This window comes from Furipterus horrens, unplaced genomic scaffold (assembly GCF_987537825.1).
Source record: "Furipterus horrens unplaced genomic scaffold, mFurHor1.1.pri manual_scaffold_1, whole genome shotgun sequence".
Taxonomy (NCBI): domain Eukaryota; kingdom Metazoa; phylum Chordata; class Mammalia; order Chiroptera; family Furipteridae; genus Furipterus; species Furipterus horrens.
The window spans coordinates 127,891,051-127,963,139 of record NW_028327171.1 but is presented as its reverse complement, the minus strand read 5'-3'; positions in this window follow the sequence as shown (position 1 = coordinate 127,963,139).

Sequence of the window (72,089 nt, the reverse complement as noted above, 5' to 3'; positions counted from 1 at the left end):
TCTTGATAGTGTGGTTTTTATCAAGAATAGAGTCTTCCTCTCATTTCTTAGGATGTGTTTTTTCTTAGGAGTCTCTTTGGTTCTACTTCTTGTTCTCTAAGTATGCCTTTAAACCTTAAATAAACAAATCCCTGGCCTCATTCAAATAAGACCTGGTTTTGCTCAAGAGAATAGTGGGTTTTCTTTTCCAAGTTAATAAAATAAAGTTTAAACTGTGTTTTATCCACAAAGACTAGGTTAATTCTGCTAAAGGCTTTCTTCATCTCCTGATGAGACCTGAGGGAGACCATGGCATATTGAATAACAGTACTAATTAAAATTTACTTGTAAAAAAAGTTTTTATTTTTTTAACATAATCATTTTTTTTTCTTTTATAAAAATAATTAACTTAAATCACTTAACTCCCCTTTTTGTTTTCTATTTACTGTTATATCTGAGCATTGGCAATATCTTGTTTTCAATGCTAAGCTAAATGCAAATCTAAATTATCACGTAAAGCCTCTTGCCAAGTTCTAATTTCTATTATTCTCAACCCCAACAAAGCCCCATATTGGCAGTATCCTTAGTTTCTCTAAGTCTCTGAGGCCAAGTTGAAGAATATGTAGAAGACAGCTATAAGTAATCTATTTCATTTCATTTTATCCCTTTGTGGGAATTAGTTGAGGGTAACACTTTTTCCTTTCATAGTTATTATCTACTCTGCCTCCTGGTGGTTGAATAAGACTAGATTTTTTTTTTTTTTTTTTTTTTTGCTGTCCTTTGGAAATATTGCTCATGGCTCCTGTGGGCCATGAAGCAAAAAGTTGACAAAAAATACTGTCTCAAATCTTTTCAAACACTCCCCACGCTTGCTGTGCTGCCAAGTCATTAAACAAGACAAGCTCCTCTCCCATATGGGCTGTTAACTTTTATTTGTTCAGTGATGCTCTTAAACATAGCTGGCCTGAACTCCAGTTTCCTACTGGAATGAGAAGATAGTACCCAACATCTGCTTTGATCACATCAGGGTCTGTTAGTCAGCTGGCCCATCTCTGATGAGCCTTGAGATAGAGCTTGGTGCTCAGGGTCTCATTCATTAATTTATGACTTCATTTTTCTAATTCAACAAATTTATTTCGATCACTTAGTATTCAAAAATTCTAGGTTCTAGGGCTATGTTAGTAAATATAGCTGACTAAAATAAAAAAGAAAAGAAATCTTTATCTTTCTGGAGTTTACTATATAGTGGCGGTGAGGTGAAGAGTAAGTATACTCTATAAATTACTGTATATTGTCTATTAGAATATTATAAGTGCTTTAGAAAAAAGAAAAGGATGAGAAAGATCATAAAGTTCAAGTGGAGAGGTTTGTAATTTAAATATACTGGCAAGAGTGGTTTCTATTGAAAAGTGACACATGAGTCAAGGTATAAAGGAGATGAGGGAGTAAACCAAAAACCCATTTTGGTGAATGAATGTTCCAGGCTGGGGCAAAAGTCCTGTTGTTGGAAAAAATCACAACACACTTATTAAACTATTTGTATATTCTTGGCAAAGATGACTAGAGGTACAAAGATGAATCAGGTATGTTTCTTGCCTTCAATGAGCTTATAGTCTAATATAGAAAACAGACCCACAATAAGCAATTTCAATATGCTATAATTACTGATCAAACATAAAGCTAATGGTGCTGTACAATGCTAAGGATGGTATAGGATCCTTACAGGATGCTGTAAGAATGCCATAGGAGAGCAAAAGAGTCTTGGGGAGGTAACACCACTAGTCATTTCTCTTTTTCAGCATTTGTTAAATAAGACTGGATAAAGTCCTAGATTTTGGGACTACAGCAGTGAAAGGGAGAGAGAATGCCTCTATGGGAGCCACGCTCTATTGGGGAAGACAGGTAATGAATGTGTAAATATATAAATAAGGTAATTTCAGGGAACAATGGGTGTTGTGAAGAAACAATAACAACAGCAACAACAAACCACATGGTAATGGGAGGAGTAACTGGGTATGAGAGAAGAGCTATGTTACACTGAAAAATTAAGGGAGGTAGCTAAGAAGGTGACATTTGAGCTGAGACCCAAACAATAATAAGGAGGCAATCATATAATAATATGGGGGCAGTGTTCCAGGCAGAAAAAATGATGGAAGCAAAATTCATAAGGCAAACTGAGTGGGGTGAGTTTCAGATTCAGAAAGAAAGTCAGTATAGCTGGAAGGATGAGAACAAAGGTGAAAGGGTATGCCAGGGGTTGGCACGCTTTCTGTAAAGGACCAGATAATAATAGTTTAGGTTTTGTAGGCCACCTTGTCTTTTTAGCAATGACTCAACTCTGCCATTGCATCCAAAGCAGACACAGAGCTTGAAGTTGGGTGTGATTGAGTTCCAATAAAACATAATTTACAAAAACAGACTGGATTAGATCCCAGGGCCATAGTTTTCAGACCTCTGGAACAGGCCGTCAGGTTTCAGGTCATAGACAATGACCAGATCATACAGAACCTTGTAGGGGCTTTGCCTGGGAAGGGGCTTCTATTTCATTCCACGTGTAATGAGGTTTTCAGAGTGCTTCTAGCAGTGTAGTGATTTGACCAGATTATGTTGTAAAAGGCCAGATTAAAGCATTCAGGGAATGGATTATAGGGGCATGAGTACAACCAGGAATAAAAGGTTGTATAATGGTTCTTGCCCTCAACAAGCTTACCAAGCTTATCATTGAGGTGGAGAGACGTGGCAGAAAGAGAGAACTATCAAATTTCAGTGTATTAAATGCTCTGAGAATCACTGGTGAAAACAAGTTCTTTTATATAAGTTTATAATATTGCTGGTGTGTATTATAAATCTTCAAATAGTCAATATAATATGTGTTTTTGTGTGTGTGTTTGTGTGTGTGTAATTTGCCAATCAATAGAACCACCACAGTGGGAAATGCCATGTACGGTTAAAACTGGAGATACAAGATGAAATGTAGACAGTTTTGAATACCAGACCCAGTTTAAAGTTGTGATAATATATTTTTCTTCTTTCTACTGCCCTATTTATGTATTATCTCTTAATCTGGGTAGAGGTCCATAGTGGCACTTAGTCATTCATTTGTTCATGTATTCACTTACTCATTATGTCATAAACTATATGCATGGCACTGACCATGTTACTGATCAAACAAACAAGCAAACAAACAAACAAAAATAACACACCATCCCCTCCAAGAGTTTCTGTTGGTTGGAGTGCTGCCTTGGAGTCCACCCATGACTGGTTTCAAGGATTCCTGCAGGGGGCGCCAAGCCAGTCTAGCAGAGGCTAAACCCTTGTGCCTAATGCAATAGACTTTAGTGCTTAAGAAAGAGTTTAGGGTTGCATTGTCCAATATGAGAGCTGCTGACCAAATGTGGCTAATGAGCCCTTGAAATGTGGCTGGTGTGAACTGAGCTGTGCTATAAATGTAACATATACACTGGATTTTAAAGACAATAAAAATTAATGAAAATATTAATAATTTAAGAATTTTTATTACACGTCAAAATGATAGTATTTTGGATATATTAAATTAAATGTATTATTAAAATTAATTATAACTTTTTTTAAATGTTTTTTTATTGATTATATTGTTACAACAGTTCCAATTTTCTCCCCCTAATTATAACTTTTTAATTTTAACTTTTTAAAATGCAGCTGTAAGAAAATTTTAAATTACACATGTGACTAACATGTTTCTATTAGGCAATACTGGTCTAGATTTATCACTTTCGGTGTCTGGTTTCATGACTCCTTACCTACTAGTCTTTATCAGACTGCTTCTCTGGACCAAGGCAAGAGTGTCCTCAGCCTCATGTCCCAGCACCACTCAATCATTGCAGGAATTCACCTAGTAAGAAAGCCCTAGGTTTCATCTGGTTGAGATTCTCCCATATCACCAAGGAAGACTATTGAGAAAAAGTTGGGTTTATTGAGATCAACAGCAAATTGTCTTACCATATTTTTAATAACCCATTCACTACTTCTCATGCAAGGGATTTAGATATTGTTTGGACTTTTTTTGTGATTCTTGAGCAAGTACATGAATTTATGTGAGTCTTCATTCTTGTAACAAATAGTTCAAGTTTTACCTACTCCATGAAGTTTGTTCTCTCTCTATTGTCCCTTCATATCACTCATTTACCATTCAACACATGTTAAGCACAGCTGTTGTTTACTTTTTGTGAAATAATTCTGATCTCATCTGTAAGAAGACTGTCCCATCTTGGATTTTTTTATACCTCAACCCACAGCACAAACCTTGCAGTTCAAGACTCTCAGTGATTGTCTTCTTTCTGCTACTGTTACTTCATTACGTGGGACAACTGTGCTTTGCATTATGTATGAAAAATCCTCAAAGAAATTCTACTTTGAAACAAATTTCTGAATTGAAAACTCATATTGGTGGTTTTTGTTTCTCTCCTCAGTAGCAGTTGTATGTTTGGCTTTCTCTGCCCTCATTCATATTAAACAGCACAAACCATTATTCTGCTGTTGAGAGTCAGTATTCAGTGTTACCCAGGCAGCAAAGTAGTCTCTCAGTCAACCTCCCTGCAGTGTGCCCAAAGCACTGAAATGTTTTTTCCAGTCTGATGATTTTGAATTTTCCCTTGACCAATATTCCTGCCTCTATTAAGAGTGATCAAGCCATACTACTCAATTTTAAAGCAGTTGGAGACATCCGTATCTCCTAAGACAAAGCATTCTAATTAGTGATTGCCACCCCTGCTAGGTGTCTACACTAATTGGAAGTTCACTGTGAACAGAACAGAAATAGAAAACTCACCAGAATCATTGTATGGCTCAACCTTGTTTTTAGTTTTTCTAAATATCCTCTAAATAAAAGGGAAATAAAAACCTAAATTAGGAAGGATAAATGAGCAACAAACAGGCACATTATCTGACCAGGAGAAAATAAAGGGAAGGTGGAAACAATGTACTGAAAACCCATGCAGAAGAGACAAAAAGATGACAGATACCTCTGGAGGAGGTTTTTATGGGGAAGAACCTGTAATTCTAGAAGTTAAAGCTGCCCTACAGTATTCGGAGGAAAAAGATCACCAGGTGGAGGTAAGATACTGATAGACTTATTTCAAGCCACAGAGAGACTGAATCTGTCAAAATCTTAAGAATACATCAACACATATTAAAAGCACTGGCTTCCAGACTGGAAACATTCCATATACATCCCAATCTTCATGTAAGGAGATGTCAAGGAGTGCAGTAACTATAGGACCATTGTTCTAATTTCCCACACAAGTAAAGTGATACTCAAGGTGAGGCAACAAAGGCTTTTCTCTCGTATGAAGCAAGAACTGCTGGATGTTCAAGCTGGATTCAGAAGAGGAAGAGGCAATTAAGATCTAATTGCTAACATTTGTTGGATACTGGAGTGCTCCAAAGAATTTCAGAAGAAAGTTAGCCTTTGTTTTATAGATTACAGTAAATGCTTTGACAGCATCAATCATGAAAAACTCTGGGTTGCTCTGAAAGAAATGGTCATACCTCAGCACTTGACTGTCCTGGTGCATAACCTGTACTGTGGACAGGAAGCACTGTCAGGACAGAAAGAACATGGAGAGACAGAAAAGTTCCCTATAGGCAAAAGTGGTCAGACAAGGGTGCATTTTATCTCCCTGTTTGTCTGGTCTATATGCAGAACATAACATACAAAAACTGGGCTAGACTCAGAGGAAGAAGAAATAAGAATTAGTGGAAGAAATATCATTAACTTAAGACATGCAGATGGCAACATCTTGCTGACAGAAAGTAGCAAAGATTTGAAACAACTTCTGATGAAAGCGAAATAAGAAAGTACTAATGCAGGACTGTATTTGAACATCAAGAAGACAAAAAACGTAACTACAGAAGAAATATGCAACTTTAAGGTGGACAATAAAGAAGTCAAAATTGTTAAAGATTTTGCTTACCTTGGTTCAGACTTCAATTAGGATGGAGACTGCAGCCAAGAAATCAAGAAAAAGCTGAGACTTAGAAGGGCAATGTTGAAAGAATTAGGAACAATCACCAATAGCAAGAATGTGTCACTACAGATCAAGGCTAAGATCATCGACACACTTATATTCCCAATTATCATGTATAGATATGAAAGTTGAACAGAAAAAATCTGATAGGAAAAAATGATTCATTTGAAATATGAAGATAAAAATAACAAAACTGAAGCTGACCTACTTAGGCATGTCAAGCAAAGACACAGTTCTTGGGAAATACAATGATGCTGGGGAAAATAGAAGGCAGTAGGAAAAGAAGAAGACCAAACATACAATGGATTGGCTCCATGAATAAGCCCACAAGCATGAGTCTATAGGAGCTGAGCAGGGCTGCTGAGGACAAGACATTTTGCATGTCACTCATTCACTGGGTTAGAGCCAACTCAATGGCACAAAACAACAAGTACTCATTACTTGACTAACAAAATTGAGAATGTCATCAAGTTATAGGCTTGGGAAATTAAAGATGTGATGCCCCTATTGTGTGTATTCTCATCCTGACTCCCATACTTTTACTATACGTTAGAGACATCCATTTATTGGTTTTGGAACACAGTGTAATTCCATGGTAAAGCATGGGTTTTAGAGTCAAATATGCCTTAAGTTTCAACTGTATCACACACTATCCATGTAGAGGACCAGCCATAGCATAGGGGCTCTATCAAAAGGGTACCCTGCTCTTGGGGTTTAATGCCCTGTGATTGCTAACGTGAGATTCTTAATCATTTTATCTTTAGATTTGTGTTATGTAAGTGATGTCCAATGGTTCATGGGAGCATTCCTGGGCTCACTGGTCTTCTCATTTCCAGCCACATTTCCAGCTCTCCAGGGTACCACAGCTCTTGCCCAGTGACTTCTGCTGCCTGCTGCCCCTTTTCTCTGGGCTTAAAAGCAGGCATGGCAGAGAACTTCAGTTGCAAGCATGCACCTGGCATGCCAACTGATGGCTTTGTATACCAATGACATGAGGGTCTACACCTGCTCCTAATAAGTGGGACATTAAATAACAAATAAAATAAACACCATGACAGGTAAGAGAGAGACCACAGAAAAAGGAAAAATCTTCATGAATAAGAGATCAATATTTTTATTTTGTACTGGACCCCCTAGATTTTGTAGTGGCTCTTTCTCTGTGACTGTAGGAAAGTTCTTCAGCCATCTGATCCTCTGTGTATCAGTCAGGGTCAGGGTTTAATTAGAAAAGCACTAGGGAGTGTGTCTGTGTGTGTATATTTATAAATATATATGCATATATATACAGGTATACATATATGTATGTGAGTCATACATGCATAGATAACAACCTATAGAGATTGTCTGACTGGTTTCCACAGTAGTGATACACCTTTATCAGCAGGGGAGGGTGTGGTTACCAGAATGCTGAAGTTACAGAAGCTGCAACTTTAAGAAAGAGTGGAAGTGGACCATTGAATAGATGTCGCCTCTTTAGGGGAGGGAGCACAGCTATTGCCATGGCTTGTCCCAGTAGGGCAAGGGAGAAGGCAATCACATTCACTGACCTCTTTCTTTTCCTGTCCTCTCATCTTTTGTTGGTGTCTTTATCTGGCAGAAATGCACTAGAAGACACACTGTAGAGACCACCATTTTTGTTGATGTGGCCCATAGAGATCAGCCTCCCGGGGCCACACCAGGCAGGGTGGCATGGGAGGGCAGGGTGGCATGGGAGGGCAGTAGGGGGGCAAATGGAGAATGCCTAGCTTGGCTTTATATGGTTGCTTTGAGGATTACATGAAATAAAATATGTAACATATAATTGAAAAGTATCATTGAATAGAGTTAGAAGTATTTATTATTAGTATTCACATTATTTATCTCTCTGCAGAAGCTGGAACAAGTTTTAATTCAGGCAGTGGGGTTAAAAGTGAGGACAGTCTTACTGAGGTCTTGATTCTGTCACACCACTATGTTCAAAAGTGGTTATGTCAGATTAAGGGGCAAAACAAAATTCCAGTGACATCGCCTCAAAATGGGTAATACAGAGATCAAACGAATGGATACTTGGGTTATAATCCTGGTCCTGTAGAACACCTGAGCAAGTTACTTACCTCCTCTAACTCTTCCCTTGCTCCTCTTGAAAAAGGATGACTAAAAAGAGGCTAATTGTGAAGATTGGTGAGATATCAAGAGACTGCTTTTATACACATCCTCCTCTTACTGGGACAAACCTGGAGATCTGAGTCGTGAGTCTCTGGAACAGAGGAACATTGCTTGTCATCTTCTACTTTCCTTCTGGAGCTTCTTTTCAATTGATGTTGAAAACACAAAATTTTAGTTCTGGGCCCTGCAACGACAGTGACCCCATCACTTCTCTCCATGCTTGAATGTTCTGTGGTACCAGTCCTTGTAATGAGTGGAGAAAAAATTCTAACTTGTTTCTCCTGAAGCATGTATATCAAAATTGAGACTAAGAAAAGGAGTTGAAATGTAAAACATCTGGTTGAGTTCTAGTTACAGAGGGGTGGCTTTAAAATACTCTGATGTGTGGCTTTAAAAAGGAGGCAGAGGAGCAGAAGAACATAAAAGTACAGAAATATAAATCAAAGCAAGTAACATTTAATTTTCTTCCTGACTAAATGGTGAAGGCAAGAAATTAGGAATGCATTAAGTTTTCATCTGGGTCACTTTTTTTTGGCCTCCTGGGAATTTTCACTCCGTAGTATACACACCCATGAAAGGAGTTGTTGGGTAAGGAGGGAGAAGCAAAGAAGCAAATCATTCTCATTGGCACAAATTCACTCTCTGACTTCTTTGTCAGTGTCCCATGGCAAGGGAGGGAGTCCATGGTATGGAACTCTCAGAGAGCTATTTGTAACTCTCCAGCCTAATCAATCTCTGAGTACTTCATCTATAAGTTTGAGAAGAATAGGCAGTTAACTGAAAGCCTCATTTCTAAGCAGATCATTAAAAATGTGTCTATGTAAACAGGAAGAGAGAGGACCAGCTTTTGGAAATGCTGGTCCAGAGATTTCATTGTGCTAGTTAAATTTCCTCAACATTTCTTCATTATTCTTAAGATAAATTCCAAGCTCCTTTGCGTAACACAAAAAAGACCTCCATGATTAGACTTGTTTTTAAGACTCCAGCTATACCACACACATATTTGCCAGGTACTAAGTTTTTTTATAAATGCTAGCTCATTTAATTTTCCTAACAACCCTATGTAACAAAAGTTATTATTGTCCCTATTTTAAAGATGAGAAAACTGAGCCACGGAGAGGGTAAATGACTCTCCCAAGGTCTCATAGCTAGCAAGGGGCAGAACTAGGATTCAGCCTTTACATCTGCTTTTAGAGTCTATGCCCGTCACCCCTGCTGCTATATACTTCCCTGTATGAACCAGATGTTTCTCACCTTTGGGATTATGCACAGACTATTTTTTCATCTTGTTCCTTCTTTTACCTGGATATCTCTGTTCATTTATTTATTTTTAATATTTACTTTTAGAGTAGATATAGATCCACAGCAACATTGAGTGGATACACTGAAAGTCTCCATTTGCTCCCTTCCATATGCATAGCCTCCTCCATTATCAGAATCCCCCAGAAGAGGAGTACATTTGTTATAACTGATGAACCTATAGTGATAGATTATTATCACTCAAAGTCCACAGTTCACATTAGGGTTCACTTTTGCTGTTGTATATTCTATGGATTTGGACAAATGTATAACAACATGTACCAATCATTAAGGTATCATACAGCATAGTTTCACTGCCTTAAAAGTCCTTTGTGCTTCTTCTGCTTATCCTTCCCTCCCTATTAGCATATGGCAAAAATTATCTTTTTACTGTCTCCAGTTTTGCCTTTTCCAGAAGGTCATATATTGGAAATCATATAGTATGCGGTCTTTTCAGTTTATTTTCTTTCACTTAGTAATATGCATTTAAGGTTTCTCCACATATTTTTGTGGTTCAATAGCTCATTTCTTTTTAGCACCAAATGATATTCCATTTTCTGGATGTAGCATAGTTTATTTATCTATTCACCTACTGAAGGATATCTTGGTTGCTTCCAAATTTTGGCAATTATGACTAATGCTGCTATAAATATTTGTGTTCATGTTTTTGTGTGGACATAAGTTTTCAACTCATTTGGGAAAATGCCAAACAAAGAACAGGATTGCTAGATCATATGGTAAAAATATGTTTAATTCTGTAGAAACTGTCAAATTGTCTTACAAAGTGGCTGTGCCATTTTGCATTCTTGTCAGCAATGAGTGACACTTTCTGCTGCTCCACAGCCTTGTCAGACTTCGGTTTTTTCAGTGTTCCAGAATTGGGCCATTCTAACAGGTGTGTAGTGGTATCTAATTGTTGTTTTAATTTGCATTTCCCTGTTGACATAGATGTGGAGCATATTTTCATGTACTTGTTTGCCATCTGTATCTCTCTTGAGACGTGTTAGAGTCTTTGGCTTATTTTTTAAATCACGTTGTTTTCTTACTGTTGAGTTTTAAGGAGTTTCTTCTATATTTTGGATAACAGTCCCTTATGTGTCCTTTGTAAATATTCTTTTCCCAGTCTGTGGATTGCCTTGTGTTTATATTTCAAGATTTACTTCAAGTAGCAAACAGGGTTTTCTATAAACTAAGACCCTGTCTGATTTAGCTCTCATGACACATTATGCCAGTTTGAAATTCCTGATTAAATTGTTGTGTTCACCCTGCCCCAAATGAGTGTGTGCTTCTTGAGGTCAGGGAAAATACCTAACTTTGTCTCATTTGCATCAGACCCATGTAGACACTTAAATAAAGGATTGTGTAAATGATCTTTCATTTTCTGACTCTGATTCTTACCTATTCAAGAAATTACTTATTCCTGAGGTTTTCTTTATAGTTGGGAGAAACAAAGTACTTCTTTTAGAGCAGTTATTGTGAGAGTCAAATTAAATAATAATTGTAAACCCATAGCCCTGTGCTATTAAGTAACAGATGCACCTCTTTGAGACAGTCTGGTGTCCTTGCAATGCAGTCTCCCCCCTTACTTTTTCAGGCTCATTTTACCATAGGGACTCTGGGTCTCCACCGAAGATCTCCCCTGTACCCTTATCATGATTGTTTCAAGGTCCACGTGATCCACAAAGCTTTTCTTAACTAAGTAGCTTGCTTTGGACTCTATTTTCTAACATACACTTTCAAGTGTCACCACCTCTGAAATAATCCCACCACTCCTCACCCCCTTTAAAAATTTGATTATCGATTTATTTCTCTTATATCCCCAGTGAGATTGTACACCCTTAAGTGGTCAAGGGTATGATTTCTAGTTCCTTAACTATAGTCACAACTGCAGCTCACCAGATAATAAATACTTCTAGAGCTAAACTTAATGGTAGCGAGTTCCTTTCCCAGGTACTTTGCTGCCTCCTAGTGCTGTGGCCAGAATCCAGGCTGAGAGACATTTCCTCTGAGCTCCAGCTCATTCAGCGCCCTCTCGGTTGGTGAACACTATTGCAGACAAGGGACTCAAGACAGCTAACTGCTTCTGGAGACAGGCTCTTGAGGAGTTGCCACTTGACTGCAGCAGAGAGCTCCACAGTCCTGGATCCTCGATTAGGACCCTTATGGCAGACCCTTTTTGCTTTATCCCTTTGCTATTTGTGAGACTTGTGTGAAGACTATTTAACAGACTTTTTTCCCTACCTCAAATACCTCCCTCTTTTCCTTTCTGTGAATCCCTGACCTGACTGTTTGGATACTTTTATTCATTCTTTGATCTTAAGGCTATAGTGCAGCACATGTATGTTCAAACACACCTAAGAAGAATAAAACATGATTTTTCATGCCAGTTATCCAGATTGTAAGTGAATTTCTGATCCTGCTAAGAGAAGTTTGAAAGTCACCTGCTCTTTGAGAAGGTAAAATAGGGTCACTTCAATGGGACATAAAGCACAAGAAAGAGAGAGCCTGTGCTCTTTATAGATTTGCCAGGTGTTGTTTGACTAAGTACCCACAGAATAACATGGCAGAATGGAATGAACACAGGTTTTGGAACAAACACTAAGTTCAAATCCCAGCTTCTTTCATCTTGAGCTCTGTGATGTGCATCTTAGATCTTCCATTTTGTTGCCAGTGCAGTGGGGGCAGCAACACATAGTGTACAGTGTTGTAAAGGCGGAATGAGAGAACATATGTAAAGCAATTAATAATTAATAACACATTAAGGGGCTCTTGTTTTTGAAATGCAGAGTGTAGCTTTTATGGAAGTAGAATGCATTGATTCCCATTACAAAGTTTGTTCCTGAATTTTTCAGCTGCCTCATTTGTCCCAGAACTTAATCCTTAAGAAGGAAAAGATGATGTCTTTAATCTTCTATGGGTTGGCCCAGTGCCTGGCACTTAGGTGTTTAGCCATGTTTATTAATTGAATGAAATGCCTACAGCTTAAAGGTGCTGAAACTTTTTGATTTTCCTTATACATTTTTATAATTCTCAGCATTTATCTTTAATATTTTATAGTTGGAAAAAAATTGCCCCCTACATGTACACACCAGTTAAATAGACTTTCTTTCACATATGACCTTTGTTTTGATTTTCTCATTCAAAGCATGTTCCAATCATCCTCTCTTCCTGCTGCTTAGACCTCTAATCAGCTTCCGTCAAAGCTCCCAGATGCAGCTTTCATTGCATGTAATGTTCTTTAATTTCACTTGTCTTATCTATAATCACATCAATCCACTTAGTTGTTAATAGGCTGTTTGGTGGCTTTACAGTCAGAATTACTGCACATCACATTTCATTTCTACAAGGACATTCTTTATTCGGGTCTGCTCTGTGCATCATTTGTCTTTTCCTTTTGCCAGGCTGAGCCAGCTTCTCCAAAGTACCTCCCAAATCAGCTGTTCATTTCCTCCCACTGGTTGTCACTGATAATTTCCAGGTTAAACCTTATAAGTGGAAATTGGATCCACAGTTGGAGTTGAAATGCAGTTCCTTGGAGTTATTACCACACTCTGTTCCCTGGGTAGATGGAAAAGTTAAAGATGATAGATTTCTGGTGCCTAGGAATCATAAGGCCATCCATCTGGTGGTAGGTAGGGTGGGGATCGCTTCCCTCTGGGGAAAGCAATATTTGTAACGTTTCATTCTGGGACTATGTCAGTGGGATTCAAGAGAAGTGAGTGGTTTTCAGTAGTTTTCTGTCATTTTATGAGAGATGAGTTAAATAAAGTGATGATATGGTCTGGACAACAAATGAGTTATAAATGATTCATCAGCCATCTAGGCTATCAGCTCCCCCAAATGTAGGAAATATTTTTACTAGAGTAAAGATTTTTTTTTTAGATTCAAAATTAGAAGGACAGATCAAATACTAGGCTTGTTCATTTAAAAATATTTATTTGAAGATTCCATGGTATCAAAGTCTATATCATAACTTTTATTAATTCAGTCTTACTTAATTCACAGGTGTTTATCAAAATACCTGTCACATCTCCAGGATTGGGAATATGGATCCCTAGGAAAACGTCCTTCTCATGGACAGGGATGCTAATAACAAGAAAACAGATAAAACAGATAGTTTCTAATGTGCTAGAGAGACAAAAAATGGAAATGTAAGACCATCTTGGATTGCAAGTTCAAGAAAAACTTCATATAGGAGGGTTGATAACTGAATTCACAATTGCTGAAGGATATTTGGGTAACTTGATGGATTCTGAATCAAGTTCAAGTCTGTCCAGAGCCCTGTTTTTTTGTTTGTTTGCTTGTTGTTCTTATCTTGTGCTTGCTTTTTTACCCACTCCAACCCATAGTAACCATGCTGAGATCAGGAACCCCAAGGGACTTTCTCCTTAAAAATGTCAGCAACATCTGTTGAAGCCCCAGTAAAAGGTACCAGGACTTGCTCAGATGTAGGGGTATTGACAGTTGAGCTCTGAGCTGCAACAGGTCCTGGCCTCTTGTGTGGCCAGCCACCAGGGCTGTGTCACTTTTGGCAGGAGTCACCCCCTTTCAAACCAAAGCTCCTCATTTGTGGAATCAATTGAGTGAGATGCTCTATGTAGCTCCATATATAGAAAGACAAATACCTGGAAATTTAAACAAATAGTCCATGTGGGAAGAGAAAGGAAACAAACGTTGGTATGAGTTCATGAAAGATCAAAACGAGGCTCTCAGTGCCACCTCAGCACCCCCAGCTTCATTACAGTGGATCTGATCTGGTCGGTATATACATGTAGGGACAGTCTCTTATACAGAACATGCTATCAGATAAGTGTCTTGAGAATATGTGATGAGATACTGGAACATTTAATTAAATTTCTTTTCTGATTTATCATTTGCTATCACTCATAGAAGAAAGCAATAGAGATAGAAATAAGGACTCAAAGAGGCAGCTGCTAAAGTAAAAATAGGATGTGAGGGACAAGGAACACAGTCGGTGTCCCTGGGCTGCTGCCCCTAGCCAGTGAATCAACAAACATGATTAACCTTGGATCAGGCCTGAGAAATATGGCAAAAGAAAAAGAGAAGTGCAATGACAAATTAAGCCATTTTCATATTGTGTTCTGAAATTGGTCCTGGGTGGAGAACAGAGGCTCTCAGCTAATCTGCACCTGACCCAGAATAAAGTATATAGTGTATACACTACAGTATCCTACATACTATATGAATTCTATAGAACATAGAATACGGTGTGCATACACAGAGTAACAGTGTGTTTCTTTGTGCAGAGGAGCTTTGGACTGTTTGAAGTGACTCCCATATCATCCATCTCCTTTTCTTGGGAGTCTTTTCTTATTCCTCCTGATTTGATATAATCTTTTCCACTTTTAAATCCTCATAAATACTGCTTGATTTCTGCTAATCTTCTTGCATTTGTGTGTATTAATAATAAACTTTATCTTTAAAACTGTTACAAATAAAAAGTAATGATAATTCCCAATCTTGGTAAAGGTGAAGGAAGAGAAAGTCCCAAACATTGTTGGTAGGAATTTTCAAAGAATAATTTGACAGAATATACCAGAACCTTAAAAATGCAAATGTATGTTGGATACAAAACAGAAAGCAGCAAATAAACCAATCAAAACAAACAAAAATTCAGAGACAGACAACAGTGTATTGGTTACCAAGGAAAAGGGTGTTGAGGGGCAGGTGGCAGAGGGTAAGGAGGGGATAAATGGTGGTAGAAGAAGACCTGGCATTGGTTAGTGAACACACAATGCAATATGCAGATGGTGTATTATAGAATTGTACATTTAAAAATTATATTATCTCATTAACCGGTGTCACTCCAATAAGTTTACTAATTTTTTTTTTTAAAGCAAATAGTATTTGGCAAAGCAATTTCCCTTTCTCTACATTTTTTTCCTAAGGAAATATTAAGAAATATATGTGTAGTATTGTTTATTGCAGCATTTTTTGTGTGTGAAAGTAAAAAATGTAAAAGCCTAAATGTCCAATAATATAGTTTTAGTTCAGCAAATTTTGGAATATTTGTATAATAGAACACAATACAATCAAAATAATTTTATAAAAGAATGTGTATTTACATGAGAAAATATTCAAAATATAAAAAAGACATAAACCAATTTTTCTATATTTCAGAGGAAAATAAATATGCTTAGAAAATATTAGAAAAACTATACCAAAATATTAACTGATTTCATAAGATTGGGATAGATATAAATATTTTAAAATTTCCAAAATATTTTGTGCATGCATTATGTCTCTAATTTTTCAAAGTGTCAGAAAAATTAATGCTAACATTTACAATGGAAAAAGAAGAGAGGATAAAACCATTTAGAGTTGAAGACAAAAAATGTAAGAGTGTCAACAGAGTGTATAAACAAGGTTTTTTTTGTTTTGTAATTTTTAAGAATTGTGCTGAGTATTAGAGAAAAACAGTATTTATTGGATCTCTACTGAGATCTAAAAATTAAAATATATTCTGAGAAAAATACATAAGACTGACAAAAGTAGGGGTTATTTCTGAGGACTTTTTTTCTCTAGAGCTGGTCTCTCAGCAATGAAATTTCTTTAACAATATAGATAGTGGGGAAGGCTTCCTTCAGAGTGTTGATGGGCAGCATCCTTCCTGTCTCCTCTGCTGCTCACTGGTGCAGTGAGCAAGTTGGTTGGTTTTTCCACAACTAAAACTTGGCTTGTCTGCAACATTGTAGAGTAGAATAAAAGCAGAACTATAATAGAAACAAAGCATATAATAAGGTGTCCTAATTGTGACTTGGACTATGGAAGAGGCAAACTGAAAGTAAAGGTGGTGATTAACATAGACATCTCTCCATGTGCATGGCTTCAGAAAGCTGCAGATCCAGAGGAAGTATGCCCATAAAATTTTCATCTCTCCTCCTAGTTAACAAGTCAACAAGCAGCCTCTAGCTTGTATATTTAGTGATTAGCAATGGGTATTCACTTTATTTTTTTACTTAGGAGTGGGTTAAGAGGTTGTGAGTAGAAACTTATCAATTATGTAGAGATAATTTCCTGGTATATAGTGAATTCAAAATAACCATTATTAAATACTTATACATGAATTTTTGGGAATATTTGGGTAGAAACATGTAGCAGTAGTTGAATATGTTGGGAACTCAATAAAAAAATTAGACATGAAAATGTAGGTTTAGATGCAATATACTTAGAGGCAACAGGCAAAGTTGCTAGAAGAAATGGGTTCTTGATGCTAAGCAATTTATCTAAGGCAAGATAAGGCTAAGGCAATGTCACTTAAGGTTTCTGAGATAGCATGCGTCTGGGATCTAGAGTATTAAGCCAATAGCAACCAAAGATTTTTGAAGGAAAAGTTGTACATTCAAACTGTTGTCAGGTAGGAAGACCATTGCTGGCAGTAAGAACGGACACGCATACTTCGTATTTACACAATCTTAACACTGGTCCAGGAGAAGAAGGGTGTGGGGCCCAGTGGTGGGTCAGGGCAAGGTTCCCTAAAGTGATGTTCATAACTCTCCCATCTATTCTGTTATGCTCACTGCATCTCCCAAGGGAGCAAACTGCAGTCCTCAGATAACAAAGCATTACTGAGAATGTTGTATTTTCACTAGGTTACAGAAATAAGGTAATTACAGGATGCAGAAATCCTGCAAGGATTCTAGAAGAAAAAGAATATCTGATCATGTGCTAATACAGGTCTTCTATGATACCTTAAATAAATGGGTTCAGTTTTGAAAAGCATTTGTTTGAATCATATTGAACTACTTATCTTTACTGACGCTTTGGTGAAGGACCTCACACTTCAGGTGATGAAACGAATTCACCAGCAGCCCCTTCTCTGACTCTATTTTCTCTGTGAACAATGTCTGTGGTCTCACCCCCAAACTCTAGCAGTGGATCCTAAGGAAGCCCTGAAGAGATCTACAGCAATCTCTTTTCTTCTACCTCAGGGTTTCCTTCCTGCCTAGACCAGCTCTGTGTGCTTCTCTGGGCCTTGGATAGCCTCACCAGACCCATAGGATCTGCCTCCCTATGACCTCTTAAGCCCTTGACTCTAAACACATGTCTGACCTCTCAAATTAGATTCCTGATTCAGGTGGCTGCTGAATATGTTAATTCTCTTGCTGTTCATACGAAAGTGGAACAAGGAGAAAGAGAATTCTGTTTATTTTTTTCAAGGATATAAAAAATGGATCTCTTTCTCCCAAGTAAAACACACACACACACACTTTTTAGCTGTAAATATGTCATTCCTTTAGCAACTATTTCTCACTTTTGAGACTATTCCTCTTCACTTCCAATTATAGGGAAGGAAGTTTCCAGTTTGCTTTTAGAAAAGATACAAGTATTCTTCTCTAGCATCTATTCATTACTTGAGATATATATTTTTTCCAATTAGAAGAAAGGAACTTATATTTTAGAGAAAAAAAAATTATCCTTCTCAAAATGCATTTGCTGCCAAAATATGCTAGCTGGAGGATGTTAGAAATTTTACTAGATTTATCTTTATAAACTATGTAAGCTACTCCTATTATAGACAGTCTCTGATACAAACATTCTGGAACTTTCCAAAATGACATAGAACTAAGACTTCTTGATTATAGACTTAAACTTATTTCATCACACATGCATTGTAGACAGAATGTTAAAAGATGTTTAATTAAGAGCATAAAACTTATTTAACCTACCAATTGAATAACTTCAACTGTCAGAAGATAAAGTGCTAGAATTAAGATGAGCAATATACACCAATCCTTGGGGCTTAGTTTATTGGACTGAGACTCAGCACCTGGTTGGCTTCAGAAATTAGTCATTAATGAGCTTGACCAACATTACAGTACAATTTTTTAAGAGTGAGTCAGCTAAAAGTTGGAGAATAGTCTGAGACTCAGAGAAAATAAATAAGTTACTTACCTTCCACTCTTAGCCACCTTATCTATTTTGAGAGACGAAATCTCTAAATAGCTATAATTTTACAAGGAACATTTGTTATCCTTAGAATGTATCCTTTTGATTCCAATATATTCTAAAAGCATATTATCTTCACCACTCTGCTTTAGTAAATATTTATCCCCCAATCATCTCAAGTCCATTGGACTCTATCATCTGCATGTTTCAATTATTTAAAATCAGGATAACATCTCCTGGGCAGCTAATGAAGTCTTACTAGATGTAGATTATTGAAGCATATTGCTATTTATTCACCTAATAAATCAAGCATGTTGGAGAGAATAGTTACAATTCAAGCACTAGGAATGAGGAATAGTGATAATATAGATCATTTCTGAATCACTCTAGCCCATTTTACAGCCTGCAAAATACACTGAATTCCATAAAAGTGACAAATGACACAACATTGTAATAAATAGATATAGTTTGTGAATTGTATATTGGAGCTTAGATTCATATTGAAGCTCTCTCTCAAAAGGGCAGATGATGAATTAAGTATTTAAATCATATTCTGTAAAAAGGGAATTATATATTTTTTATTTATCTTGATTTATTATATGACATCATAAGCTTAAGATATGGAACCTTTCCAAATTGAGTTGATTTAATATTAAGGAAAACATGTTGCAAAGCAAAATTTTGTGTGTTTGGAAATCTTTATTTCCTTGCTATATTTTTATAAGAGTTTTAAATGTGGATGCTTGATTATATTAATTTTTTTAGTTGAATTTTCAGCAATATTCAGTAACATTAATGGGGTTTATTAAAAATGAATGTGCTATATTATAATGAATATTACTGTTTGACATTCTAATTAAAATGTTTGTATATTAAGAATACAGAAAAATTCCAATGAAATATTAAATATAAATTAACAGAGCCACTCCACTCTGAAGAGTAAATTTAGACTTTAAAATGATAGACCAAGGAGAGTATGCCTTGAATTTATCTGAACTTCCAAAAATGTATGCAAAAGATTTACCAATCTATTACTAGGTAATAATTATTAGAGGAATAAGCAAATGCAAACATTATTATAATAATCTCTGCTGTTTATTCTTTACTTTATCGATATGCCACAAAATGATTAAGAAGAGGAGCCATCTCAACTCTTACTTCATTACTTCCTGAAGAGATTACAGTTGACCCTCAAACAACATAGGAATTAGTGATGCCAACCTCCGTGCAATTAAATATCAGCATATAATTTTGTGCTCCCCCAAAACCTCATTTATCCCTTGGTGCCCACAGGGGATTGGTTTCTTTGCCTGCCATGATTCCAAAATCTGTGAATGATAAAAGTCCTTTATGTAAAATGGCATAGAATAATGCAGACAAATATCTTTGTTTTTCTAGTCACAGGTCACTGGCTTCGATTTTTGTTTTTTAAATTTGTTTTTTGGCACATTTTAAAAGACCAGAATGTAAATAAGCAAGTCTGGTATAAGCCAGCATGATAGTCAGTGAAAGTGAAGAAACGTACTGTTTCTTGGGTATCCTCAACTCTCCTTGGTGCCCAATTGACATTATACTTTCTTTCTGCCCTCGGATTGTAAGCTTCTTCTTTGCTGTATTCTTGAAGCCTTCCTCAGTCAATTTGCTAACTAGTAGGACAGAGCTCTCAGTGGATCCACAGTTGTGATGAAATGAGAAGTGTGTCTGAAATGTGAAATCCTGAACTTTGCCACTAAGTTCTCCTACAACTTCAATATACCTCTCTGTGCTCCATTTTTTTTCAAATGTATAAACTGGGTCCCATGCTGCCATACTAGGAGGATGAAGTGCGGTAATATATGTAAAGAAAAACCACACAGTTTTGAAGTGATACTCTATGTTGTATGCAGGAGCGAGAACAAAGGACTCGAGGAACGAAGAAAATATTTTGGGTGATCTTTATTACCTGCGCAGGGGCTCACTCTCATGGATATAGGAGAGAGTGGCAACCTCGCGCTCACAGGCTGGGGCTTATATGCGAAAGCAAGCAAGCAACTTATCCAGAAGTGGGATCTTTGCGGTTAGCTATAGGCTCCTTCAAACTATGCGTCGCACACTGATTAGTTGCTGCGCAAATTTTCAAAAAATACAACGTGGCTCTCCCTCCCCACTCTCAAGTCCTTGCCTCCGTTGCACGACCTTAACTCTCTCTCTCCTTCGCGACCCCTGCGGTCAAGACATCCTGCTAGTCATTCCTGCTATAACCAACCTCCTCCTCCAGGGCCCTGCGAGACTCAGTAATTTTCCACTGTTATGTGGTATCTAGCTTAAGGACATTCTGTTTTGGCTATTGTATTTTTACATGCAGGCAGAATCTAACACTCTAGAGTGAGGTGTTATTAACACTTTCTACATCTATCTCCCCAGTGAAAAGTGTACATTTCCTCGCTTGATCTCCATAGACAGACACTACACATTGGGCCCCTTCTTAAACTAAGCTAGGTCATCTAATTAACTGTACTTGTTTAATCCTCATGACAAACAAGAAGGTAACTATATTCTCTTTATTTAATTGATAAAGGAAATTTTCCACAAAGAGGTTAAAGAGGATTTCCAAGATCACTAAAACAGTGGTAGAGAAGTAGGACTGAAGGTAGGTACAGTCTAATAGCAAAATACTGACTCTTCTCGTTACACAATATTGATTCTCATTAATGACTATTCCTTATTTAGAAAATGTATATTAGATGATATAATGGTTTAGCTTATGGCAGGCTCTCATATAATTTTTAAATGAATAAATCAATGATTAAAGACATAGATTTTGCTCCTGATGTCCTAGGTTTTCTCTTGTCACCATGCACACAATAAGCAAGAGGGAGGTGGATAGAAAAAAAGAGGGGGGAATAAAAATAGGGGAGACATGAAACAGATAAATGAATAATGATAATCGTGGAAAGAAAAAGAAAAGGGAAGGAGGAAGGGAGAAAGAATTTCTCAGAAATTATTTCTGTTCTGTCCTATGATGAAGTTATACAAATATTTTACTCATTTTAGGTTTTGATGAACTGTTTTTGTTTTTAGCACAAAGAAGGAGAAAGATTTAAATATCTACACTCTCAAGATAATCTTTATTTGCTTCCAGCCATTAATCAGTTATTCGATTTTAATCATGTAGAGTGGGATGGACTGAATATTCTCTCATTGCCTTAAAGGAATATTGCATGTGTCTGAAATGAGTTACATTAGAGACATATGCAAGTGCATCTCAAGTGTAAATCTCCTCTGAGCTAATAAGACCTCCTCTTATATTTTCGAACAAGAGGGCCTGTGAGCTCTGACTATGGAAGGGCTCATTTGTGCAAGGGCTCCTAGCTGTATTCCTGTCCTGCCAAGGCAGGGACTCTGTGCTGCCTGCTAAACACAGTGGATCAAATAATAACATCAGGTCTTGTGTTTTCTTTCATACAACAGATATCAGCCTTCCACTGTAGTCCTCAAATGCCTACGGCAGTGCAGGGCAAGAAATACACCTTCAGTAAATATTGGTTGGATTGAATTCAATTGAATAAGTAGGAAGGACTTGGGTAATAGCTCTGTGTTACCACACTGCCCACTTGATCTAGTCTTTCATTTCATCTCCAGTACTTAACACATGCCTACTGACTCATGGTGATATGTATTCTCTTTGGATGGGGCTTTTTGATATAAATTTTAGTTAAGTTTAGCACCAATGACTATTAGGAAGCTAACAGGATAAACACATCTCCCCTCTGTACTTATCAGGTGACTTAGTGAGAAGAGCCAGGGCTCCCTTGGAGGAGTGAAAATAGCATGGAAATCAGGGGGAAGGCACAAAGAGCAGCACACACCTGGCCCAGGTGTGGAGCTCGACCCAAGGAAGTACCATGTGAGAAATGCCTGGCCCAGACATCAGAAGACCTGTATTCCATCTCATACTTGCCACCAGTAATCTATGTAACTCCTTGGTGTGTTGTCAGTTCTCTTTATGCTATAGATGCCTTATATTTAAAGCGAATATTGGTTAGGTGTCAGCTATGGTCAGGCACTGTGCTAAGAACACACGATCCACTCAACTCACTTGGTAGTTACTATCATTCATTCATGTAAAGAGTATTTATGAAGCACTATCACTGTGCCAGATACTATTCTGTCTGCTAGGAATACAATAATGAACAAAAATGAACAAAATAAAAAAATCCAAACCACAATGGAAATGGAAGTAAAATAATTTAGAGTCATGTATGATATGTTTAGTAGTAATGAGTGCTGAGGAAAAAGCAGGGGAGTAAGACAGAAAGTTTTATGGGTTTTGTCTCAGTTCTCAGCAGTGGAGAATTTTCTTTCTTTCCTTACTTCCTTCCTTTCTTCCTTCTTTCCTTCCTTCTTTCCTTCCTTCCTTCCTTTCTCCTTTTACTTTTCCTTCTACATAGCATTATTGGGAGATAATTCCCTGAGAAGATGATGTCGACAGCAAGTTCTGAGGGCAGCTATGGAGCAACCTATATCGGTGCCCGGAGAAAAAACATTTGGGGCAAAGGGACAAGTGAGGGCAATGGGGCTGAGACAGAGTGAGTATGAAAGGACTCTGTGCTACACAATGAATATGACACTATCATAGTAAAAGGAAAGATCATATTTTTGAAAGTAAGTTTTTATGTAGGAATAATTCGTCGGCAGCCGTCCGTCTCGAGAGATGATGGTGTAGCTTCTTAAGAGTCTATCTGCACCGCCGAGAATGGCTGTGCAGTCCGACTCGGGAGTGACACGGTATCTGTCTCCTCCCGTGTTGAATCGACATCTTGCGATGACGCTGGAGTGTCCTCTCCAGTGGAGCTGAAGCTACAGAGCCTGGGCAGGGTGATATGGAGGGTCTGCTGTTGCCCATGCAGCAGACCCCCCCTCTCTTCGCAGCTGAAGGGTCCAAGGGAAAGACGGAGTCAATACAGCTTGGCTTCAGGTGCGCCGCAGGAGTTGCCGGTGTTGACTACAACGTCGAACCGCCTTAGGGACTCCGGCTCCGGACTTTCTGTCGGGGTTTACTCCCTTAGCCTTTCCCCTGAAGAGGTATGCCGCAAGGCAGCGGAGGTTTTTTGGAGTCAGAGTTTTCCTTCTCTGATGTAGGAATAATTATATATATATATATATATATATATATATATATATAAACCCTGGCTGGTTTGGCTCAGTGGATTGAGTGTCGGCCTGCGAGCTAAGTGTCGCTGGTTCGATCTTCCAGTCAGGGTACATCAGAGAAGGAAAACCCTGATTCCAAAAAACCTCCGCTGCCTTGCGGCATACCTCTTCAGGGGAAAGGCTAAGGGAGTAAACCCCGACAGAAAATCCGGAGCCGGAGTCCCTAAGGCGGTTTGACGTTGTAGTCAACACCGGCAACTCCTGCGGCGCACCTGAAGCCAAGCTGTATTGACTCCGTCTTTCCCTTGGACCCTTCAGCTGCGAAGAGAGGGGGGGTCTGCTGCATGGGCAACAGAAGACCCTCCATATCACCCTGCCCAGGCTCTGTAGCTTCAGCTCCACTGGAGAGGACACTCCAGCGTCATCTCAAGATGTCGATTCAACACGGGAGGAGACAGATACCGTGTCACTCCCGAGTCGGACTGCACAGCCATTCTCGGCGGTGCAGATAGACTCTTAAGAAGCTACACCGGACTTCCGGCCAAGATGGAGGCTTAGACGGACGCGCTAGGTCTCCCTCTACAACTGGAGAGGAATACAACTACTTCAAAACAAAGGATAACTAGAAATTCCAGAAAATAAAACTACACAGAAGCCCAACATATGAAGTTATAAACCAGCGGCGCCCCTTGGGCAGGTAAAAGCGAAAGGGGGCGGAGCTGTTTGCGGTCGCACCTGGGACAGCGGCGGGGAGAACAACCCCGGCTGCAGTCGAACCCCCGGCAGCTCGCGACCCCAATGCTGGGGAAAGCAGCCACCACATCGCCTTGAACAGTGAGGCCCAGGGGGGCGGGAGGACGGATCCCGGTCTCCTAGCGGAATAACTGTGTGAATCCATCTTGGACCCCCGTCCCCAAAGAAAGCACCACAGGGCTGCGAAATAGGTCGCGGACAGGCACCGGTCGCTGGATTGTGACGACAAAGCACCACGGCACAGCAAGAAAGGCTGCCGAACGGCGGCCGGTCGCTGGGTCATTACGAGTACACAGGCACTGCCCCCTACAGCCGGCCCAAGAAAAGAAAACGCATCTGTCAAAATGAGGCAGACAACTATAGAAATCCCGGTGGCACAGCTCACCAGGCAACAGATGGAGAACCCGACAGATGAACAGATAAGAAACCTGTCAGAGGCTCAGTTCTGGGCCATTGTTATCAGGTGGCTTACAGAATTCACAAAAGATCTGGAAAAAGATGAGAAAGAAGCGAAAAACACTCATAACGAAAGGAACAAAACCACATACGAGACAGATGGTGAGGAAAAAAATCCAGAGTTCATTTCAACAAACTGGAATATGGAGAAGGAACAAGCAGTCAACCAATGCAGCGAGAGGAAATGGGAAGCAACGATGAGAGGATCAGAAACCTCTGGGACAGCTATAAAAGGCCCAACATAAAAATCATTGGTTTGCCAGAGAGCGAGGAAGATGAACTAGAACTTGAAAAATTGAGTAAAAATATAATAAAGGAGAACTTCCCAGACTTGGGGAAAGAAATAGACTTACAGGTCCAGGAAGCACAGAGAATTCCAAAAAAACTGGACCCAGGGAGAACCACTCCAAGACACATTATAATCAAAATGTAAAAAATTAAAGATAAAGAGAGAATCTTAAAAGCAGCAAGAGAGAAGAAAAGAATTATGTACAAAGGGGTCCCAATTAGACTATCAGCTGACTTCTCAAGGGAGACCCTGCAGGCAAGAAGGGACTGGCAAGAAATATTCAAAGTAATGAAAATCCAAAACCTACAACCACGAATACTCTATCCAGCGAAATTGTCATTCAGAATAGAAGGACAGAGAAAGTGTTTCCAGGACAAAATAAAACTGAAAGAGTTCATTAGATCCAAACCACTGTTATATGAGATGTTAAAGGGACTGGTTTAGAAAAAGGAGGATCAAGACAATGAAATCTAAAATGAAAACTGCATCACAAGAAACAACAGAAGCTAGGGAATTGAAACAAAGGCAAACTAAACAGGCAACGAGAGTGGAAAAAGAACTATAGGTACGGGGAACATATTGGGGGGAGGTCAACAGGGAGGGGGAATGGGGAGAGGGAGGGAGATGATATAGGAATTAAGGATCATGGTAGGAGGGAATGGAATAGACAGAGAGAGGTTGAGAAGAACTGTATGCACAACTAATGGACATGATCTAAAAGGGGGGGACAACTGGAGGGAGGGGGGCCACCGGGTGGAGGGGAGCAGAGGGAAGGGAAATTGGCACAAATGTAATATTATAATCAATAAAACACATTAAAAAAAAAAAAGAAGCTACACCATCGTCTCTCGAGACGGACGGCTGCCGACGACAACGATATATATATATATATATATATATAAACATCGTAAAGAGAGCACAGAGTTTCTATATACTCCTCACTCAGTTTCCCTTATTGTTAATATCCTGCCTTACCATGACACATTTGTCAAAACTAAGAAACCAGCTCTATTCTGAGCCCACTGTTTTTTTCCACTGATGTTCTTTGTTCCAAGATCCAATCTAGAATATGTTATTACCTTGAGGAGATTTAGTGTTTTAAACTCAGGTGTTCAATAGACTAACTTTTACTTTCTTGGATCAGATGACATTAGAAGGGCAGTGAGCAAACACTGGTTAAGCTATTGAGTCTCTCTTAGGAGTCAAACATGGTGGAAAGAACCCTGGGAAGGTGGCTTGAAGCCCTGGGTTTTCATTTCAGCTTTGCCATTAACTTTGTGTCTTTGGACAACCCTCTCTCTCTGTATCTGAGGCTGGTATCTCTTGTATACAATTTAGAAATGTATTTTAATATCTCTGCAATGCCTCAAATTCAGCCCTGCCATTATCATGGCATCAGTGCCTTTGCATGCACAGCAGTGCTATTTGCAATAGCCAAGTGCTGGATACAGCTTAAGTGCCCACCTGTAGATGAGTGGATCAAAAAACTGTGGTACATTTACACAATGGAGTACTACATAGCAGAAAGAAAGAAGAAACTCCTACCTTTCGAGACAGCATGGACAGAACTGGAGAATATTATACTTAGTGAAATAAGCCACGTGGTGAAAGACAAATACCATATGATCTCACCTAATACAAGAACCAAATGAACAAAACAAACAAATGAGCAAGTAGAAGCAGAGGCATGGAAGCAGAAGCATGGAAACAAGGAACAGACTGACAGTGACCAGAGGGAAGGGAAATGGGGAGAAAGGAGGAAGTAAGGGGAAAGGTCTAGTCAAGGAACTAGTATAAATGAGCCATGGAGATGGACAACAGGGTGGGGATTGACTGGGGCGGTGGGACAGAGGAAGACAATGGGGAGAAAATGGGACAACTGTAATAGAACAACAATAAAAACAAATAAAGCTATAAGAAAAACATCAAAAATTATTTGACTGATTTCCCCAATGCTAAGCAGTCATTTGTAGCAAAACTGGATTAGGTTATAAAAGAGCTCCAGAGCTGCCTCTGCCTCTGACCACACAACGCCATTCTTCCCACACATCCCATCTCCCAGCACCCACATGTTTTCACTCAGATGAGTTAATGACTAAGATCATCAATATTAAAGAAGCTATTCTCATTATTTTACTCGTAGTTCTCAACTCTGCAGATATAATAAAAATAAGGATCAGAAGATGGGGAGATTATTCTGGATTATCTGGATTGACCTGATGTAATCATAAAGGTCCTCTTAAAAGGAAGAAAAGAAGTCAGAGGGGAGAGAAGATGCTCTGCTGCTGACTTTGAATTAGCAGGAAGAGGCCATGAGCCAAGGAATGGAGGCCCTGAGATGCTGAAACATAAAGAAGCATTCTCTACTGGACTCTCCAGAAGGAATGCAGCCTCCATACTGTAAAATAATAAATTTATATTTTGTAAGCCACAGAATTTGTGGTAATTTGTTACACCAGCAATAGGAAACTAATATACCCATGAAGTTTTAAAACATATCCAAGACTGCATAGTTACTAGGTTCTGCATTTTGGATTTGAACCCAGACAACTTATATCTAGAACCTGCATTTATAGTCATTAGGCCATACTGCTTCATTGACATAATAAAAAAGGCTGTCTTCATAGGTTTCTTGTGAAGCTTGAGGAACTGCATGGAGAATACAATGTTCAATACATACCTATATTATAGAATATTATTATTATAATAAACACAATCTGCAATATTTGTTCACTCACTACTTCTCGATCCTGCCACATTCACCACCCATTCCAGAATATCCTCAAACCTGAGTCCAATATCTCCCAAACCAGGACAATAAAAATGACAATGACTTATTACTTTTTTTATTCACATTGTTTAGTTCTGTTTCCTTTTAACTGTCATGTTATTATATTGTATTCTAGATATAATTGTTTCTACTTCCTTTTTCCTACAAAGGGGAAAACAAAAACAAATGTTCACTCACAGTGTCTCAACCATGAACCTGTATTATCACCAGAGAATGTTAAAAAAAAAAGTTTTAGACCAAAAACTTCTGTAGGAAAAACAAAGTAGTCAATTATGTCATTTTTCCTTCCATGCACAATATATAACAAGAAAAACCCACACATGGCTGAAACCCCATAAAAAATATCTTTGATATAAAAAAAATCACATTGACAAAAATGACCTTATGCAGTCCTATAGCAGCTTACAATATTCAAGATTGCTTGGGTAACATGATCATATTTATGAGTCCCACACCCTGGGAGTGAGATAAAGAAGGCATCAGTGACCCTTGCTGTGTGTGTGGGGGTGTTCTTCTGTCTGATTTCATCTTTTCTTTCATCTGCTTCTTGCATTTTGCCTGTTATGTATTTCTCACTGTATCACTGAGTCTACATCTTTCCTTCCACCCCATACTTTTTCTTGCTTCTATAGCAGGCCAGAACAAAGCTGTAATATTTAGTGTCATTTGATGTATAGAGTTTTTGTATTTTTAATATGAAGCTCTAAGTAGTAGAGGTGTTATATGTTTCTTAAAACTCAAAGCAAGCAAAAAAGCCAAACTATGTTGCTTTTTTAAATGCGACATTGAATTGCTTTTCTCATATTATGTGTTAATCGCCCTGAGTATGAAAAGTGCTCCAAAGACAACAGGCTATGTGGAATAGAGTAATTCAGGCACAGAGTTTAGATGTGCAGACTTTAACACTGCCCAGGAAAGTCTCTTAGGGTTACTGAAGATGCAATGACTGATTTTGGTTACTAATGCTTCTATTCTACTTTTTACCTGTAAGAAGACAAGACATGGTAGGAGATAAATCCTGTGAGAGTGAGAAAGGTGCCCATTTTTTCTATTTGCTCTACGTTTAGGCTTAAATTGTTGCAAATTCATTTCGTGAGGAATTCTGGGGTACATACTCCAACTTTGCTTTCCACAGCCTCAGCATTTTCAGCCCCATCAGAGATGCTCGGAACAAGCAAACGTGCTTTTAACTTAGCTCTAAAATATGTCCTGATATGTGGGAACTATTTTTAAGATAACAGCAAGGACCTGACATTCTGGGATTTGCCGGAACACAAATTGCTTCACGTCTCTTCTGACCTTGTCCCACAATGAGGCCCCATCAAGTTGTTATTGTCCCCTGGGAAAATATATTTTGCATTGTACTGTGCATTACTGCTCTCCCTAAAGATGCTGGCTATTTTAGGCTGTGTAATGGAGAAGAGAAAATGGGTGGCAAAACAAAGGAGTGAAATAGCAAGGGTTATACATGGTAACAAAAACCAAATGCAAAAACATTCTGCAAATTAAACATGAGCAAAAAGAGCCAGAGAACTAGAACTGAAGTGATAAATCTCTCACACACACTTGTATCTATAAATCTATTTATTATCTATTTATCGTCTACCAATCATCTGTTAACTATCTGATTACATATCAATCTCTCATGTAGGAAGCAGGAGGGAGAATGCTATATTTTAACTAAAGCAGATCAAAACAGAAAAATTAATCTTTATATTTCTTTTGTCAAAGAAGGTGAATATGCAAAGAATGTCTCATTGGGGACGAGAGGTTTGTCTTCTCTCTCTCGTTAATGCCAAGTGCTAAGTTTTGAAAAAAGCATTATAAAAACTATGCAAAATATTTGTGAGATTAGGTTTATCACCACAGACTTTCCTAGGTACTAACAAACCCTTTTATCACACCCTGAAAAGCAAAATATGTGGAGCAAAAGCCAGGAAATTTAGGATATAGCCTGAGTATTAGATCTCATTCAAAGGAAATAGGAAAGAAAGCTTCTTCAACTTCAGTATTACTCGTAAATCCAACCAGCATACCTCCAGGTGTTTAACCATTCAACTAGATGTTTGGGTATTGCTTAAAGGAGATCCACCATACAGCACTGTGGGGAGGAACCCTGGCAAGAGGTCAAAGAAGGGAGAATGATGAGAAAACTTGAAATCACGATGTGAAGAATAAATGAAAGAATTAGATATATTTAGGCTGGAATAGGAAAGACTCCTGGGTGATGGGATATAGAAAATATGTGTGAGGATGTGCCAAACATGAGGAGTTAAATTTGTTCCATTCTATCCTAGACTCCAAGTTCTGAAACATTTCACCAGCACTCATCTTGTGGAAAATATTTTCAACCATAAGTAAAGGTGACTCCTAGTTGGATACTACTTAGATAAGAGTCTTTGGGTAATTTGTAACCTCAACCTTACTTGTAACCTCACCCCATTTCCCTCCCAGTGGAGTGTCAGGTGAATTACACAACTAGGATTTACGGAGAAAACCAGAGGGCTGTAGATTACGTCTCTACATAAAAATGACCTTTCTATTGATGAAAGTCCTGATAATGAATTGAATGACTTTGGTAGGTAGTGAGCTCGCTGTTATTTAGGGTATTCAAGTGAAGTTTGGTGACTTCTGGCAGAAATGAGGCTTTGTTAATATTTTTGAGTTTCCAGTATTTTTAAATTCTTTTGGATAAAAGACATCATGTTTTGTTAAAAAGATCCTTTGAGTTAGTAAGCGTTCAAGATAAATAATAAAGTAGATGATTGTTCTATGCAATGTATTGTGATGGGGGTGGGGAGAATCTCCATATCCAGCTAGAGATGGGTCAGAGTGAGCACAGGGACACTCAAAGCCACAGTAGACATGTGACTCAACAAATAGACTGAATATAAGTTACACTCAAAAGTTCTGTCCTGAGAATGAATACTAAAGCTGGAATAATTTTTAATTAAAAAAATGACAGGTAAATTTTTAAAACAAAGACCAAACAAACAAATAAAAATAAACAAAGAAAAAAAACCTTATTTGTTTTTGTTTTGCCCAAGAGGGAATTAGTTTTATTTAAAGTCAGGCAGTGTGGAAGTACTTTCCACACCCCATGTTTTTTTTTTTTTTTTTTTTTTTGGTAGGGTTTTTTTTTTTCTTTCAGTTTTTACAACTCTCCTCTGAGGTGGGTTATTCACTGAGGATGTAACAAAAGCAGGCTCAAACCTCAGTCTACAAGACTGAAGAATATTTCCTTTGCCCATTTCCTGCTGGCTCCTAACTCTTCATACTTCCATCAACCACAGCAAGTGGCACATTGTATTGTAATTCTATAGCATTGTCTTTGATTCTGACTCATCTCCTTCTTATCTGAGGATAGCATTCATCTGTACCTATCTGTCCCTGGTACCAGCATACAGTTGATGTTGCAAATATTTGTGGAATAAATGGGAGATGGGGAGAGGCAGCACCCTGGCGCCTGTGTTAGAAGGTAGAAGTGAAAGGAAGACCAGAAAAATGACTTTAGTGACAATGGCATTTATCTTATCAAATAATATAAACACATCTCTTAGGCTCAGTGTGATAGCCAACAGGTTAATCACTAGCCACATATGTTTGTTAAAATTTAACTTAATTCTAACTAGATAAAACTGAAAGTTTTATATCTTTAGTCAGACTATCCACAGGTGGCTAGTAGCTACTTAATTGGACAGTGCAGATCGAGGACATTTCTATCATCACAGAAAGTTCTATAGGACAACACTTAAAAAACAAACAAACAAAAACAAAAAAATAACAGAAAAGCAGTATAATATTTCAGGATAAATAAGAAAAATTTTTAAAAGAAAAAGAGTCAGATTTGCATGGAATAAAGTACAACAGGGGAAAAAGAACAGGGATGAGCAAGTAGTACCACAGGAAAAAGGGAGTCCTTGCAGATAAAAAACAAATCAAAGCAAAACAAAAAATCTTACTTTAGAAAAAACATTACTTTCATGTGCACCAATTCTAATATTTCCTCAAACCCTACAGCCTAAAAGCCATCTATCCTACACCTGTTGTTTGCTCCTGGTCCTGCTTGTCCAGGTTCAATCTCACAGCTCATCTGTATCATCACACCCTCCTCATTTTTCTTTAAGTCGCTGGCATTGTATGTCCAAGCAGGCCTCTGCTCTGCATGCATCTGGCCCTTCACTGCCTCATGCCTGGGCCTGCGCCTGCACAGCTGAATATGGCTGCTGACTGGTTGTGCATTACATCTGTGGTGAGTGAACTTCCATCCTTAACTTAAGGCCACGATACTGACAAGCAATCATACAATATTTCTGTTGTTCTTCATTCTCTTTCCTGGGTGACACTTTAAACCTAGTCCTCTCTTCAGCACTCTCTCCTGATCTTCTCACACAGCTAGTGGCCTGGCTTCTGATTTTGCTGAGAAAATGCAATCAGAAGAGAGCTCCCTCAGCCTGTCACCATCACACCTACTGATTGCACCTAGTCCATATACACTGTCCTCTCCCTGCTGGGAATGGTCATGTGAGGCCAGCCCTCTACCTGCACACTGCATCTGTTTCCCTTCTGTTGCACACTTTCATAGCTAAGTCATCATCTTATTTCTCCTCTCTGCCATTAACTTCTCCTATCTATTGAATTATTATGAACATATAAACATTCTGCAATTTCTTCAAGTTAAAAATCCTCTCTTCATCCTTTATCAGCTTCCTTTATAGAAAATACTGAAAAAACTTGCTTATATTTTCTCTACTACTCCTCTCATTCTCTCATAATACCAAATTAATTAGGGTTTCTCCACCCAAAAGTGCCTTGTCAAGGATACCAATAACCCCTGTAGTTAAATTTAATGACATTTTTTAACCTTTATCTTACTTGATCTGTCAGCAAAATTTGGTTTAGTAGATCAATTCCTTCTTCTCTTTGAAAAAAGATTTTTTTTTGGTACCATTTTATTTTCAGGGTACCTACTCTACTGGTCTTTATTGATTGTTCTGTTTCAGTCTCAGTTATTGATTTCTGCTTTCTCTCAGATCCCATTCTCATGACTTTCATTATCATCTATAAGCCAGTGACTCCCAATTCCTATCTCCATCCTGTATTGCTCCCCAGTGCTCAGGCTCACACATTCTGCTGCCTTCTCTCCCTTCCACTCCACATGTGCTCCATAGCCATTTACCCCCATATGTACCCTTACTGTATCTTTACTTCTTTCAATCTATGGCAACTTCTCAAAAAGCTGGAGTAATCCTTGTAACTTATCTGTCTTTCACATCCCACAGGCAACCCATCTGCAAATCCTACTGGCTCTATGCTCAAAATATTTCCATAGTCAGAACACCTCTCAACACTTTACCCTTTCCACCTAGGTCCATACAGCATCATCTCTCACACACATTATCACAACCTCTTTCTTCCAGCTCCCCATGTCCATACTTTGTCTCTATGAGCATGATTAAAACAAGGTATGAATATTTATAAAACAAGATCAGATCATGACTCATGAAATTTCTCCACTCATCTCACTCCAGGAAAGCCAAAATTCTTTTATTTTTAATTTTATTTATTTATTTTTAGAGGGAGGGGGAGGGAGGGAGAAGGAGAGGGAGAGGAACATTAATGTGTGAGAGAGACATCTATCGGTTGCCTCTCACATGCCTCTGAATCAGGGACAGGCCAGCAACCCAGGCATGTGCCCTGACCAGGAATCGAACCAATGACCTTTCAGTCTGTGGGAAGACATTCACCCAACTAAGCCATGCTGGTCAGGGTGAAAACCAAAATTCTTACAGTGGCTTACAAGACCTTACAAAATTTTCACTATCCCCTAAATACTCAAACTTCTTTTATTTTACTATTCTCATCTTGTACTCTTCTTCCTTATACTTTGTCCACTGCAGAAAAACTGGCACCCCCGTTGTCCCTTAAATGTGCCAGGCATGCTCTCAACTCAAGACCCATGGACTTTTTCATGCCTCTGTCTAAAACATACAAAGAAGGGGATCAACACTATTCAAGAGTAGGAAATCTTTCTCATTACAGAAAAAAAAAAACTATCATTTGTAAATAATTTGATTTCATAAAGATGATAGGAATGGATATAATAAAATTGTGGTTCTGTGGTAAAATATTTTGAATTGATTTACCTGGATAGAATTTAAGATATTTAGATGAATATGCTATCAGCCTGAAACAAACTCAGTGTGATGTGGTCCATGTTTATTAGGGAATTCGTCTCTAGGAGAGAAAATAGATTGTAAAATAGAAGATAAAAGTAACACGTATTATTTTGTAGTCATAACAAAAATTAATTCCTCACAACCTTAGGAAGTTTATAGTAGCATGAAAAAGATTTTAAAAATCTTATTAGAACATGAAAGGTTTAGAAACCTGAGAAAAATTATTAGAAGCAGATCTCTGCACCCCATTCAATCTGTCCAACTCCAGAGACACATGTTAAATTAGAGCTATAACATAAGCTTTCATAGAAAGGAGTAAACCACAACAAATTATAAGTGTCTCCTAATTTTAGAATTTAATGCAAGAGAAGAAGGAAGAAAACTAATATTTGTTTAGAGGACACAATGTGCCAGGCATTGTGATTGGCTTTTAAAATGTAACAGCCTGAAACAAACAAAAACACATAGATACAGACAACAGTATGATTGTCAGCAGAGGGAAGAAGAGCACCAAAGGGAAAAGGGGGTCGAATATGGTGACAGAAAAGAATTTTCTTTGGGTAGTGGGCACACAATGCAATATATAGATGATGTATTATAGAATTATACATTTGAAACCTACATAATCTAATTAACTGACGTCACCCCAATAAAAATAAATAAATAAAATCTGATAGTTTTCCAAACCACTCCATGTGGTGGATAATGTTATTCGTTCTTACAGATGAAGAAACTGTAGTTTTGTGTTCAAGCTGAGGTTAATATCATGTTCTCTTAGACACAAAGCCTGTACTCCTCCCACTCTGGAAGATTTACAGACAAACTGAAAACATAAAAGTGGAAACTATGAAATTCAAACAACAAATAAATAAATGTTTATGTTAGAAATTAAAGATATATGAGAAAAAATAAATAAATGAAAGATTAGGCCAATCCAATAAAGTCATGGCCTGGAAGCATTTTAGAGTGTGAAAGAAGAGAAGGAGACCCTAGCAGGGTTACATAAAAAAATGGGGATTGGGAAAGATGACCCTGAAAGAACAACTCTGGTTTCTGAAGGAGTTATTCATAGGCCATTTTGGGAAACAAGAACAGTGCAGGAAAAAGAGCAAGGGCATGGTCAAAAGCTATCAAAGAGAGAAGCAAAAAAAAAAAAAAAAAAACCAAAAAAAAAAAAAAAAAAACAAAAGTAGGCTTTTCAGCACTACTATGTGCTATATTCTTCACTTGCATTATTTTATTTGTTCTTTACCATGAATTTGTAAGTGTTATATTCATGACATTGATGGAAGATTCATGTCTTGCTCAAAGTTACATTGTTCATACATGCATAACAGCTGACTATATGATTTCAAGCCTGGCCAGCTGGCTGACTGATGTCCCTACTCCTACTGGACCAGACTGCCTTTACATGACAGACTCAAAGATGAAGGCAGGAAGAAGGGAAGAAAATGTTAAAGGATATCAGAGGAGCATAGTAACATACTAACAGAAGAGCTGCTGGTTGAGATATTAAAAGCAACACTAAAATTATTTGTTATATAGATGAACTGGGATAAACAATCAACAATCTACTGGTTACACCTAGTGTACCTAGTGTGATGTTCTTAGGGGGAGAGGTATCAGTGCTCGGATGGTTGTGATAGCAGCACATCAAAGTCCTCACAGGAGAAAAGTGACACGCTCAATGGGCTTTAGTGAAGAGAGTTTTAATGAGTGGATGGTTTATAGGAGTGAGGAAAGGGTTAAACAATAATGGAATTCCTAGGCACTGGCAATAGTGCTAATCTCCTGATTTTTCAAGGGATTGAGGTATTAAAGAATGTTTGTATCTCTACATCTGGTCCTGAATAGAGGAGGAGAGAATAGTATTATGGGAAATTGTAATCACTGGAATTCAGTAAGAGCTCACTTTAGGAGAAAGGTTTCTGGAAAGGAGCCATTGTCTTAGAGGAACACAGCACTGTCAAAAACAGCCTGGCTTGCAGGGACCTAGAGCTGGGGGGATCAATACCCCAGTCTTTCTCTTGACCAAGTCTGTGATGTCCTCTCAAGATGATTAAAGAGCTTGAGTAAACTTTCATTGAGCAGAGTAAAGAAGGATGGAGGAGAGATCTGGACTGGTGAACTGGAAAAGCTAGCACATGAGGCTTTAATATCATGCACGAACTCATTAGCACACCCACTGTCCCTGAGTCACCCAAATAAACCAACACTAAACAAAACCAAACCACCTGCTCTTCCAGTGCAGACTTAAGGCATGTCCTTTGGCATGCCTTTCCAACAAAATTACTGCCTCCAAGCCCTCTTACATAGAAATTCTGCAACCACCCATGGACAGGGGTAAGTGCTTTTCCCAGAAGAGGGGTGAGTAATTGATGTCTGCCTTAGATAAGGGGAAGTCAGGAAGACAAAGTTGATGGGGATGACATGATAAAAGAAGCTTAGAAATTAGGAGGAAGAGTAGGCAAATGAATGTTATAAGAAAGAAAAACCGTATGCTGTTTTATTAAGAAAGAGACACAGAAAGAAGGAAGAATCACAAGCTGAGGATAAAGTCTCTGGCTGTTTCTATTCATTCTTCCATGTCTCTGTAGCAGCTTTCAACTCTGTGACAGAAAAAATGGTCTGGAAAAAAGTAATGGATGTTAATTCATTTACACCTTTCAACAATCCAGTGAGATAAGTTTAAAAAAATTAAAGATTGTTTTCAAGAACACATACCTGGTAACAGGTAAAACTAGGAACCAACCTTTTTTCTGCCAATTCCCTTGGCCAATAGGCCTTCCTGTGGAGAAAGGTAGGAAGGGATCTCAACTGAGTTCATGGACTATAAGCAGAGTCGGGTGGTCGATATCACACACCAGAGGCACTAGCTGGCAGAGCAGCTTCACCAAGTTATTCGTTTACAAGATGCAAACATACAGGTCCTAAGGAGGTCAGGGCTGTTGCTATTGGATGACAAGGAGTACTCTTTTGGTATATATGTACTTTCTTTTTTAATTGAATTTATGGGGGGGACAGTGGTTAATAAAATTATTTAAGTTTTAAGTGTACAATTCCATAATGGTATGCTTTCCTAAATACCCATGACACTGTACTCTTAGACACTTCTCTATTCTTAAAATAAAAGGCATGATGGCAACTGTATTACTTTGCTAGGGCTGCATTTACAAAGTATTACAAGCAGGCTGCTTAAACAACAGAAATTTGTTGTCCCACAGTTCTGGAGGCTGGAATTCTGAGATCAAGGTGCCTGTAGTGTTGATTCTTTCTGAACACTGTGAGGGAGTATCTGTTCCATGCCTTTCCAGGCTTCTAGGGGTTTGCTGACAATCTGGCATTCCTTGACTTGCAGAAGCATCACCCTGATCAATGCTTTTATCTTCACATAGCATTCTCCCCATGTGACTGTCTCTGTCCACATTTCTTTTTTTGATAGACACGAGTCACATTGGATTAGGGTTTACCCTAATCACCTAATCTGAACTAATTACATCAGCAATGACCCTAATTCTAATTGGGGTCATATTCCAAAGTATTGGGTTTAGTATTTTAACACTTAAATTTGGGGAAGGATACAATTCAACCCATAATAGCAACCTATAAATTTGTGAACAGGTCTAAGAAAAATTGATTCATAAGGCTTCATAAGGCCAAAGATCCAAGAAAGAAGATACAAATAAAAGGAAAACAATGAACATAAGAGCTATGACAGTGAGCATCTGTACAAATGTACTTGGCTTTGCTGCTGGAAAATCAATTATACAAATATGTATAATATGCAAATACATTTTATAATAACCTGTGAGAATCAAATGAGATGAAATATGTGATAACACTTTGCAAGCTGTGTGTTATTCAAATTAAGGTGCCAATTTTATTGTCATTACTAGGTCTTTATATAGGTAGCTTACTTTTATTGTTACACTGAACATTTCTTATGTGGTACATTTCCGAGATTAGTAGCATATATGTTTATTTCCTCCTAAGAGACTGAACCCTTCTATTTTCCCCCTGATTATTCTAAAGTATTTTTCCCAACTCTCATTTAAATGCAAAGTAAAGTCCTGGCACTGGGTTGGTTATTCAAATAGCCAACTCCAACAAAACAGTTTTCCTACAAAAGGAACTTAAAATGTCCACACGATCCGTACATTGACTACAAAGCAGTTCATATACTGATCAATTAGAAACTGAAATGATGTCCTGGATGCTTCAGTCAAATTTGGCTGATATCCCCAATGATCTTTGGCTTTTTCTTTCTTTGGTTGCTAGCATGAATTTTCCTCTTCCATCATAACCTGCTTCCAGACTCACAAGTAGGCCATACCCTTCTATGTAATTTTTTGCAGGTAATTAAAGTGGGGAAAAAACAGGTGTTTGGAGTTTTTGCATTTAACTAAGAATTCATATATTAAAGCACTTCTTTGATTCATTTACAATGAGAGCCATATCTGACATAGGCATCATAACATCTCCTTTTCTTGACCTTTACCTTCCTTTCTTTCTTACTTTTAAATGTGGCTACTCTACACTGAAGACTTTAGGGGTCTACAAGTTAATTCATTCATCCAAAATGCACTGAGCACTGATCATTTTTTCCTGTACTGTGCTAGGAGCCATAGAGATGAGACTATCTGGTCAGTTTAGGATTTGGTTAATTTAACATTACTGCTTTGATTAAAGACCAAGCACACAGGTTTCCAACATGCAGGGCTCTGCAATTTTGAGGAGGCACAGACTTGACATATGCACAGCTGGCTGTCAATGGGACCCCCTTTGTGTGAGGGAGTGGAGTTGACTGCTCAGCACCCATAGTTCTGTGCCTCAATTATTTTCATTTAGCCACAGCCTTGACTCTTCAATTTTTAATTTCCTAAATTTTATAGGGAGAAATAATGTACTCTAATGGCAGTTGCTGAATACTTAAAGGACATCTCTCAAAATGCCAAATCTTGTCTCCCTTTGTGAAATAAAATAAAGGCTTATAATCTAGATCAGGAGTTTAGAAATAAATGCCTTGACATTGTCAGCATTTTTACCCCCTAAACTTTCTAAAGAGTTCATAGTTTGTAACCAATGGAAAAGCAAGATATTTATCAAGCAGCTATGCAAGAGCTGCCATATTTGGAAAGTGAGTTAACAAAATAAATACAAGACCTGGCTGCTATCTTCAAGGAGTTTATAATCTAGTTGGGAAAATGAGACAGCTTTCTTTTCATGACACTAACACAAAGCAGAGGATGCTAAATAACAAATGAATAGTTCCCTATGTGCCTTATTCATTACCAAGAATCCTTACAGCCAGACTCTTCATCTAATCATCACCACAAAAACCCCATTTATCCCTGGAGCTTTAGAATTAGGAGGCTGTGAGTGGACTACCTGAAAGAGTGGACTTATCAGCTGGAAAACAGGGGTGACAAGGACACAAGCAGCAGTTGCAATTGGAAATGTGAATTTGTTTTCTAAGAGCTTTTCATTAACAAAATTTTGTGCAAGGAAAGGAGGATGACAGAACTCACCTACTTCTTTTCCTTGTGGGTCAGATAACATTTAAAAGCTTTAAGTTTTCAACAAACTTGAAGTTGCTCAAACTGGGCAAGGAAAAAGATTAAAATCACCTTCTATGATGACAGAAAGTAGTGTTACCATTGAGGCCTCATCCTCCTTCTGGCTGAAGCAAATGTACTCTATCCAGTTAAAAGGATTTCCTTATACCCCCCCCCCCACTCTTCCCAGACATTTGGTTGTGATGGGCTTCGGTTTGACTGATTAATTTTAGTTCTTCTGCTTCACACAAGGTAGACAGTGATGAATTGATATATTAAAGTTGTGATTAATGCTTACCTTCTATTCAGTGTAATTATCAGGTGATAGTTTCAATGAAAAATGCTACAAAATGAAACTTTTCACTTCAGATAACTATCCACTCTGTCTGGAAAGAAAAATGGGTCTCTATTTTCAACATGTTACTACAGAGCAAGACTGTGAGAGAGACAGCTCATTGGTTTTGTGAGTTTTGTAGAATAAAGTGGATTTGAAAGAGTGTCTGTCTCCAAAAAATTTTTTCAAGAGGAAATCTCTGGAAAAGATAACTAAATTGTACCTTTTGTAATCCTGCATTATTTTACCAGCTCCTACCTGGTCCTCCCCCTCATTTCTGGCATTTAACCCATTTTAGAAATGGTTTTAGATTAATATCCCTAAAGCACTGCATTAATCACATCACATCTCTTCCAAGAAACCTTCAACAACTTGCATTAATATAGTAGGAACAACAAAACCATCAGCATGACACTTAAAATGATTTGATAAAGAACAGATCCTCGGATTTATGGCCAAGATGGAGGCTTAGACTGACTAGTTCAGTCTCCCTCTACAACTAAAAAGGAATACAACTACCTCAAAACAGATAACCAGAAATTCCAGAAAACAAAACTACATGGAAGCCAAATATATGAAGTTATAAACCAGTGGTGCTCGTCCGGACAGGTAGGAGGGGCGAGAAAATGCGGTTCTGTCTGTGGTAGCAGCAGGCATAGTGGCGGGACTGCAAGAAGTGCCAGGGGAGACATCCCAGCTGCAATAGAGACCCCGTGGCTCGCAGAAGCAAAGCTAAACACAAGTCTGTTAGAATGATGTAGACAATAGTTGAAATCCTGGTGATGCAGCTCACCAGGCAGCAGATGTGAGACCTGAGAGACAAACAAATAAAAAACCTTTCTGAGGCTCAGTTCAGAGTTATAGTTATAAGGTGGCTTACAGAATTAACAAAAGATTTGGAACAAGACAGGGAAGAAAAGAAAGCTACTCATACTGAAATGAATGAAAACACATACGAGACAAGTGGAGAGAAAATAAAATCCGGAGATCAAATCAACAAACCGGAATATAGGGAAGGAACAAACAGTCAACCAGGGCAGAAAGAGGAAACAAAAAGTAAGGAAAGTGAGGAGAGGCTCAGAAACCTCTGGGACAGCTATAAGTGATCGAACATTCGAATTATCAGATTGCCAGAGGTGAAGAAGAACTAGAAATTTAAAAATTATGTGAAAAAATAATGAAGCAGAACTTCCTGAACTTGGGGAAGGAAATAGACAGGAAGCACAGAGAATACCAGAAACACTGGACCCAAGGAGAACCACTCCAAGACACATTATAATCAAATTGTCAAAAATTAAAGATAAATAATCTTAAAAACAGCAAGAGAGAAGAGAAGAATCATGTACAAAGGGGTCCCAATTAGACTATCAGCTGATTTCTCAAAGGAGACCCTGCAGGCAAGAAGGGACTGGCAAGAAATATTCAAAGTAATGAAAATCAAAAAACCTACAGCCACAAATACTCTTTCCAGTGAAACTGTCATTCAGAATAGAAGGACAGAGAAAGTGCTTCCAGGACAAAGTAAAACTGAAAGAGTTCATTAGATCCAAACCACTATTATATGAGATGTTAAAGGGACTGGTTTAGAAGAAGGAGGATCAAAACTATGAACATTAAAATGAAAGCTGCATCACAACAACCAACAACAGAAGCTAGGGAATCAAAACAATGGCAAACTAAATAGGCAATGAGAGTGGAAAAAGAACTATAGGTATGGGGAACATATTGGGGGGAGGTCAGCAGGGAGGGGAGAGGGGGAAAGAGAGGGAGATGGTACAGAAATTAAGAAGCATAGTAGGAGGTAATGGAGTAAACAAGAAGAGGTTGAGAAGAACTATATGCACAACCAATGGACATGGACTAAAAGGGGGGGACAACTAGAGGGAGGGGGGCCACCGGGTGGAGGGGAGCAGAGAGAGAAGAAATTGTGACAACTGTAACAGCATAATCAATAAAACATATTAAAAAAAAAGAAGAAGAATAGATCCTCCTTGTTGAACTTGAGATTTCAATTCCAATCTTCTGCTCTTTCAAGACACCAGCTCATGGTCATCTTGGTTGGCCATGTTCCTATTGGGCCAAGCTCTGCCTTGCCATTTTCCCCATTTGTTTTAACTGTAAGGAAAAATCATAGACAATTAATAAAAACCAAAGATTATCAGGCTTCTTCAGTGGAAACTATTCATTTTTTGGAACATACCCTTTGAATTATCTGATTCTGTAGGGTTTGTGCGTTTTATTGTCTTAGAGCTTTCCATATGTTTGTAGTATTATAAGTGAACTTATAGAAAATGGATAGTGATAAGAATAACTCTTTTCTCTGTACATGTTGATAAATTCTGTCCACTGGAGGTTTAAGCGACTTTCCTTCCTCGTGGTGGAAGAATCTGTTTTGCCTCTATTTAGCAAATTTATTTTGGCATTCCTGACAGCTTTTTATGTTTGGTTTTGGAGTCTCCTTAGATTTGTTATGACATTGGTTTCCAGCTCCTTTACCATTTAATGAGTTAAATAAAAAATTGATGAATTTTTGTTTTATATCTGTATCAGTATCATGATTTACCCTAGTTTTCGAAATTACCCTTGAACATCACTTACCTAATTTTTAAAAATAAACTTTATTTTTTAGAGTAATTTTAGGTTCACAGGAAAATTAAACAGAGATTACAGAGCATTCCCCCATATCCACTCCCCCTGCATAAGCACAGCCTTCTCCATTATCAACATCCAGTACCAGAATAATTCAATTGTTACAACTGATGAACCTACACAGACACATCATTGTCACTCTAATTCCATACTTTATATTATGGGTCACTCTTAGTGTTAAACATGCTGTGGATTTTGACAAATATATAATGCTATGTAACTATATCATAGTATCACATCATGTTATGTGTTTTTTTAACACATTTTTTTAAAAAACGAATAATTTCACTGCCCTAAAATTTCTCTATTATCTATTCATTCTTTCATTCTCCCAAACCCTGCCAACCATCCATCTGTTTACTGTCTCCATAATTTTGCCTTTCCCAGAACATCACATAGTTGAAATCATACAGTATGTAGCCTTCTCTGATTGGCTTATTTTACTTAGTAATATGTATGTAAGTTTTGTCCATGTTTCTTCATGACTTGATAGCTTATTTCTTTTTAGTGACTAATATTATTCCATTATATCAAAGTATCACAGTTTATTTGTTTATCCACCTACTGAAGGATGATATTGGTTCTTTCCAGGTTTGGAAAATTATAAATAAAGCTGCCTTAAATATCTGTGTGTAACTTTTTTGTAGGCTTTCAAATCATTTGGTAAATACTAAGAATCATGATTGTAGGATCTTATGAGAAAAGTATGTTTAGTTTTGTAAGAAACTGCCAAACTGTTTTCCAAAGTGACTATACATGCCCATCAGCCATTAATGAGAGTTTCTGTTGCTCTTCCCTTTTACCAATATTGGTATTGTCAGTGTTCTAGATTTTGGCAATTTCAATAGATGTGCAGTGATATTTCATTGTTTTAATCTGCAATTCTCTAATCACATATGATGTGGAATACCATTTCATACGTTTATTTGCTTTCAGTTTAACTTCTTTGATGAGTTGTATCTGTTTAGATCTTTTGTAAATTTATAAATCAAACTGTTCATTTTTATTATTTTTGAGTTTTAATATCATTTTTATTGTTGAGTTTTAATATTGACTCAATTATTAAAGTTGGACTCAGCGTATTTACTGTTGGCTATATATTAGAATCACCTGCAGATCTTTCAAACAATAGAGATCAGTTTTACCTAACTCCTCAGTTTAGACAAATAAGTCAAATTTTGTAAGCAACAAAATTACTGGAGGGCTTGTTATAACTCCAATTGCTGGATTTTACCCCTAGACTTTCTGATTTATTAGATTGAGGTGGTGCCTGACAGCCTGCACTTCTCACAAGTGATGGTATCACACTTTGGGAACCACTGTTCTAGACCAAGTAGATCTGTTTCTCTGAGAGTGCTGGTTGGGGATAGGCATTTTTAACACTCTCTGTAGGGTAAGTTGTATGAAGATTGTACTGTGTAGACAGTATTGAGATCCACTCGAAGACTGATTTAACTAGGTATTCTCTGTTTAGTACAGATTAGAATTAAACTTTTTTAGCCTCTTTTTTTAATACTGCTTTAATATTTAACTCTATGTCATATATTTTTATAATCACCTGCCTAAGAGCATATGTTTGTAATCACAACTTGGAATTGTATTTTCTATATCAGTTTCAAAAATATTTATTCCCTTTTATATTTCATGCTTTGTTTTTGTTAAGTCACAGCCAGATGGATAGTGATGCCTATGCTACAGCCCCATGAGCTCTAGCATTATTCTTCCAAAAAGTTAAGAAGGCAAAATTCAACCATATCTACTCCATTTAGCTATTACCCACTTATTTATTTAATATATATTGATTCCAGAGAAAGAGGAAGACAGAGAGAGAAAAACGTTGATGTGAGAGAAATATTGATCAGTTGCCTCACATATGTGCTCTGACTGAGACTGAATCTGCAACCTAGGCATGTGCCCTTATTGGGAACTGAACCCGTGATCTTTCGGTTTACAGTATGACACAACACCCCAACCAACTGAGCCACACCAGACGGGGCAGGCTATGATCCATTTAAACAGAACTTCTGTTAAAACATTTGCATAAAAACAATATAATTAAACAAAAAAAATCATAATTTTACCCACAGGATTATAGTCATCTTTTAAGCACAGAATAAACTTTGTGTATACTCGTATTTTTAAATGAATTTAGACTTATCTGAGAATGTGATGAGTTTGCCTCTTTCTAAAATTTAATATTACAACTTCTTCCAGAGAATTCTGAGGATGTTTAAATGAATATTTGACTCCTTAAATTGAACTTCTCTGAGAAAGCGGTTGACAGTATTTAAAGTGGGTTTATTGCACCATAACTTTTTGAATCCTTTCATTTAGGAAGGAATTACTTGCTATTTCAAATAAATCCAAAGTAACAGAACTGCAAAGCTGAGTAAAGTCTATATTTTCTTGTATAAGATAGCATATTTCAAAACATGGTGAGATATGGAGTAACCTCTAGATATCATTTGGTTCTCTTCTCAATGATGTTCAACTGTTATTAATCACTGTTTAATATAATTCTCATTTTCCTTCTAGGCTTTTCTTTTATCTCACTATAAAATTTTCTGAAAGCAAATATCATTCTGGAGGGCACAGATATATAAAAGTCCTGGTGTGTTAAGACTTTAAGATATTTGTATAGTGAAGCAAGAATAAGAGGAAAGAACAAACAAAAAATGAAAGAGAATCCTGAATGATTCAAATAAATATATTATTTAGTTATTTCATAAAGCATTACAGTGCCACCTTAGTGTCCTCCGTTAGCATTCTGAGTGCCTCTTTTGTATGTTACTTTGATTTTGCTTTGAGACAAAAGGTTGAAAAATAAATGCAGTATATATGTATATGTGTGTATGCAAAAATAATTTACAAGCAATAGTATACATTATCTGTTAAAATAAATTTAAAGGTAGGAATTAATGAGAGGTGACTTTCTTCACCTAGAATTGATAATCTCATCATATTATATATATCATTTTTTTAAACTGAAACATTCCATATGAATATTTACAGCAGTAGGTAGCCAATGACTTGGTAAAGAAACTGCATTGGAATTTTTGACTGACAAACGCAGGCTTTAGGCTTTATTCTTAGACATGAGGAATGCTTTATTTTTGTGAGGGAAACATGGAAACAACAGAAACACTGAAAGAGAATAGGCTAGAACCTAGTCTTAGCACGAAGACTTGGAAGTTTACGGGATAGGCAAGGTTCTGGATCTCAGTGTAGTTAATGACAAAAGACCCTCCAGACCAAAGGTCGGCATGTAGACTATAGAGAAAAGTTCTCAGACTTGAAGCATGAACTAAAAGAACTTGAATAAGTTTTCTGTCGCTGTGTAACAAATTGCCACACATTTAGCTGCTTAAAACAATGCTCATTTATTAGCTCATAGTCTGGCACTGTGTAGTTGGGTTCTCTGCTCAGTTTATTATTACAAGTCTGAATTAGGTTGCTAGCTTCTCTGGGGGTTCTAAGGAAGAAGGCATATCTAAGCCCATTTGAAGTATTGACAGAATCCAGTTCTCTGAGGTTATGGAACTGAGTTCCCCAGTGTTCCTTCCTGGCTGTCAGGAGGGCTTCTCCGCTTCCAGATACTGCCTTCGTTCTATGCCAAATGCCTTCCCCCCGCCCTCATCTTCATCTTACTGAATCTCTCATTCTTCTAGCCTCTTTGACTTGCAGTATACTCAAATTACATAGTTAATGTGATTAGTCCAACTCACCTAGATAATCTCTTAGTCTTAAAGTCAACTATTTGGAATGTTAATTATATCTGCATTTTTTTTTTTTATAGAAACATCTAGATTTGTGTTAATTAAATAAGTGGGAGTTGGTTTGTGTACACTATGGGCAAGGAATTTTGGAAACCATTTAGAATTCTGCCTACCACTGAGCTATGAGCTAAAACCCAGGTGGGAAAAAACCTACAGTTTGATAGACCATCCAGCTCAATGAAGCATCACTGTAGAGTGGACAGTTATGGGTAGATCAAAAATTGTACTATCTCAACAAAAACACAGTGGACCATTTGGAAGTGAAGGCAGTGATTGTCATCAGAATTGGGTTTTCTCTCAGCTTTGTGTTCCAACAAGGTCTGCACACTTTTTGACAAAGTATGCCATCAATATTTTGGGGCAATTCAAGGTTGATGGGGCCTCCAGAAGTGATAGTGTGCTTCCTGTCAAAAGGACACATAGAAATTTGAAAATTACATGACTCTATCTGTAGTGCAAATACGTACAGGAAGCTGTAGCTTTTAAACATTTTATTAATTTTCTCTACAAGCGTTCCCCATATCAACTCTTGACATTTGCTATCTAATACATGGGAAACAACCTAGTATAATGATTAAGAACATAGCAGAGTTTGAAATCCTCACTTCATTTCCTTCTCACTGCACTGATTTGGGCAAATTAGGCCTTACTCTTTTTTCTATAAATTGGAAACATAGTAGTATTTACCACGTGAAGTAGTTATAAAGAGTAAATGATATACATATAAGGGCTTACAACAGACTTTAGTTAAGTGCTTGAAAAGTGTTCTCAATATTGAGTATAGTTCGTTTATTTACTAAGCCACATAGACCTTTGGTCATTTTTTGAACTGATTTTCCATCATAGCAAACAGGATTGAAGTTGATTCATTTCTTTACTGTCCATTAGTTCATTCAGTTATTCAATCCATATTGATCAAGTTTCCAACTAAGCAATGGAGATACCAATTTAAATGAGAAACAAATCTTTGGTCCTTGAGGAGCTTACAGCCTAGAGATGCTAAAGGGAATCACTTATGCTCTCACCCAACTCCATTCCACTCAGATTTAAAGAAAAATTAGAACATAATGCAGTTTTAAAATAGAGCAGTAAAGCAATATTCTTGATTGCCCTGAACATGGTAAGTTCTTAGAGTATAGGGACAGTATTTTACACTTTTTTATTCCACCAGAATTTCACAAGTTGGAAAGGACATAGTTAAGGAATTGATTTAAACTAAAAATAGAAGAAACAGAGGTTTTCTTAAAAAAAAAAAAATAAAGGAAGAGCATTTGCCAGTACCAGTTTTTAATGATTAAGTATCATCTTAAATAAGAAATATATTGATTTATTACATTAAGATTATAAGTCTAAAACATAAATCTGAATAAAGCAATATTTACTGCTTTTATGTAATTCCTCTAAATCAGGTCCCAGATGTTTTAGAAGCTGTGCTATTTTAGCACAAAATAATATATTGCTGACTTTTCCTTTTATTTCTTTTAAAACAATGTGGATCTACTTTTGTCTCATTTAAAGAATAAATAGATAAACATATATGCACCCAACATAAGAACACCCAAATACATAAAGCAAATACTAGAAGACCACAAGAAGGATATCAACAACAACACACTCATAGTAGGGGACTTCAACACTCCATTATCAACAATAGACAGATCATCAAAGCAAAGAAACACCAAGGATATATAGGCACTGAACAACACACTAAACCACATGGACTTAACTGATATATATCAAACTTTTCACCCCAAAGAAGCAAAGTATACATTCTTTTCAAAGGCACATGGGACATTTTCAAAGATAGACCACATGATAGGACACAAAACAAGCCTCAACAAATTCAAGAAAATTGAAATCATATCCAGCATCTTTTCAGACCACAATGTCTTGAAACTAAAAATCACACACAGAGAAAAAAATCAAAGACACCCAAACTCATGGAGAATGAATAACACGCTATTAAACAATGAATGGGTTAACAATGACATCAAAGAAGAAATCAAGAAATTTCTAGAAACTAATGACAATGAACACACAACAGCCCAAAACCTATGGGACACAGCAAAAGCAGTCCTAAGAGGGAAGTTCATAGCAATACAGGCATATCTGAAAAGGATAGAAGAAGCTCAAATAAAAAATCGAATCCTAAAGCTACAAGAACTAGAAAAACAACAACAAACAAAGCCTAGGGCAAAAAGAAGGAAGGAAATCATCAAGATCAGAGCAGAATTTAATGACATAGAGACTAAACAAACAATCCAAAAGATCAACAAAACTAGGAGCTGGTTCTTTGAGAAAATAAACAAAATCGACAAGCCTCTAGCCAGGCTCATCAAGAAAAAATGAGAGAAGACCCAAATAAACAAAATCAGAAATGAAAGAGGAGAAATCACAACTGATACCTCAGAAATACAAATGATAGTTAGAAATTACTACAGACAACTAACTGTATGACAAGAAATTTGACAATCTAGAACAAATGGACAAATTTCTAGAAACATACAACCTTCCAAAACTGAATCAAGAAGAAGTGGAAAGTCTCAACAGACCAATAACAAAGAAGGAAATTGAAACAGTAATCAAAAATCTCCCTGCTCACAAAAGCCCTGGACCGGATGGCTTCACAGGTGAATTCTACAAAACACTTAGGGAAAAACTAACTCTTACCCTCCTCAAACTATTTCGAAAAATCCGAGAAGAGGGGAAAATCCCACACTTTTTCTGTGAAGCCAGTATTATCCTAATCCCAAAACCAGGTCAAGACACAAGAAAGAAAGAAAACTTCAGGCCAATATCACTGATGAACATAGATGCTAAAATCCTCAATAAAATTTTGGCAAACAGGATCCAGCAATACATCAAAAAGATCATACATCACGATCAAGTGGGAGGCATCCCAGGAATGCAAGGATGGTTTAATATTCGCAAATCAATAAATATAATACATCACCTAAACAAAATGAAAGACAAAAATCACATGATCATATCAATAGATGCAGAAAAAGCACTTCATAAAGTACAACACCCATTTATGATGAAAACACTCAGCAAAATGGGAATAGAGGGAGCATACCTTAACATAATCAAGGCTATATATCAGAAGCCTGAGGCCAACATCATACTCAATGGACAAAAACTGAAAGTCTTCCCCCTGAATTCAGGAACTAGACAAGGTTGTCCACTCTCTCCACTCCTTTCAACATAGTGTTGGAAGTCCTAGCCACAGCAATCAGACAGGAAAAAGAAATAAAAAGCATCCAAATTGGGAAAGAAGAAGTAAAACTATCATTATATGCAGATGACATGATAGTATACCTAGAAAATCCTATAAACTCCACTAAAAGACTACTCGATATAATAAGTGAATTTGGCAAAATAGCAGGGTACAAAATAAATATACAGAAATCTAAGGCATTTCTGTACACCAATAATAAAATATCAGGGACAGAGACAAAAAAGAAAATACCGTTTACTATAGCAACAAGAAAAATAAAGTACCTAGGAGTAAACTTAACCAAAGAGATAAAAGACCTGTACTCTGAAAATTATGCAACATTGAAGAAAGAAATTAAGGAAGATACAAATAAATGGAAGCAAATACCATGTTCTTGGATGGGAAGAATCAACATCATCAAAATGGCCATACTACCCAAAACGACTTACAGATTCAATGCAATCCCTATTAAAATACTGATGACATATTTCACAGACTTAGAAGAAATACTCCATAAATTCATATGGAACCAAAAAAGACCCCGAATAGCAAAAGCAATCTTGAGACAGAAGAACACAGCAGGAGGAATCATGATACCAGACATCAAACAATACTACAAAGCCACTGTGATCAAAACAGTCTGGTACTGGCATAAGAACAGACATATAGATCAGTGGAAGAGAATAGAGAGCCCAGAAATAAACCCAGGCCTCTATGGTCAACTAATCTTTGATAAAGGAGGAAGGAACATAAAATGGAGTGAGAAGAGCCTCTTTAACAAATGGTGCTGGGAGAACTGGACAGGGACGTGCAAAAAATGAAACTAGCCCACCAACTTACACCATACACCAGAATAAACTCAAGATGGATCAAAAACTTAAATGTAAGCTGTGACACCATAAATGTCCTAGAGGAAAACATAGGCAGGAAAATTTCAGATATCCCACATAACAATATCTTCATGGATGCATCTCTTAAGGCAAGAGAAATAAAGGAAAAAATAAACAAATGGGACTACATCAAACTAAAGAGTTTCTGCTCAGCAAAAGAAAACATCAGCAAGATGAAAAGGAAACCAACCATATGGGAAAACATATTTGCCAATGATATCACAGACATGGGGACTGATCCGCAAAATATATAAAGAGCTTATACGACTCAACATCAAGAAAACAAACAACCGAATTTAAAAAATGGGCAAAGGACCTGAACAAACACTTCTCCGAAGAGGACATACAGAAGGTCCATGGACACATGAAAAAATGCTCAACATCATTGGCCATCAGAGAGATGCAAATAAAAACCACAATGAGATACCATTTTACACCAGTCAGAATGGCCATCATCAACAAATCAACAAACAACAAATGCTGGCGAGGATGTGGAGAAACGGGAACCCTACTGCACTGTTGGTGGGAATGCAGATTAATGCAGCCGTTATGGAAAACAGTATGGAATTGCCTCCAAAAACTAAAAATGGAACTGCCTTTTGAACTAGCAATTCCACTGCTAGGATTATACCCCAAAAATCCTAAAACCCTAATTCAAAAGAACTTATGCACCCCTATGTTGATAGCAGCACTGTTTACAATAGCTAAGTGCTGGAAACAGCCTAAGTGCCCATTTGTAGATGAGCTGATCAAAAAACTGTGGTACATTTACACAATGGAATACTATGTAGCAGAAAGAAAGAAGGAACTCCTGCCATTTGCGACAACATGGATGGAACTAGAGAGAATTATGCTTAGTAAAATAAGCCAGGCAAAGAAAGAAAAATACCATATGATATCACCTAATACAGGAAACTAAAGAACAACACAAACAAATGAACTAAATAGGACAAAGATTAGAATAATAGTCAATAGGGGGGAGGGGGAGGGAGAGAAGGGGGATGAGTAAGGGAAGGATCTAGTCAAAGAACGTGTATAAATGACTCATGGACATAAACAACAGGGAGGGATATGATTGCAGGAGAAGGGGTGGGTTGGGTGGGGGGGCAATGGGGGAAAAATGGGACAACTGTAATTGAAAAACCAAAAAATAAAAAAAAAAGAAAAAAGAAAATTCCTTGGATTCAGTGAGCCAATAAATAAGACTAATTTTTAAGAGAAGGCTGAGAATCTAGCTTAACAAAATAATTGGAGAGGTTGGCAGAGATTTATATACAAAGGTGTTCTTCACAACATTATTAACATTTGTTGAAAATTGTACCCTTTTTTATAATCAACAATAGAGAAATGGTTAAGTATAGTATAGGGCAGTCACAAGATGGAATATTAGGCAGCCTTTGCAAAGGTTTATGAAAAATTTTTATTGGTACAGTGAATATGAAAATAAAAGCATAGTATAAAATACATGTGACATTTTTAATTATTATAAACTCATTATAAAATGTTTTTCTAGGTAAAGAAACTATTAGTTATTTTATTTCACTCAAACAGCACTTTAAAAAGCAACTGGCAGAGTGGTAGTTTGCATTGTGGTACAATCTGAAGGATGTGGTCAAAGTTTCCATAACCATCTGACTGACAGTAAAAATTGTACAATTAGGATTTTTATTGTATATTGTTGGTTGGCACTCAGCATCCAATATTATCTTCTTCTATTATGATTTCCTATTCAAGAGAAGTGGGAAAGCTAAAATTCACATTTTATTCTCCCTTGAAGCTATGATTTTGGATATGAATTCAATACTTCTAGTTAGATATGCATCTATGCTATTTGGAAGTAAGGCAGAGGTAATTTCTTTGCTTCTTTGGGCTATTTACAAAAAGAGGAGATGTGACGTTTCATAGCTGCACCTTACTTGTGAGCATTCTGTGAATTTTGTGGGTTTTGAGGGCAGTGATAATTTCTTGATCCCGGAATTCGTATAAGTCCAGTTCCAAGGAATGGCTTGTAGCAGAGGAAACAGCTCCTCAGGTAGATTAGTCCCATGGAGTTCTGCGTCATTCCTAAAGGCCCAGCCTATAGAATAATCCCTCAGTGCCCCAATGATGCTGTAAGGCCCTGATGATCTTTGTTAACTCCCTTTGTGCTGAAAATACCAGAGTGGTTGTATTTTCTGTCCTAAGCCAAATTAGGACAAATATAGGTACAATGTGAATTCTGCAATTAAAGGGAACATTTTACAACTGAAGGTAACAGCATTGATTAATTTTTGGTATAGATATGTTTTCAGCTCTTTTCCCATAAGAAAGTACTAAAGTTAAATATATATAGGTATATAAAGCTAGAGGTTTATGGGCATGCATGGAGAGTATACTTGAGGGTAATGTAATGGTACCTACTACAGATTCTAAAAATAATTTCAAACTGTCCAGCAAATACATTGAATCTCTGTCTTCTGGTGACACAATTTGCAAACACAAAAGCAATAAAGAACTTATAAGTATATATTCTGGCACATTGATACTTTAACCTCTATTTCTATGGCTCCTCAGTCACCTTGGCCCAAGTGAGAAACATGCCAATCTGTCTGAGGTGAAGAGACCTTGCAAATCTAAATAGTTGGGAATACCCTCCTCCTTTTAACTAAAGTTGACAAGCATTTATCAAATACCTACTAGGTATCAAATAGGTGCTGAACCCCTGATAATGATTCAGATATGATCCCACCTCTTAAAAATCAAGCAAGCAAACAAACAAAAACTTCAAGTCTCTTGGGGTAGATAGGTACATGAGGCTGTGTACTAGTAATTGGTTAACAGCCAGAGGGATTGGGGGCAGGGGTTATAAGTTTGACTGCAGAAAAGATTAAAGAATAATGTTCTTCATTGAAAGTTGTTGAGGGATACAGAGTAGTCAATTATACTGTTCATCACTCAGCAAAATATCCTGGAATTTTCTTATAACTGTGTCCCATTTTCCCAAAGATGTATTACTTTCACTTGGGCCCTCTCTGTCTCTGGGTTGCTTTCTATCTTCTCCCTATGTCTCTGATTTGTTCTTTCGGGCTGTGTGGTACTTCTTGATCTCTCTCATTTTCTCTGCACCAGTCTTTCTGCTGTTCTCTCTATCTCTCTTGCCCTTAATTCTCACCTGATCCTCCTCTATCCTATCTCCTTCCATATCATTCCTTCCTTATATCTTCTCCAAGTTTTTTAAATATAAAATCTGGCCTCACTGGGCTTTTGTAGTGTATACATCTGGCTAAGAAAGGAAGGAATGATTATAAGTATTACATTTTTTTTCTGTCACACATCAAATTTCATTTCTTGCTCTAAAGTCAAACCTCCAGCTGAATTCACCACTCCCTCTACCCTTCTTTGTGGTTTGATAAGCAACAGATAGATTATTTACAGGCAAATATTAAGAAAGAAAAAGATCCTATTTGAAATGGCAGGAATTATAAAAAGAAAAAGACTCATGAGAACTTTTCTGTGCAGCACAGCCCCACTTTAACCCCACTCCAGCTGGGGGCCTGACATTTGTGTTTCCAGTCATCAGTAATCTGGCCCATCATCAATTGTAATTTTGAGGACAGATGTCTCTGGACACATGCAGACTGGCCCAGAAATCGTAGGGGAAAAAAAGTTGGAAAAGCTTGTGCCTATGGCAAGACCACGAAACAACTGGTACCTCAAGGCAAGTATATATTTTTAACATAACCACATTTTGTTCTAATTAATATTTATGATTTTAATGACAGATCTTTTTGATTTTTAGTAATACTTTTGTCATCATGAGAGATAAAAAGCCAATTCATATGGTCTGAGGTTGAGGATAGGAAAGAGTAAGTCTTTCATCAAATGACTTTTCAGGCAGTCACAGTTGAGACCATTACGAGGTGCTGAGGCATGCATTCCAAATGGACCTCAGTGAAAGCACTTTTGTGTACAGCAGAGACACTGAAAACTAAATAAGCAGTTTTTTCATGACCCAGGAAGAGTCCAGTATACTACCTCAGGTGCCAAGAGCAATAGATGACCTCAATGTCTTCAACATGAGCCTAGATCATTATGTTTTTTTTTTTTTAATTTAATTTATTTATTTGTTTATTTTATTTTTAGAGAGAGGGGAAAGGAGAAAGAGAGGGAGAGAAACATCACTGTGTGGTTGCCTCTCACTCACGCCCCCAACTGGAGACCTGATGTGCAACCTAGTCATGTGCCCTGACTGGGAATCGAACCAGCAACACTTGGCTCTCAGGCCGATGCTCAATCCGCTGAGCCACAGCAGCTGGGGCTTTCAACTAGGTTTTGATAATAGGAGATTTAAGCAGTGATTCCTACACCCGGAACAGTTTGCTAAGGGTTGCTATTAGTAGAAAATCAACTGAGAAATGTCATTTTGGAAATGAAACTCCTTGGTATTTTTATGCCTATTCAAAAAGATCAGAGGCATGCCATTACCAGACCTTAATTAAAACCTCCTGAGTTGCCGAACATAACCTGGATTTTTGATTTACAAAAATCACTTGTGAATCAAATTCAATCTGAAAATATACAAATGTTTTTAGCTACTGCTTTCTCCTGGAGCTATTTCTTAAAAGTTGTGAAGTTGCTACTTGTTATTGGGCTCATTTACATGAATTATGTATGTTTCAATTCTATTTCATTTGTGCCTATCCTTCCTCCCACCAGCTGTTTCATACCTAGACATTTCATCCCTGTGTGTATTCATGGTGACATTATGGTAGTCTTCTTGTGGCCCAAAGATAATGAACATTTCCAGGGTCTTTGAAAAGAGAAAAACTAGGTATCCTTTACGGCAAATTTCTAGAGGCTTGAATAACCACTAAATCTACTTAACAACTGCAAGTAAACATAAATGTGTATGCTTTGAGAGCTCAGTGATTAAAAAACAAACAAATAACAACAAATAAAACCCGTGGATTTCTTTGCCCATGGGTGTATCATGAATCCTTTAAGTGTTTATTTCTATTTTTTGTGTGTTCACTGGGGTAATATAAATAATAACAGCATTAACTTATTTAGTGTTCAATATACGACAGGAGTTATGCTATACATTTTACATAAACCATGTCATTTCTTTATTATTATCTCTATCTACACTTTCTTCCCAAATGATGAATCTGAGGTTGAGAGAAGTTAACTAACTTTCCAAAACCCATAGTTCATGATTTAATACAAGTATGCCAAAATATCTCCTTAAGCCTCTTAACCATTTTATCTATATTACTATATTTTATCTATATTACTATACCATACTTTTCTTGAAATTGTTGATCATATTATTTCAATGAAATTTTACCAAAACATATTAAGTACTTGTTATATGTAGTCACTGTCCTAGTCCCTGGAGTTACAAAATGATTAAATGAATCCCTAATACACAGACCTCATATTCTAGTAGGCAAGGAAGAAGTGAGCAGATTAATGAAATATGAGATAACACCTGTAATAAACAAGTGACTACCTGTGAACTAGAGGTGGTTCAGATAAGGGAAAGATCAACTATGTTGTGGTGCCCCAGGATGCTGACTGTGCTGGGCGCAGAGGAGTGAGGGCAAGGACATTGCAGAAGAAGGGAAAAGTACATGTAGTGGCACCTAGCGGTGAAACAGCAAAGGAGAAAGAAAAAGGACAATGATGGCATTGTTGGACCACGAAGAATGTGTAGGTGAATGATTAGGAAGGAGGTTATAAGATGATTAAGTAACAAAAAATAGAAAATCTTATAATTCAGTCTTACAACTGTGGATAGTTCCTGTAGGGCATAAGACCCATTCGTGGAATTTTAAGTAAGGGAATAATCAGAATAAGTCATACCTGGAGGATTTACAGGGCAGCTAATTGTTTACTCCCCAAAAGACTTCAGCAGGTTTTGCTCTATTGTGTTGTACTGGCAAGGATATATTCAGTGGAATTCTCTTTTATCTCAGTTGATATCTTATCAGATGTTAAGAAGGAGAAGTTCTGGCTGGAGTTTTAAAAATGGTGAAGGTCTTTTCTATATGTCTATTGAATAGATAAACTTTTGATCATTTCAATGGTTTAAGTGAATGAAATTGGGTTCTCTCCCAAGAACACCTGCTGACTGGTGCCCTGATGACTGCAGTTTATATTCTCCTGCACTTTAGTATTTTAAGAGAGAGGAAAATATTTACATATATTTATCTCCTTTTGAAGTCTATGACACTCAAATTAATCCACTTGGACCTTCAATGTCTGTCATTTATCCATAGTCTAGTTATTACCCAATTGGTAAAGAAGACTTTGGAATTTATCCTGTGACCCTCCTTTCTACTTCATTTTCCACCATGAACTTTGGCCATCTCAATGTCTTTATGTGCAACGCAAATACATACAATGATCTGGGAGTTTGTAGAAGGAAAAAAATACTTTTGACTTTATATGTAAGGGAGAGTTTCAAGTGAGACATCTCATGTCATTCTGCTCTTCCAAAGGTAAATAAAATTGTAATGGTTAAAAATTGGGGCCTAAGGAGATTTCCTAATGGGAGAAACAGTACAATGAAAAAAGGAGGGCAGAGACCCAGAAACTGTGTGACTGGATCACAGATGAAATCAGAAGGAGCAGTGAGACATAGAGCTGGGAGCACTAACCAGTTTCTATATGTTGGAAAATATTGTTTTCATGCCAAAAGAAATCTGAGCCTCATGTAACTCACAGTGGGAAGGGAGGTGAAGATGTTTAAGAAAAGAAGTAAAATGATCAAAGCATGCTTTAAAAAAGTAAATAAATTTTCTTTCTTTAGGATGGGAAAGAGGATGGAGAGAGGGAAGAAATAGATTGCAAATTGCTGCTGACCCCTTTGTTTACAGACAAGATTGTGGATAATATTTCCTAGGGAGATGAGCATAAAAGAGAAGGGGTGCAGTGTCTATAACCACATCTCACGGAATGCTAGTAATTACTGAGTAGGCAAACTTGAGAAGATGTGGCTGGAGAAGGAAAAAAAAAACCAGGCGGATGCTTTTCTTTTCTTTTTATGTTTTATTTTTAAATTTAATCTTTTTTTATTGCCATTTAGTCCCCCTATACCTCCTCCTCACAGCAATCACCACACTATTGTCCATGTCCATGAGTCCTTTTTCCTTTTTGTGCAATCCCTCTACCCCTAACTCTGCCCCCTGCCTGCCACTATCTGTCATCTGCATGCCTTCCATGTGTCTGTCTCTATTTTGCTTGTTAGATCAGTTTGTTCATTAGATTCCACACATGAGTGAAATCATATGGTGCTTGTCTTTCTCTAACTGGCTTATTTCACTTAGCATAATGTTCTCTAGGTCCATCCATACTGTTGCAAAGGGTAAAATTTTCTTCTTTTTCATGGCTAAGTGGAATTCCATTGTGTAAATGGCCCATATTTGTTTTATCCACTCATCTACTGATGGACACTCAAAAAATTAAAAGTAGATCTGCATTTTGACCTACAGATCTCACTTCTAGCAATATATCCAAATGAACCCAAAACAATAATTTGAAAGAACATAAGCATCACTATGTTAATTGCAGTGTTATTTACAATCACCAAGGTATGGAAGCAGCCCAGGAGGATACTTTGTAATGGCAAGCAAAAGGAGATGCTTTGGGTGGAAAGTCAATAGTGCTAAATGCAGACAAGAGTTCAAATAGGATGTGGGTTAGAGTACAGCAATCAGCTTTAGTACCATGGAGTCATTGATGGCATTAGTCAGTTACTTGTTTGTTTGTTTGCTAGTTTGATTGAGGACAGACAGAATCCAGGTTGAATTTGGTTGAGGACAGTGCATGAAACTGGGAAAGGCACAGAGAGATTTTGTAATAGGTACTATTGGTAATAATTAGGAGGAGACATGAATTCAAATCCCGATTCCCAACTGACTATTTGCGACTTGTCTTCTCTGAATTTTAGTTTCCTCACAGTGTATAAGGAAATGAAAACCAATGGGTTTGTATATAGAATAAATAAGACTATACATATAAATTATTGGATGAAAAGAGCTTTACCTGTGCTTGACCTAAGTACTCAAAAATGGTGGCAATTATAATACTGTTTGAACTTGAAAATGGTGAAATATTGGAGGAAATGGTGATAAGTGTAAAAAATTACAGTTTTGTTTTGACTGAGAATAAAACGTCCTTTAAGAGAAATGGGAAAATCAAGAAAGGATAATCTCGCTTCAAGGAGAAGAGGATACTTTAGATTTGTATTTTCCCCCCTTTTTAAAAATCGAGGTAAAATATACACAGAGTGAAATGAAAAGATATTTTACAGTTTTTTGAGTTTTAAAAGATTACATCATGTGATTAAAAAGTCATTAAAGATGCACACAATTTTTACTACTCCAGAAAATTTTATCTTCCTTTATAGTCGATTTTTCTACCACCACCCTAAGAAGCAATTACTGTTTGATTTCTATAACCATAGATTAGTTCTTCCTATACTAGAATTTCTGCAGTCACACAATATATACGTTTTTTTGGTTCTGGCTTCTTTCAGCATAATGTTTTTGGGATTTATCTATATCGTTTTGTGCACTGGTAGTTTTTTTTATTATTACTAGGTTTGAATATATTTAATATACCACAGAATACTTTGTTTTAAAATCTACCTGTCATAGTCACCCTGGTTTCCAGTTTTAGGATATTATAAATAAAACTTCTATGAATACTTTTGTACAAGTCTTGCTGTGTAAGAAATTTTTATATACCTTATGTAGATAGACCTCTATTTTTTTTCTAGAAACTTTATAATTTAACTTTTATGTTTGTCTCTTATTAATTATAGATTTAATAATTACATACAGTTACATTTAAGCACAGATGTTCATTTTTTTCTATATCGTGTGCTTCAGTGCAATATTTGAACAATTTGCTAAGCCATTTAATTGCATTAATATTTTTCTCTTCATTTTTGGGGTTTCAGGAATGTGACTAAGAGGTATCTAGATATGGTTTTATTTTACTTGGATTTTATTGTGCTTTTCTCTCTCTCTCTTTATATATATAACATTTTAAGCCACCATTACTTCAAATGCTTGTTTTCATGCCAATCCCTTTTCCTTTTGGACTTTAGTTAGATATTTGTAAGTCTGTGCAGTGTTGTTTGACTAGTCATTTAGTCTCTGTTAATATTCTAAAGCTTTTTTCCCCCTCTGAACATCAATTTTATAATTTCTAGTTTCTCTCCTGCAATTTACTGATTGTTTCTTCTCCAGTATCCTGTCTTTTGTTAAACCCATAAGATAATTTTATATTTCATATGTTATATTCTCCAGTTCTAGAATTTCCATTTCATTTTTTTATTTTATTAATTTTCCAAGAACCTTTATCTGCTCATTGATTATGTTATTTTCAAAAATTTTGAACATATTTACATCAGGTGTTTTAAAATTATTCCATGCTTATTCCAATATCTGTGCCTTCTCTGGACCTGTCCCTACTGGCATTTTTTTCTCTTGGTTATAAAAGAAACTAAAGAATTTTATCGTCACAAGAATTCTGACATAAATATTGTCTTCACTGAGTTGACACACTCATAAGCAAATTTGACGTGCCCCAGTATCACTAAATTTTTCCAATTTTTTAAAATTTAATAGATCACTGATAATAATTCCAACATAAATTAATGTAGAATAGAAACCTCAGCTATTATGCAGGGAAATAAGATGATAACACATGATAATAAAAAACAAAGATGCCTGATTATTTGGATTTAAACTCTGCTTTATCTTACTAAACCGAGAGTGCTGAGGTTCAAAGAGTAGCATGACATTGAATAAATGTTATTTTGACAGAATGTGTTGAACCTGTAAGTTTAGAAGTAGAAGAAGGGAGGAAGAAGTAGGAACACTTTTAATGAGTTTATGCCAGAGATGGACACCAAAGCAAGGCTACTCCATTCTCATGCTCTTCTCTGATCTCTTCTCCCAACTTACCTTTTTACATTAGAAGATTTTTTGTTATAGCAAAGAATTTACATTTTCCTTATAGAGTCCTTTGAAAACTTTTTCAGAGCAGTTAATCAACATTGGACCTAACTGATTTTATATAGCATTTATATATTAATTTATTCAGTATTCAATAGATACCTAATATGCACTTGACACTCTAATAGACATTATGTTAAGTGGAGACAGACATAGTTTCCACCTTCATGCAGTTTAGAGATTAGTTTGTGTATTCTTTCATGATGTCAACTTGAGGGTTGTATAGGTGCCACCAGCTCCCCTAATAAACCACCTTGTTTTCTGATTCCTAGACCCAAACTCCTGATAGAAGCTTCTCATTCTTACACTGATATTCCATAATCTTTCCATCTTGTGTGTGTGTGTGTGTGTGTGTGTGTTTCTGAAGGAATGAGGATAGAAATAGGGTTCTATAGGTACCATAGTACTCTGGATGTAGTTTTATAATTGTTTTTATCCTTCTGTTTTAAAGGGATTGGGAGGAGACTGGCTCTTATCAATTTATGGTATTTTGCACATATAACACTGTAGGATTCCATTTCAGGTTTAATGATAGTATAAGCAGTATACTGAAAAACAGCCAATAACATCCATCTCTTTAAATAAGTATGCTGCAGGGCTGAAATAACTTTGGCTTTATTGCTTTTAGACTTCATGAAGTCTGGGTTAAGCTCTTGGCTATGTTACATCTGAGAAATACAGACCGCATTTCACCTGTTCCACACTACAGCTGCCGTTTTATTTGGAAACTTGATGAGGGCTTTAAGTTCTGAATTTGTGTTGATCCTAATGCAAATAAATGGCATCATTACTTCATAGTTGGGAGTGCCACTAATCCAGACCTTAAAATTAAGGGTTATCTTGTTGATTGGAGGAAAATTAAGGCAATCAACTTTCAATGCTTTTATAAATGAGATTGAGCACTTAAAAATCATTTTCAAACTGGCTTTAAAGGTAGATGACTAGAAAATCAGTAGCAATAATATATGCTCATAGAAATAAAATGATCTATATTTATTTTTAAGACTGTTTTCTTCTGTTGTTTGGGCTGAGTTTATTAATATGGGGTTTAAAAGTAATCATATAAAATATTGAACATATTTTAATAGGCGAATATATACTGTATATGTTGGTGGTAGTTAATATAAGTAGAGCCATGAAAAGTTGAATTTTCCAAAAAAAAGAAAAGATGATATAGAATCAACACACCTTATGTAAATTCATGAGATCAAAGGTTTTCCTGTGAAACTAGAGGTACAGAGGATTCAATCCTATGCTGGTATTTAATACAGTGTGTGTATTCGTCGTCGGCAGCCGTCTGTCTCGAGAGACGATGGTGTAGCTTCTTAAGAGTCTATCTGCACCGCCGAGAATGGCTGTGCAGTCCGACTCGGGAGTGACACGGTATCTGTCTCCTCCCGTGTTGAATCGACATCTTGCGATGACGCTGGAGTGTCTTCTCCAGTGAAGCTGAAGCTACAGAGCCTGGGCAGGGTGATATGGAGGGTCTGCTGTTGCCCAAGCAGCAGACCCCCCCTCTCTTCGCAGCTGAAGGGTCCAAGGGAAAGACGGAGTCAATACAGCTTGGCTTCAGGTGCGCCGCAGGAGTTGCCGGTGTTGACTACAACGTCAAACCGCCTTAGGGACTCCGGCTCCGGATTTTCTGTCGGGGTTTACTCCCTTAGCCTTTCCCCTGAAGAGGTATGCCGCAAGGCAGCGGAGGTTTTTTGGAGTCAGAGTTTTCCTTCTCTGAGTGTGTGTATTAACTTATGAAATATTAGGAGATTGACCTCAGAAATTATCTAAGCTCAATACTGAAATACATATTACTCCTTCTCTAATCACCAACCACCATCATCATCCTGGGTCCATTTACTGAATCTCATTGTGTGCCAGAGACATGCTGTGTTGGGTGCTATTTAGTATGAAGTAGGCTATCAATACCTTTTGTGAACTAAACTTTGTGTTATCCTACACTATACTGTGTGTTTGGGGGCAGATCTGAAGAAAACTAGTACTTGGGATGTGTTTTGAACTGTTAACAACATAAGTAAAATGTGTAGTGTCATACACAATTGGGGAAGTTAATTGTTACATTTTATTAACATAGAATGATGTACGGGGTAAAAATTTACAAAGTTCTTTCATAATTCAGTATATGTCTGGGAACACAAACCTGGCCACTGCAAGACAATGCTTATGGTATTATTTTCTTTTATGTTTGAGATGGACTTGTAAGGAACTCTAAAAGCAATATAATTAATTGGAAATTGCATACATGTGAGTTTTGATTTTATTCAAATAAAACTTTTAACACTAATCTGATACATATTTAATGAGATATGTGGTTATTAGTGTGCTACATTGTAAATCTGAAAAATCGTAGCAGAAAAGTACACCCTAGATAGTCCTCATTGACTTGCCACCTAGCTCCTGTGCCAGATAAATCTTTGCTGTGTGTGTAATCATAGCCATAGGGGTAGGAAAAACGATGCCCATTTTTTCAAGTTTACTGAATACCAGATATTATACTACATACTTAAGGTACATATATAATTTAATTTTAATAAAAACCCAGTGAGATAGTTAACTGCAATTTTCAGAAGAAAAGACATTGAGGCTGAAGACTTGAAAATGAGGGCAGCGTAATATGAAAAGGTCATGCAATCTGGAATCAGACTCAGCTTCAACTCATGATCTTGGGAAAATTACTTAACTCCTCTGCATCATAGGTTCTTAAGGCATAACATAGGATTACTATTGTATCTGTTACAGTAATTCATGAAGACAAATATAATACTAGAACATAGGAAGACATTTGTAAATGTTGGTCCCTTCCTTCCTCCATTTCTGGGACCCAGCTTCATAACTGCAGAGTTAATATTGCCCTGAGCAGTGTTCATTCTGGCTTCCATGAGGAAAAAAGGAACAGTGGCCAGTAATTTTATATATTAGTCAAAGAATGTGGGTGGGAACAGGAAGCCTATGCATTTTTCTTTATCATTTTCTCCCAGCAGAGTCCCAGTTGTTTTTATGATGTATCTGTGCAAATTAGGGAAAACTAGCAATTCCAAGCAGACACAGCTCAATGAAAGACGGGTTGGTGACCACATGGCCTCTTAGTGTGAAAAGTAATGCATGTTGGAGGTCCCCAAGATCATCCCTAGCCTTGATGACTTGCTGGAAGGACTTTGGCTATGATTTATTACAAAAAAAGGATACAGAGCAAAATTAGCCAAGGGAAGGGCACATGGAGCAAAAGTCCCTGCTTTTCATGACTTTGAATATTTTTTATCAATCTCTTCTAGCCTGCAAAGTTTCTTTTGAGAAATCAGCTGACATTCATATGGGAACACTTCTGTAGGTAACTGCTTTTCTCTTGCTGCTCTTAGGATTCTCTCTTTATCTCTAATTTTTGGCATTTTAATTATAATTTGTCTTGGAGTGGACCTCTTTGCAGCCATTCTCTTTGGGACTCTCTGTGCTTCCTGGACTTCCTTGTCTATTTCCTTCACCAAATTAGGGAAGTTTTTTTTTCATTATTTTTTCCAATAGATTTCCAATTTCTTGCTCTTTCCCTTCTCCTGGCACTCCTATGATGCAAATGTTGGAACACTTGAAGTTCTCCCAGAGGCTGCTTACACTATCCTCATTTTTTTGGTTTCTTTTTTCTTCTTGCCATTCTTTTTCTAAATGTAATATTTATTGTATTTTTTTCCATTATCATTTAGTCTCCTTATACCCCCTCACCCCACAAACACCACACTGTTGTTAATGTCCATGAGTCTTTTTTCCTTTCTGCTCAGTCCCTCCACCCCTTAACCCTCCCCACTAACTGTCATCTGCTCTCCATCTATTAGTCTGTCCTTATTTTCCTTGTTAGTTCAGTTTTCTCATTAGAGTCCACATATTAGTGAAAAAATATGGTATTTTTCTTTCTCTGTCTGGCTTATTTCACTTAACATAATTTTCTCCAGGTCCATCCATACAGTTGCAAAAAGTAAAACTTTCTTCCTTTAATGGCCAAGTAATATTCCATTGTGTAAATGTCCCATAGTTATTTTATACACTCATCTACCGATGGATACTTAGGCTGCTTTCATATCTTGGATATTGTAAATAACACTGCAATGAACATAGGGGTGTTTATATTCTTTTGAATTAGTGTTTTGGGTTCCTTTGCATATATTCCCAGAAGTGGGGTCACTGGGTCAAAAGACAGATCCATATTTAATTTTCTGGGGCATCTCCATACTGCTTTCCACAGTAGCTGTACCAATCTGCATTCTCACCGACAGTGAAAAAGTTTTCTCATTTATCTGCATCCTTACCAGTAATTGTTGTTTGCTGATTTATTGATGATAACCATTCTTACAGGTGCGAGGTGATATCTCATTGTGGATTTAACTTGCATTTCTCTGATGATTGATGTTGAGTATCTTTTCCTGTCTATTGGCCATCTATGTCCTCTTTGGAGAAGTGTCTATTCAGGTCCTTTGCCCATTTTTAAATTGGGTTGTTTGGTATTTTGGTGCTGAGTTTTGTAAGTTCTTTATAAATTTTGGATATTAACCCCTTATCAGATATATTGGCAAATATGTTCTCCCATTCCATGGGTTATCTTTTATTTTGTTGATAATTTCCTTTGCTGTGCAAAAACTTTTTAGTTTGATGTAGTCCCATTTGTCATTTTTTTTCCTTTGTTTCCCTTACCTGGGGGGATACATCTAATAAAATATTGGTGCAAGCAATGACCAACATTTTGCTGCCTAAGTTTCCTTCTGATTTTTATGGTTTTGGATCTAACATTTAAGTCTTTAATCCACTTTGAATTTATTCTTCTGTGTGGTATAAGAAGGTGGTCTCATTTTATTTTTCTGGCCTTAACTCTCCAATTTTCCCCACACCATTTATTGAATGGACTATTTGTAACCCAGTGTATGTACTTAATTCCTCTGTCAAATATTAATTGAGTATAAAGGTGTGGATTTATTTCTGGGCTCTCTATTCTGTTCCCTTGATCCATGTGTCTGTTTTTATGCCAGTACCAGCTGTTTTGATTATAGCCTTGTAGTATAGTTTGATATTAGGTAGCATAATTCCTTCTACTTAGTTCTTCTTTCTCAGGATCATTTTTGCTATGTGGGGCCTTTTGGGGTTTCATTTAAATGATTGAAATATTCTATATCTGGGAAATAGGTCATTAGAATCTTGATAGGAATTGCATGTATCTACAGATTGCTTTGGGTAGTATAGACATTTTAATGATGTTAATTCTTCCTATCCATGAACATGGCATGTGCTTCCACTTCTCTAATTTTTCTTAAGTGTCTTATAATTATCTGAGTACAGGTCTTCCACATACTTGGTTAGGTTTATTTCTAGTTATTTTATTCTTTTTGTAGCAATTGTAAATGGGATTGTTTTCTTAATTTTCCTTTCTGTTAGTTTGTTATTGGCATATAAAAATGCAACTGATTTCTGGATATTAATTTTGCATCTGCTACTTTACTGAACTCATTTATCAGTTCTAGTAGTTTCTTGGTGGAATCTTTGGGATTCTCAAGGTACAGTATTATGTCATCTTCAAATAATGACCATTTTATTTCTTCCTTTTCAATTTTGATGGGTTTTATTTCTTTTCTTGTCTGATTGCTGTGGCTAAGACTTCTGGTACTATGTTGAATGAGAGGTGAAAGCATAAATCCCTGACTTATTTGTGATTTTAAGGGTATCACTTGTAGTTTTTGAGCCTTTAGCATTATGCTGGCTTGGGTTTGTCATATATGACCTTTATTATGTTTAGGTATGTTCCCTCTTCCCACTTTGCTGAGTGTTTTTTATCGTAAGTGGATGATGGATATTAGCAAATGCTTTTTCTGCATCTATTGATATGATCATGTGGTTTTTGTCCTTCATTTTGTTTATGTGGTGAATCTCATTTATTGATTTGTGAATGTTGAACCAACCTTGCATTCCCAGAATAAAGCCCGCTTATTTATGGTGTAAGATCTTTTGATGCATTCCTGTATTCAGTTTGCTAATATTTTGTTGAGGATTTTAGTGTCTACATTCATCAGAGATACTGGCCTGTAATTTTTATTTTTATGTAGTGTCTTTATCTGGTTTTGATATTAGAATAATGGTGGTCTCATAAAATGAGTTTGGGAGCCTTTTCTCCTTTTGAATTTTTGAAATAATTTGAGACAGAGAGGTACTATTTCTTCTTGGAATGTTTGGTAAAATTCACCTTTGAAGCCATCTGATCCAGGGCTTTTGTTTTTTAGGAGTTTGTTGATTACTGCTTCATTTCACTAGGTGTAATTTTTCTATTCAGATTCTCTGATTCTTCCTGATTTAGTTTTGGAAGAGTATATGTTTCTAGGAATTTATTCATTTTGCCCAGGTTTTCCAGTTTGATGGCATATAATTGTTCTTAACATTTTCTTACAATCCTTTGTATTTCTTTGGTGTTTGTGTTATTTCTCCTCTTCCATTTCTGATTTTATTTATTTGGGTCCTTTCCTTTCTTTTCTTGATGAATCTGGTTAAACATTGGTTAATCTTGTTTCTCTTTTCAAGAACCAGCTCTTGAATTCATTGATATTTTGTATCTTTTTGTAAACTTTATTTTATTTATTTCTTCTCTGATCTTTATTGCTTCCTTCCATCTGCTCACTCACTTTGGGCTTTGTTGTTCTTTTTCAAGTTCTTTTAAGAATAAAGTTAGATTGTTTGAGTTTTTTCTTTTTCTTTTCTTTTTTTTTTTTAGTTAGGCCTGTAATGCTACAAATTTCTCTCTTAGGATTGCTTTACCAGTGTCCCACAGACTTTAGATTGTTGTGAACTCATTTTTATTTGTTTCAAGGTATCTTTTAATTTCTCCTTTTATCTCTTTGTTGACCTATTCATTGTTTAGTGACATGTTATTTAATTCCCTTGTCTTGGCATGTTTTTCAATGTTATTCTTGTGACTGATTTCTAGTTTCATAGCATTTTGGTCAGAGAGGATGCTCGATATGATTGCAGTCTTCTTACATTTGTTTTGTGTCCTAACATGTGGTCTATCCTGGAAAACATTTCATATGCACTTGAAAAACACGAATATTCTGATGCTTCTAGATGAAATGCTCTGAAGATATAAATTAAATTCATTTGTACTAGTATATCAGTTACGGACGTTGTCTCCTTGTTGATTTTATGCCTGGAAGATCTATCCATTGAAGTCAATAGGGTGTTAAAATCTCCAGCTATGACTGTATTTCTGTCAGTCTCTCCATTTATGTGCATCAAAATATGCTTCATATATTTAGGTGTTTCTATGGTGGGTGCATAAATATTTACTTGGGTTATATACTCTTGTTGGATTGTTTCCTTTATCTTTATGTAGTGTCCTTTGCCTTGCTTTTAAAGTCTATTTTGTTGGATATAAGTACTGTTACCACAGGGTTTTATTCCTTTTCTATTTGCATGAAATATCTTTTTCCAACCCTTTACTTTTAGTCTATGTGCATTTTTCTATATGAGGCAGTAAGCCTATGGCTCTTGTTTTTTTATTCATTCAACTACCTTATGTCTTTTGGTTAGAGCATTTAAGCCCTTTATATTTCATGTGATTATTGATAGATACGTACGTAGTGCCATTTTACTGTTACACTGTTTTCCTTTTTCTTTTTCTTTTTTTCTTCTTCTTCTTAAAGCAAGCTCTTTAGCATTTTCTTTGCAGTGCTTATTTGATGTTAACAAAATCCGTTAGCTTTTTCTTGTCTGGAAAGCTCTCTATTTATCCTTTGATTTTAAATGATAACCTTGCTGGGTAAAGTAGCCTTGGTTGTAGTTCCTTGCTTTTCATCACCTTGCATATTTTACATCACTCCTTTCTGGCCTAAATTGTTTCAGTTAAGTAATAATATGCCAGTGTAATTAGTGTTTCCTTGTAGGTAACCACCTGCTTTTCTCTTGCAACTTTTAGAATTTTTCCCCTTATCTTTAGCCTTGTCATGTTAATTTTGATGTATCTTGGCATAGGCCTCTCTGGCTACAACTTGTTTGGGACTCTATGAGCTTCCTGGATTTGTGTGTTTTTTTCCTTCACCAAATTAGGAAAGTTTTAGTTCATTACTTTTTTAAATATGATCTTGATCCCTTGCTCATCCTCTTCTTCTGGTGTCCCTATGATATGAATGTTGTTACACTTCATGTTGTCCAAAATGTTTCTTAAGCTCTCCTCATTTTTTTAAAATTCTTTTTTTCTTTGTGTTGCTCTGCCTGGGTGTTATTTTCTACCTTGTTTTCCAAATCCTTGATTCAGTCCTCTGCTTTATCTAAGCTACTGTTTATTCCTTCCAGTGTATTATCAATTTTAGATATTACATTCTTTATTTCTGATTGGTCCTTTTTATGGTTTCTATGTTTTTTTTTTCCTGCTATTGAGTATCCTTATAATTATTACTCTAAGCTCTCTATCTGATAAATTGTTTGCCTCTGCTTCATCTATTTCTTCTCCTGGAGACTTCTCATGTTCTTTCATTTGGGGTTTGCTTCTTTGTCTTCCTATTTTGGCTTCTCTGTTGTATTTTCCATCTTAGTTGTTAAACTGATCAGTGATATAGTCTCAAACTGTAATCATCTGTCTGTCTTAAGAATCACAGGGTAGGGCAGAGTAATTCCTTGGGGTGGGGCTATTGCTTCCCCAGAGGCTAATGCCACTTTGAGGGGAGTAATCTGTCTCAGAAAGATGGCTTCTTCAGTATGGGGAGTGACTTAGCACAGGGATCCCCATAGCTATTCTTTCAGTTCTCTCCCAGAGCCATCAACCTCAGACTCTCCTTAAGCATCTCTAGTCCATTCTTCCCTCTCTCTTCTGGAGCCTGGGATAAGTGGATATAAATTAAGTATTGTGTGTTTGCCTTAAGACACAGTACCCAACATTTTGACACCAGGTACTGGATGCATGGAGGACAATTTTTCAATGGACCACTATTGGGGTGGATGACTTCATAGCCTGTCACCAGATGCAGCTTACTTGTCACTTGCCACTCATTGAAAGGGTTTTTATATGATTCTGTAAGCAATTGATTTATTATAGTCTCTGTGCAGTCAAACCTCTCTGCTAATGACAATCTGTATTTTCAGCCACTTCTCAGCACTAGTATCACTGCCTCAGCTCAACCTCAGATCATCAGGCATTAGATTCTCATAAGAGCACAAACCTCACTGTTAACTGTGCATGTAAGGGATCTAGGCTGTGTGTTCTATGCATGCACAGTTCACAGTAGGGTTAGTGCTCTTATGAAAATGTAATGCCACTGCTGATCTTATGGGTAGTGGCTTCAGGTGGTAATGTGAGTGATGGGAAGCAGCTGTAAATGCAGATGGAGATCATTCATCTGCTGCTCACCTTCCATTGTGTAGCCTGGTTGCTAACAGGCCATGGACTGGTGCTGGTCTGTGGCCCAGGTGTTGGGGACCCTGGCTTTAAGAGGCTCTCTACATCTCTAGCTGTCTCTCCCAGGCAGAAAGGAACCCAGTTTTTCAGAGCTTGATGTTATCTGGGTTTCTTTCTGGCTCTGGTGCTATAGACTTGGGAGCTGAGCTTGGGATTTAGACCCTGCACTTCTCAGGAGAGACCCCCTGGCCACTTAAATATCCCTCTGGGATGTCAGCTGCTACCCATGGGAGCCCAGCCAGCCTTCACATACCTCTTCCACACTCCCTATCAGTCTTGTTGTGTTGAAGTGATTTCTTCTGTCTGTCCTTGCTTATAACACTTCTCTCCAGCTAGCATTCAGTTGGTTATTCAGGATGATTTCTCTATAATTTAGTTGTAATTCCAGATTGGCCCTGGGAGGAGGTTAGTGTAGCTTCCATTTACTTCTCTGTCATCTACCAAATTTATCTTATACTTAAAATTCTATGGCCCTTTAGCAACTATTATTTATGTTATACCACTTCCACCACTTAGTTTTTGTTAGACTACTCTTCAGTAAGCAGCACTATGAGGTAGTTAGGATTGTGATTCAATAGTTGAGGCTCAGTCTAGTGAAGTAAGCATGTTGGAGCAAGTTGTTGGAAAGTTTTGGATCAAAACACAGATTTGTGATTCCTTGAATGTGTATCCTTGCTGTGAAATTAACTTAATTCCATAAAAGTATGTTCTTGTAATGAGTCATAACAGATAGGCAGTCTTAGTCCAATTACAGAGAGCCCTTACTTAAGACCCACTATAACAATAGCAAGCCCAGTGGAGTTCTAAACAAGGGGTTTACTGGCATGGTCAGATTTCAGAGGTCTGGGTTAAATTAGTCAAAGTTGCCAACTACTCTAGGGTGACTAGAAACTAACAACGTCAATGAGAAGTACAATCCAGTACCGATGATCAAGACCCAAGAAACTATCTGGTCAGCAAGTCAAAATTAATAAGTGAGGAGAGAGGTAGAAGAATTCAAGGAATGATGGATGGACATATTTAGGAATGAAGTTTCAAATGAGGAGCAGAGTCAAAAACAAAGAGAAAGAAACCTAATTATTTGTGAAAGTTTGGATGTCCACTCTTCTTATCTAACTCTAGCCTATTATAACCCAGATTGTCTTCCTTTTGTTTGGATATGAGTTATCTGGTAGGTAGGTGGGTTTTCTGTTTTGAAATTGCTATTTGTTACAAACGAGGCTTAACTCATTCAGGTTTCATTCACTTTCTCACAAATGTTAAAATAACCATTTGTGCAGGAGAGTTGATTTTATAAAGACATCACACTATAAAAGATATTTAGTATTCAATAAAACTTTCAGTCCTTTACCCTAATGTTGTGTCTTAATATATTGATTCAAGTCTCATTGGATATATGAGACACAGGTTCCATGATCTATACACTTAATAAACCTTAAAATAATAAAAGAGGATATACTTGAAAGACCAGCTCTCTTTGTTTCTATTTTATGACTGCACTTCTATGAGACTAATGATTAGGACTCAGACTGGCCCTTAGCAACAACGCAGAGTCAGCAAAGTTCTTCCCAGCCCTTTCTTAACTTCTCTTTATCACCACACTTTTATATGAAAATTATTTCTTCAGCTGCCTGATGCTCTAATGCTGCTAGGATCTTAGTGTCTGCTTCCCCCATAAACAATTTGCCTGCTACAGGGCCATCCCATGTACTAGATCAGGTTTAACAATATTTTTGAGTCACCTGTTATATTTTTGATTTTTCATTTCTTGTAGTGAAAGATCTCATTTATCAACTCATGTGTTGGAATGAATGTAGAGTGTAGTAAGTGGTAGTGGTGGTCTGGAAGAGGAGGTGACAGGTGCAATACTAGCTGCTTCCCAGTAAAAGAAAATAGAAACTACTTTATACATAATCAGGTCCTAAGCCCCCACACCGTTAGCACAAAGGGAAGACTAGCTTCCTCCACATACTTTTCCTCTTCACTTACCTTTCAGGAGGCATATCACACCTTACAAATTCTGTCCTGTTTTGGAGGAGTTCTTGATGTTCATTTAAACCTGGATCTCTTATTTTATTTTTTTCTTAGTGAAAATTGGTTTGTTTTTGTATTTTTTATTTCCATTTTTCAATTATAGTTTACTTTCAATATTACTGTATATTAGTTTTAGGTGTATGGCATAATGGTTAGACAATAATATATTTTACAAAGTGTTTCCTTTGATATTTCCAGAACCCACCTGGGGGACTGGGTAAAAGAGATTAAGAAATTAAACCTGGACTCTCTTATCTA